At 39.0% G+C, this 72,089-nt stretch overlaps 4 protein-coding genes and 1 pseudogene across 8 annotated transcripts in view; 2 read left to right on the forward strand and 3 right to left on the reverse strand.

Moving 5' to 3' along the window:
* LOC113052066 (acetylcholinesterase) overlaps positions 1-5,596 on the forward strand; it is a 10,115-nt gene extending 4,519 nt beyond the window's left edge. The window contains exons 2-5 of the mRNA XM_026216350.1: positions 201-1,667; positions 1,848-2,040; positions 2,194-2,372; positions 3,280-5,596. Coding sequence (XP_026072135.1) covers positions 269-1,667; positions 1,848-2,040; positions 2,194-2,372; positions 3,280-3,401 — 1,893 coding nt within the window. The 5' untranslated portion in view covers positions 201-268 and the 3' untranslated portion in view covers positions 3,402-5,596. The remainder of the gene's footprint in view (positions 1-200; positions 1,668-1,847; positions 2,041-2,193; positions 2,373-3,279) is intronic.
* A 1,122-nt stretch (positions 5,597-6,718) lies between these two features.
* LOC113052067 (chromatin complexes subunit BAP18-like) lies at positions 6,719-9,191 on the forward strand. Of its 2 annotated transcripts, none has more exons than XM_026216352.1 (5): positions 6,719-6,976; positions 7,196-7,290; positions 8,153-8,373; positions 8,524-8,622; positions 8,821-9,191. In XM_026216352.1, exons 1-5 carry the CDS (start codon positions 6,956-6,958, stop codon positions 8,883-8,885), a joined length of 501 nt encoding a protein of 166 aa, XP_026072137.1. In that variant the 5' UTR covers positions 6,719-6,955; the 3' UTR covers positions 8,886-9,191. The 2 variants fall into 2 exon arrangements, with proteins under 2 accessions (XP_026072137.1, XP_026072136.1); XM_026216351.1 differs by having other exon boundaries at positions 6,720-6,976; positions 8,818-9,191.
* Positions 9,192-18,155: 8,964 nt separating this feature from the next.
* Positions 18,156-23,517, reverse strand: LOC113052068 (P2Y purinoceptor 3-like). 4 transcript variants are annotated; one of them, XM_026216353.1, is made up of 4 exons: positions 22,735-23,517; positions 22,463-22,566; positions 22,285-22,375; positions 18,156-19,940 (listed from the first exon to the last, which is right to left on the reverse strand). In XM_026216353.1, the coding sequence occupies exon 4, from the start codon at positions 19,797-19,799 to the stop codon at positions 18,543-18,545; it is 1,257 nt and encodes a 418-aa protein (XP_026072138.1). In that variant the 5' UTR covers positions 19,800-19,940; positions 22,285-22,375; positions 22,463-22,566; positions 22,735-23,517; the 3' UTR covers positions 18,156-18,542. The 4 variants fall into 4 exon arrangements, with proteins under 4 accessions (XP_026072138.1, XP_026072139.1, XP_026072140.1 ...); XM_026216354.1 differs by having other exon boundaries at positions 22,723-23,517; XM_026216356.1 differs by lacking the exon at positions 18,156-19,940 and adding an exon at positions 21,841-22,097.
* A 5,163-nt stretch (positions 23,518-28,680) lies between these two features.
* Positions 28,681-44,968, reverse strand: LOC113052069 (arachidonate 5-lipoxygenase-like). Its single transcript, XM_026216358.1, has 15 exons — positions 44,787-44,968; positions 44,287-44,430; positions 43,361-43,565; positions 43,176-43,257; positions 42,958-43,080; positions 42,700-42,806; positions 34,557-34,729; positions 34,325-34,468; positions 33,809-34,012; positions 33,554-33,640; positions 33,141-33,310; positions 32,907-33,028; positions 30,164-30,264; positions 29,502-29,672; positions 28,681-29,300 (listed from the first exon to the last, which is right to left on the reverse strand). The coding sequence occupies exons 2-15, from the start codon at positions 44,428-44,430 to the stop codon at positions 29,121-29,123; spliced, it is 2,013 nt and encodes a 670-aa protein (XP_026072143.1). The 5' UTR covers positions 44,787-44,968; the 3' UTR covers positions 28,681-29,120.
* Positions 44,969-59,409: 14,441 nt separating this feature from the next.
* LOC113052436 (P2Y purinoceptor 3-like) lies at positions 59,410-61,501 on the reverse strand (annotated as a pseudogene).
* Between the last annotated feature and the right edge of the window lie 10,588 nt (positions 61,502-72,089).

Below are 72,089 nucleotides of genomic sequence, written 5' to 3' on the forward strand. Positions count from 1 at the left end.
CTATGCATCAGTCCTTTTTTGGTTGGTCACACCGTTATATGCTGTTTGGCCTTGAAATCCGTGTCATTATTCTTTCAGTCACACTAGGCTCCGAGCATGCAAAATAACTTTTTAAGTATACATGCTTAGGAATTAAATTTAATGGATCACAAATCTTGTGTTGTTGCCTCAGTTTTTCATCTTGTGCCTTTCATTTACAGGTCATACTGAGCTTGGCTCAGAACAGTGAGATCATCGTAGTTTCCCAACCAACAAAATAAAAGACACCATGAAGACCTCAGACGTTTTCCTTATGCCTGCTGTGCTCCTCATGTTACTCTTCCACTGCTGTCATGCACAGAGTGAATCCGACCTCATAGTAGGAACACGGTTGGGCCGTGTGCAGGGTGTACGCTTGCCTGTTCCAGACCGGAGTCATGTGATCGCTTTCTTGGGGATCCCATATGCTGAACCTCCTATTGGGAAGAGACGTTTCAAGAAGGCAGAACCCAAAAAACCCTGGAATGGAATCTTCGAGGCTAAAGACTACCCAAATGCCTGTTATCAGTTTATAGACACCTCTTACCCAGGCTTTCAAGGTAGCGAGATGTGGAACCCCAACAGAATGATGAGTGAGGACTGTCTTTACCTTAATGTGTGGGTACCTCCTACCCCTAGGCCGCAGAACCTTGCAGTAATGGTCTGGATATATGGTGGTGGCTTCTATAGTGGTTCCTCCTCTTTAGATGTCTATGACGGACGGTACTTGGCTTACTCCGAAAAGGTAGTGGTTGTGTCTATGAACTATCGTGTTGGAGCTTTTGGATTCCTTGCCCTCAATGGCTCATCAGAAGCACCAGGAAATGTGGGTCTCCTTGACCAGAGGTTGGCCCTCCAGTGGGTCCAAGAAAACATCCACTTCTTCGGCGGGAACCCAAAACAGGTCACCATTTTTGGAGAAAGTGCTGGGGGAGCATCAGTCGGCATGCATGTTCTGTCACCAGACAGCCGCCCATTCTTCACTCGTGCCATAATGCAGAGCGGTGTTCCTAATACCCCTTGGGCGACTGTTAGCTTTAATGAGGCCCGTCGGAGGGCCACCTTGCTGAGCAAACTTGTTGGCTGCAGTGAAGGTAATGATACTGAGTTGGTTGACTGCCTAAGGAACAAACATCCACAGGAACTAATTGATCAGGAGTGGCAAGTGCTCCCCTATAGCAGCCTGTTCCGCTTTTCCTTTGTGCCTGTCATAGATGGTGTTTTCCTTCCTGACACCCCAGAAGCCATGATTAACTCTGGTAACTTCAAATACACTCAGATCTTGTTGGGTGTAAATCAGGATGAGGGATCTTACTTCTTGCTGTATGGTGCACCGGGATTCAGTAAAGACAATGAAAGTTTGATATCTCGAGAAGACTTTCTTGAAGGTGTGAAGATGGGTGTTCCTCATGCTAATGAGATTGGCTTGGAGGCAGTTATACTTCAGTACACTGACTGGATGGATGAGAACAACCCCCAAAAGAATCGAGATGCAATGGACGACATTGTAGGAGATCAAAATGTCATCTGTCCTCTACAGCACTTTGCAAGATCATATGCTCAGCACTCTAACCCCCATAATGCCGCTCCAGGGACACTAGGCTGGGGGAACTCAGGACCAACAAGTTACAATGATGACAATGCACATGGTAAGGCCATTATAATGGTCAACAGTTAAACAACAGTTAATAAACGTGCTGACAGATGTCAGCATGAAATCCAAGACCACTAGGATGAAGTGCGTATCTTTAATGCAAAATAGTTCAAGGCCAGTTTTCTCAAACTGCACTGCCCTTTTTTCAATTCAGTTCAGTTCTTTTTGTCCTTAGGTGCTGTGTACCTTTACCTGTTTGACCATCGAGCCTCGAACTTGGCCTGGCCTGAGTGGATGGGAGTAATCCATGGTTATGAGATTGAGTTTGTGTTTGGCCTGCCATTAGAAAAACGACTCAATTACACAGCAGAAGAAGAGAAACTCAGTCGACGAATTATGAGATACTGGGCTAATTTTGCCCGCACCGGGTAAGGGAAATAGCAAATGAGTCAGGTGCACATGAAAGATTAGTCATATTGCTTTTTTCAGATAAAGGTTCAATTTATCTATTAGTTATGGAATGATATAGTTTTGCCTGGAAGGTAACTAACTCCATGTCTTTTTTTTTTGTCTGCATGAAGTAATCCCAACATTAACACTGATGGCAACATGGACAGTCGGAAACGGTGGCCTCAGTATACTGCTACTGACCAAAAGTTTGTGGGCTTGAATACAGAGCAACTGAAGGTGCACAAGGGTCTAAGAACACAGGTTTGTGCTCTGTGGAACCGTTTCCTGCCTCGTCTGCTTAACATCACAGGTAATGAACCCAATCAGTAAATTCCACCATCATGAAAATAGATTTTCTTATATTTATCAACATGGACATAGAGGAAGTACAGAATTTTTTTTAGAATTTAGTCTGAAGGGGAGAATTGTTTTGTATATGGGTCAGTGGAATTTAAGGATGTTTAGGAGAGGGAGTCTACACAACAGAAGTAAGATTAAATAATCTTACAAAGATAATATTTTGGGTTCTGCTTATATGCTCAATATTCCTCTACCTCATTTCTTTCTTTAAAATAACTGAAATAACTAAAAAAGTAGTAAATTATGCTTTTCAGAAATTAAAAGTGAGAATGTTTAGATATTTTTTTTTTTTAGGATTATATTTTGTATTATTATTCTAAATGATGTTATTGTTGTTGTTATGATTTGGTTTTTCATGTCCTTCTGTGGGCAAATCAGGTTCAAAGAACATACAGCAATAGCCATAATATAAACCATTTGTTGTTTCTCAAGGAAATGCCTTGTCTGTGCAAATGTATAATTTGTGCTCCAAATCTAAACAAATGTCCTTTGCCAACTATTACACTGGAAGTGAACCAGAATATGAAGCAATTAAAAACTTGTTATTTTAGGTGGAGCCTGGGAGAGTTGTACAGGCGTGCCTATAATGACTTCAAATCATAGATTTCAAAATGAACTCTTCTCTGGGGGCTGTTGGCAATTGCTTTGTTAAATGGGTGGGAATTTTATTGTGATGTAGTACTGCTGAGTAGTTTTAATAGATTACTTAATTTTTACAGCTCTTTGTATAGAAATGTTCCTATTTTCTGCCTTTCTTAAATTCATCCTTCCCCTTCAACTTTTTTTTTTTGTCTTGCCTTTCTCTCAAACGTCATGTTGTTGTCTTTCTCTTATTTATTTTCATATTTCTTTCCTAGACAACATTGATGATGTTGAGCAACAGTGGAAAGTGGAATTCCATCGCTGGAGCTCTTACATGATGCACTGGAAGAGCCAGTTCGACCATTACAGCAAGCAGGAGCGCTGCACAGACCTCTAGATAAATCTGACATAAACTGATGACCATAACCCTTAATAGTCTCTTTTCAGAAGGGCAAAGGTTGCCAAAGCTTTTTCGCTGATAGCCGTCTCAGAGTAGGCATGAGAATGAATTTGTGAATGTTGCACTTTTGTTCCTCCCTGTGTAGGATATTATTCTTATCAATCAATGATATTATGTGACAATATACAAGTTGTATCTTCCAATATATAAGAAGCAGAGGTGAATTCAGGCTGCTATTAGAGATTATAAAGCGCTACGGTCATCAAAATGTATGTATCGGGGGAAAAAAATGTTATAGTTATATTACCTCTAAATAGTGAGAGTGCATGTCTGTTCCACTGGAACCTAGAAACCCTCATTCACACTGGTCCTCAGGATCTCACTTTTTTATTATAATCATTATTTTTTTGTTTTTTTATCCTGTTCTCTTATAGGCATACATTTATAAAGGCTGCTTCACAGTACATTTATCTCCACTCAGTATCTACCAAATCTAGTCAGTATTTTATGTGTTAGTTTATCCCATTTAACGTGAACTTGTCTGCTGTCTCTGCTTTCTGACTGTGGTCCAACTCAATATACTAATACTTAATGCAAGAATCAGGAGCCATTCAATTTCATGTATGCTTTCTACTTGTACTGAATTGTTTCTGTGTGGGCAAGTCTGTGTGTGTTAATGTACTAATATTTAAATCCTATTTTATACTTTGATTGCTACTTACATTGCATGCATTATAATGCCTGCAGCATGACTCTTCTTATGTGTATGTATGAGAGAGAGAAAGTCTTTGTTCACCATATACCAACTAGAAAGGTCGATATGAGTGTGGAATACTGCTAGTGAATTCACCTCTTCTTAGTTCAAATTTCATAAGGGCATTGTATATTTGAGTGTTTTGACTTAGAGGAAGAGAGCTTCATAGGACTAATGTTGTCTGTGTGCCAAAGGGTCAATATCATTTGTCCCCCCTTGCTGTCTCCCTCTCTCGATGGGAAAGGCTTCTCATTACGATAATGGAGGGAGAGTAATTTACTTAGTGCTCATTTGAAATGACAGCCCGCTGTGTCAGCCATCTTAACTCCAGCCATACCTTCACCCGTTTGATGCAGTGGGAGGATGATGAAAGAAAACACAAGCAAAGGAAACCTATGAGGACAAACAAGAATACAGGGTTATAAAGCCACTCCTATCATGTTATATATTTATTGTAATATTTGGTGTATTTTTTTTAAGTAAATTATTTGCATGATTGCATCACGTATCAAAATAACTTATGTGGAGTGTTTTTAGTTAGCTTGAAAAAAAAAAGAGTAAATATTTTATTTTTGTGGATTTATTGAGAGTGTGGAATTGCATAAATATATTTGCATTTTGCCTGTGAATTTGGATCAAACATTATTTTGTATTTTACTGTGTGAATGTATCATGTTTAATCATTCTCTCATTTACATTCTCCCAATGTGCATATTCATGTTTATTATTAACATGCTAGTCTATCCCTAACTTCCTGTCAGCCTGTTTTACTAAATCTATCGTATTTGTCTAGAACCATTCATCTAGCATTTTGTGAACACTGTGGAAAGGATCTGAAATAGTGCTGTTAAGACAGCAGGTCTTCCAGCCCACAAAACGATTAGTTGGCACTAAGCATTTAACCTCTGAATATAACTGGAATAATATAAATTGGCTTTAAACAATGTAATTTAAGTGGAATTAATATATTGTACTAGCTAGACAAGTGTTACACTAGCAGAAGTGTTTAGGCACCACACAAATGACGGAAGGATTTCTACCAAGGGGTACCTACTCCCCCGGAACTCCCCCGGGCCCCAAGAACTCTAAATACAGCTGCATACAGTATGATTATGCATGTTTGTTTTTGGGCCTGAATGTCAGCTGCTTTTCCTTCCACTCCATGAAATCCCATTGTGAATGCCATAGACACCTCTTCCTCTGTATTATGTGCTTTAAAAATTGACTGTTATCCTCTCTGACAATATTAGTGCTTATGTCTGTTAAAAATATTACATATTTATGGCTATAAAAAAAAACATTATAATAGCCCAGATATAGCTATTGGTGTTAGCAATAACAAAATACACTTAAAATGATATTTTTTTGAATGCATTGATGATCATGTTATATCACTGACTTGACTGATAAAAACTGGTCATGAATTGACAGCAATGATCATGGGTGTTGTAACAGTCTATAAAATCAACCGTTTCTTCAAAGCAATATAGAGTGCCATATGCTATCTTATATATATATATATATATATATATATATATATATATATATATATATATATATATATATCAGTTTTTAATGTTATTGTTGTTTGTCAAATTTATCTAAATTTTAGTATGGCTTTATAGTTGTCCTAATTTAATACATTATGCAACCAAATTAGTTATCACATGTTGCCATTGAGGATACCTTCCTCTTAATTTCATTAGAAAGATAAAAATGTTATCTATAAATAGATTTTAATAGACTATATTGTAAATCCATATTATTGTACCCCAAATATATGTAGAACACTGCATATGACTAAACAAGCTTTAGGCATTTGTTGCACTTTGACAACATACATATAAAACTAATGATAGCAATCACTTTCTTTGTTCATTTGATTATTATAATTATTACTTTGGTACAGATATTGCCAGCTGTGTCAAATTAGTGCCAAACATGTATAGTGACAGCATCGTGCAAATCCTCCACATGGTGTTATTTGTCTTATTTGCCCTTTCTGGGCACCATGTCAGAAGCTTTCCGACGCAACCTCAATAAACAGTTATTGACTTAATTAAGGGAAAACTGATTGATTGTGTGGTTCTTTTCTCATTTAAAATACATCCGAACCACGGATCTATAATGAATCATTATAGAGCAGAGATTTGAACATGAATTCTAGTTGACGGTTTTGTGCACCAGAGGGCAGTACACGCCAATATACAGATTACACAATGTACAATATAAGCCGTCACTTCCTTTCATTATATTTTGTCGTTTCATCTTTAACATATATATGTGTGTGTGTGTGTGTGTGTGTGTTTGGGTGTGTGTGTAAACGCCATACAAAATAATAATAAAAGCAGTAATTTGAAGTTATATTTTATTTTTAAAAAGCGTCAATTTTAAAACTAGGTCTAAATGATGTTGACAAAAAGGTAAGATGTACGTGTATATGGATCAATGAAGAGAATTCCAACTGATCAACGCATGTGAAGTGTAACAGCGAATGAATTGCGCAGTTTCAACGCAGCTTTGAATGTACTGAATACTTCTTTGGTGTTGACCAATAACGACCGACGGCTATAATTTAGACCAATAAGCAGCATTGAATCACGGTGTCATCTTTATGGCGCACTTATGCTATCCGTTTAGTTAAGAATCCTTTTATTATTATTTTATAATGTAAATAGTTGAAGAATTTGCATCGCGGTAGTTTTGAGTCATTCATCGGTACATAGGTCAGCTAGCCGTCTCCTGACACTTCTAAAGCGCAGTCCTTGTTTTTCAGTAGTAACGCTACATCAAAACAATGACTTCAGCCTCTACCAAGGTAAATGTGTTGATAAAGATGGTCTCTAAAGCGAGATTAAATGTTTACCTTGATGGTATACATCCATGATAACTGTCTTCGTACTGGACATGTGTTTCTTATTTTGGTAATAAAGCTATTGGCTAGCATGCTAACTATCAACCTGTTTCAAAACATACAAGTTTTCTGATACGCTCTTTTCTTCAGTATTTATTTCTTCTTTTACGCATGTAACGTTAGGTCGGTGAGATCTTTTCTGCAGCTGGAGCTGCTTTCACCAAATTGGGAGAGCTAACCATGCAGCTGCATCCAGTGGCAGATATTAGTCCAGCAGGGTGAGCCACTGTCTGTTTACTCATGTGTTTTATAAAATACACACTGCGTCGGGCTTTTGGTATGATATAATTACATTTTCTTACAAGTCTAAAGTGTGTATATTACACACACACACTGGTGTACATCTTGTCCAGCCCCCCTCTTGGTAATGCATTATTGTAATTACGTGCAAAGTAAAAAAGTACATTGTACTTTTTTATTTATTTATTTATTTATTTTTTTTGCCATTTTCAAATATTTTCTAAATAAACCCCCTAATGTTACCAGCTTCTTGACTGTTTTGGCCTATAATATGATTCAATGTGTTAACAGTAAATTTGCAAATTATTGAGACATTTTCATGTAAACTCATTAACAGTATCTCATTTGTACTTGCAATTACTTCAGGATGTCATGGACAAGATAAAGTATTATTTTCAGTAAGATTATGGGCCTTGTAAATTCCAATGCTGTTTACAGGCAGAGCTAGGTGGATATACATAGAGCTTAAGATTACTTGAACACATTAAGCTTATCACTACAGAAAAAAAACAACAATATTAGAACATCTGTCTCCGATCCTTTGAATTTTACTGTGTTGGAGTCTGTAAATTTCAATAATGGTGTCTTCCTCAAGTGTAGGTGAAATTTTAACTTTAATGCTTTTTAATGCTGTTATAATACTTTAAATCTGGAAAGTAATGCAGGTTTGTTGATCACCATTGTTTATGTAAATTCCAAAAAAGCCTGAAGTTTTTTAAAAAGTTTTAATATTGTTAATATATTTATGTATTTTTTTATGTGCATGTTTGTAAAGCCATTAAAAGTAATTATTCATTATGTTGCTTGTCAGCATCTAATTAAACATTTCTTAAACATTAGGGCACAAATGAAAACAACAGTCAAGAGGAAGATTTATGAAGATAGTGGAGCTCCTTTATCCATGGACTCACCAAAGAAGAGTACCAAAAAGGTTCCGGTTTCTATGGCTCCCCCGGCCCCACCTAAAGTCATCTCTGTGCCAACCTCTCAGGTTGTGGTTACTGCGGGTTTACAGCGGCCAACCACAGGTCCATCTAGCATTAAGTCATCAAAGACGGCAGGTAAGCATTTCTCAATGCATTCATTTGTGTTGCATTTATTTTATCCTTGCAAAAAAAAAAAAAAAAAAAAAACATTACACTAAACCTCTACTGATTTAAACATTTTGAATGGTAAAATATATCTACTGCATTTATATAATTTTTCCTCAGATGTCACTCTCAGTGCACTGAATGACTCTGATGCCAACAGTGATCTGGTAGATATCGAGGGGTTGAGTGATACATCTAAAAAGCTAAATTTTGATCAAGGTAAGAAAAACTTCTCAATAATACGTTACTTTTCTCTTAATTTTGAACTAAATTACTTATACTCAGGTATGTATTTAAATGAATTAAATTGTGTCTTTTATTCAAGGTTTTCATTGTCTGCTATTTCTGTTGTTTTTTACCCTTGTTCCTAGTTCTTAAAGGGGAAAATAATATCTGTATTTATCTTTTTTTCAGCAGATAGTCTAAATCTCGACTCCAGTCTCATCATGAATTCCAGTGACTTGCCATTGTTATCCCGTTGAAATCTTCTGCAACAAACAATCAGGAAAATAAACTAAATGTGTCACTTCAGTGCGGGTTCAGGAAACTTCATTTTTTTTAAACTGGAGAAAACTGTCTTTTTTCCAGGAAAAGACTCATTTCGAGGTTAATAGTGAATCTAGGCAGATTTTATCAATATAGGACACAGTTTTGAAAGATGCTAGAAAATATTGCTAAATACATATTTCTGTTCTGGGTCCAAAATGCATAATTTTAAAATAAGTTACTGTAAAGACATTGTGTAAAAAGTTTTCCCAGTCATTATCAATAAAGAATTATGACCATTACTGTGTTTTTTTTTGGGGGGGGGGGGGGGCGGGGGGGGGGGGGGTTGGACAAAAACATTGAAATGCATTGAGTATCAAAGCTTTGCTTGGTACACTTTTTTTTAAAGGCGGGGTTTTTTTTCTTAAACATTTTTGTAAAATCTTTGTCTATTTACCAAATAATATTCTTTCTTTTTCTTCCACAAAAAAAAAAAAAAAAACTTTTAGATTTGGGTTTAACTCAAGATGATCTTCAGTCAGGTTTTGCTTGACACCTTTTAGAGCAGTGTGGCAGTTGCATCTTTCATTACACAAATGCAGCTTAAGCAAGTTGTTTTACTTTTACTTGAGGTGTTTTTATCAATAACGGGTTTATATAAAATTCTAGCCTAGTGGGCTTATCGATCTGATCTAAAACGGACTGTGAGCATAGTCCAATAACTTTTTCATAATTGGGCTGTTAACAAATTGATATACATAGTCTTAGCCCTACCAAAATTTTGACAATTAAAAACCGCTAAATCAGCAATAAATCACAAACTGTGCATTTAAAAAGAGTTGGTGATTTTAAAAAACTAATAAAAACTACATTGAGAAAAGAGTGTATTTGTGTAAAATGCAGTCCACCAGATCTCCTCACAAACAATCTCATAGCACAATGACACTTTCTGCCTATGTCTCTGTTCTTCCTCATTGGTTATAATAACCTCATTAAGTGTGTGACTTATGATCTAATGAAATCAACCAGCCATGGTGTAAAATCTGATCTGTATCTGAATGGCATTCCTAAAAGCAGAAAGGTGAAGATGACACACTTGGGCTTCACCGGTCTATCAGTGACAGACTGAAACCACAACTAACAGCATTTTGTGTAATGTAATTAAAATACTTTCACTGAAATAAGGTCTTGTTTGTTATTTTTATTGTTAAGCTTTTCTCTTAGACATTTTCAGGCAAGACTGAACAAGAAGGGCTTTCATTTTAATTTTGCCATTTTCAAGGTAAAATACATACAACATTTAATTTCTGGACAGGTGGTTTCCATACTGCTCCTGGAGAGTCGCAGAGTGTGTCTGTCTGACGGGAGCAGCACAAGCCATACTGGCAACCCAGAGAGAGGGCAGCTGCCAATATTGATGTGCTGCTGCTGTCAGGCACACTGACACATCAAGTGGTCCAAGGGAGGAAAGAGGACGAAACAAACATTAAAAAAATATATGCTGATTAATTCAACAGCTTGAATGGTTACACTATCACAGTTAAAAGCAATGTTCATAGACTAACAGGATCTGAATATCCAGCTGTCTGGGAATAACTCGCTGAAGAGGACACCTAAGCCACACATGGTGAATCAGTCATGAATCTTTTATTGTGTGTCTGGTCATTTGTAATAAATATCATTTCAGTTGTAAAAAAAAACCCCTTTACTTTTTATTTGTGATCATTTTAGCATTTTCATTATCATATCATTAGAATTTTTGATAAAAATAAAACAAGCTTTCCTCTGATGCATTTATTACACTGTGGCTTACAATGTAAGCAGAAGACTAGGTGTTTAATGCTGCCGTGTTAATGAAGAAACTCCCAGGCTCCCAGTGACAGCGCACCATGATTTGGAAATTGCCCTTAGAACATACAAACCATGATGTGCTGCTACAGGGCACTCTGGGCTAAAGAAAAAGAGGACGACAGACTCCACTGGTCCTCACTAGCATAAGATTAAGGAGGGGCAAATTTTATTGTTGGATCATTTGTAATATAGAAATGTCTTGTGGATATTTAGTGCCAAGTTATCCAAAATAATAAATAAAGACAGATCGAAATTGGATGAGAAATTAAATGAAATGTGGGCAGATCGCTTCTCTTCTTTCTGAAAAATAAAAGTTGTTTGACAGCAAAGAGTGACAGCATTACTGTTAATTCTCGAACACAGACAATTATGAGGAAGCTCGTGGTCATCCACATGTTTCCATGTCATTCTAATAATGCCCTATGAGACTTAATAAGTGAGTTATTGTGCACACACTGTCCTAAAATGGATGTTGAGGATGAAGACAAAATGGAGGATATAACAAAAGGGGGAGATGAGGAGAAAAAACTAGTGCCTGTCAAAATGGTTTTATTACCTTGAAAATTATTTACTGTAAGTGCATTTTATATATATATATATATATATATATATATATATATATATATATATATATATATATATATTTATATTTATATATATATATATTTTTGTTTGTTTGTTTTTTACTCTCCCCCAAAAAACTGCATCTCTAATTTTCAAACTTCTCAGGTTTAATATTTTAAACATAATTATCCCTTTAATAAAAGTTAAAGTATCTATTAGCATTACACATACAGTACAATAACATTGCATATTTTAATCATCCAATTAAGTAACTGTTGCCAAGAAATATATTACATTCAATTAAAGGATTCCAGGTATTAGGAGGACAATTTATCCAAATGTAAAAATAAGAGGACAGAAAGAACAGAATGCTTGTACAATTCATAAGGAATAATTTTCATAAACTATATAAAAGACAAATTTTCAGCAAAAGAGGCAAGTGTGCATTAACAAAAAATAAGAAATTAATAAGATATTAAAATAACTTTAAGGTCTGCAGTATATTGAAGAACAAGGATGTAGCCTAATTATGGAGCAATATGAGTTTTGTGATGAATTATTATATTATTAATCTGTGAAAAGCCAGTGGTGTTTAAAGCGATGAGAGCATATGACAGATCATTTGTTGTAGTGTGCAAAGGGTAAATGGCAGAAAGATTGTGGCCCATCACTACATTTCATTGTTTATCCTTTTTTATATATATAAATTTTGCTTATTAAAAAAAATCTGTTTTTTTATACACTTTTTCTTTTAGAAAAAAGGAAGCTTAACACCAACAACACCAGACCAACATAAATATGGAATCAATTAAGTAGGAAGACCACAGTAATGTTTGTTTTACTGAAAAACTCGTTTTATTTTTAATTTGCTGAAAACTAAAAAGTTACAAAAGTTTAAAGGACTAAAAAAGTATTTGGTATTTATAATATCAACTGTTATGGTACAGAAAAAGAAATACCAAGTATTTTTGAAGGACTTCAATTTTTTCTTAAGTACACCACACCCTATGTAGTGTGTTGAAGTTCTAATGTCAGCAGTAAACCAAGGTTTAATTGCAAAATAATTCATTCTGGCTGTTGTAACACACCAAAACATAATCTTAAATTTTTGCTTAAAGATACTTGAGCCTTCATTATTAAGCTGAAGTTCACAGTAAAAAAAAGAGGAAGTTTATTAGCAGCAAAATGCAGGTTAAGGTGTGAATAAAATTGTGCTACACAAAAGCCAAACATTATGATCTCGTATTATATCTATTATTTTATATGTAACACTTTTAGCTCAAATCAACCCTGACAAACACAATTCCATCTTATAAAGGGCAGCCTATTTAAGGTCTGAGTCAAATGATCACGTCAGCAGAGTCGCAGAAGGCATTTGCTTCTGTCTACTTCTGCCCGTCGTTCATCGAGAGAGGGAGAGAACGGGGGGTGGGGGGTGTTAGCAAAAGAGAGGGAGAGAGAGAAAATGAGAAAAGGATAGACAGCATATGGGTGGGAGAGGGAGACCTAAACGAGAAGCTCACATACTTACATAGACACTACACACCCTGGCCTAACTTTGCTCACCCAGTCAAACCAGGGGCCGTTTTGGTTAAGCTTTAAAACGGACACAGGAAAGATTTCACTTACCCTCGATCCCCTTTCTCCAGCATGTTAGGCAACAGGGGAGAGGAAAAGGTGCCTGGAATTCCCAAAGTAACCCGCCGGACTCCCCTCTTCCAGTGTAGTCTGTCTCCTGCACCTGGGCAGAAAAAAAAAAAAGTAATTCCTTAACTTAATTCAATGAAGTTGTTTTTGTATTCAAAAAAAGCCAAGCAAAGTACTTGAAAAATACTTTTTCACTCTTTCAGAAAACTTGATTAAAGTCACAAAGTAGTTCTCCCACCTCAAATATTTGAATTCTTCACAAATCTACAGCTAAATCTACACTTAAAACAGTTTGGCTGCTTTCAAAAAATTGTAGAAACAGAACTTAAAAGGAAAACAAACCCACACATGCACTTATCAATGGGAATCCCAAGTCTTAATTTCAGGTCAAAAATACACCCATTCGTCTGAGCTTGGGGCTCCCATTCCAGATTGGGGGGTGGGGTTCCAAGAGTCAAATAAGTGCCTAAACCTTTTGTCCACCAGCACCTATTTTCAGCCCTTAAACCCCTTTCTATCCCTATTCACCTTCAGACCAGTAGTCCAGTGCAGTGTGCAGCCTCTGCTTAGCTGTAGCTAGTGAGGCTGCCTGAGGAACTTGGTAGGCATAAAAAGCAGGGGTTGTAGCCTTTTTCCCGGGGCATCAGTTTCTACAATTAAAATGAACATTTTCGGGGGACAGGAAAAATCCCCAAAAAAATCAGGGTATCGCCCTGGGGTCCCCTTAGAAGAGTGTGAAGTTTGAAGACCGTCAGAACTACCATTTCGGCGAAAAAAATTAATTTCTAGGGCTTAGTGTCTGGGGCGCGTCAGTGCTAGCAGCTCTCGCTTGCTTGATTTCTTGTAGCTTTGCCAAAGCATTCAACACAGCCAACGGAGAGAAAGGGAGGGGGGAGGGGGGGCAAAAGAGAGAGAAGGCTCTAGTGCAAAGACGCACAGAAGGGGGAATAGGAAACTAGGAAAAGTGTTATGTGTTCGTGGTGTATTTGTGCATTAAACTGCGGGCAAGCATTCACCACAAACTCCAAACTCAAGCGACCGCACAGGGGGTGTTTTGAGTCCAAACGCATTGTCCAAAAAGAAAGAAAGAACAAGAATTTATATTCTCGCTATTAGTTCATTATCCATTTAAAAAAAAAAAAAAAAAAAAAAGCACGGACAGCAAAAACAGATGTCAAGAGCGTGGAGTGCTCAAACAAAGCAAAGTTTTTAGACTTAACACTTTATGCTCTAAATGTGGCCGGATTTTATGCAGGGTCTCTATGGGTTTTCCGTGTAGTACAAGACTGGCTACAAAGAGTGGAGAATATGTTGATCTGGTTCTACAGATAGTTTTACTGAGTAGCACAAACATGGTCCAACAGTACACACAAACCACACACACACACACACACACACACACACAAAAACACACGGAGCCAGAGAAGACAAAGACCTGTGTGATAAGTCAAAAAAGGCAGAATTAAAAGAGAAATGAATGTCCAGCAATCAATTCATTTTTGGATGAATATATTGTCATGGAAAGTTAAACTAAAATTTAACCTTACATTGGACAAAATGGATTTGACAGGCTTATACAACCAACTAGGTCAAAAAACAGATCAGCTTTGAAATAATTAACTAAAAATACACAACTAATACACAAAAAGAAAAACACATTTGTAAAATTCACTGTCATTATAAAATTCTTAAAGATTAAACTAAGAGAGCAAACTTATATTGTACTCTCTATTTTGTACAAACAGTATACAGTCCCTTGTCTTTTACCTTTCAATCCTACCAGTAGCATCTCGTACAAACAAAAACAAAAGCACAAAGCATCAGGAACCACACACCAAAACAGGAAGGCTAAAAATACCCCAACTAAAAGAACATAAAAGCCCAGTAGTAAAAGATTAAATTTTTTTATTTTATTTTTTGTGAATAGAGTATTTCATGAAACAATGAGGAAAAAACTGACAATTCACAATATTAACTACAAAAAACTACAATAGACTTTATAACATAATAATATAAAATTATGTAAATCATATGGTCATATGTGCAGTTAATTGGGGGGGGGGGGGAGTCCTCCAAAAAAAACAACAACAACTAACTACTTGAATTTTTCTTTTTTCCTTTCCAAATGGTCCATCCCTCTCCCTTATATTACTTTCAGCAGATGTGTATCAAAATCAAGGAATATCGTTAAATATGACATCTATGAACAGGTGCAGAGCTTTCATGGCATCATCCTCATGCCATTTATTCATTTGTTCAAAAAAAATCAGTCAATGACAATGCAGTACTTGCACACTACATATCTTTAGATATTCTAGAAATAGTCCATATGACAAGAATCACTTGCTAAATCTTTTCCTGCAGTTCAAATATTAAAACTGCTCATGAAAATCCCAAGAAAAGAAAAAGAAAAGACAACAAGGAAACTACTGGAATTAATACATTAACTATAAAGCAAAATCCATGCCAAAACTAAGCAAAGAAATGTGTACTTTTATCACGAGGTTACGGGGTCATTGTTAAGGCCATTATATTAATTTTAATAATAACTATAACACTTTAGGCCAACTTTTAAAACAGCAGCAAAGTCAAGGTTCATTCTAGAACATTACTCGAATGTCTGTTTACTTGCAGATGAATTTGTCTGACAGTAAATGTAACTGAATTAGACAAAAACAAGATTCATATAAACAGCGAACCACGACAATAGATTATTGTTTTATAAACTGGAATATTAATTGGCTGGCATAATAACTATTGTCGTGCATAACAAAAAGAAACATGCTAAAATCAGAGGCATTCAATAGTCATCTGAATCGACGTAAGATGGATGTACGTTTAAAAACAGACAATTAACGTTAGTTAGGTAACTTAACTAGAATTATTTTTATTTATATCTTGGGGCAGGTAATAAATATCGATGAAAATCGCATACTTGGAAACTTGATTCGTCGTCAAACAAATCTCTTTGTGGTTTTGGATGTCCCCTCAAAGCGTGTTTTCAACTAACTTAACGTTACATTTAAAAAGTCGTTTATTTGTCTGCAGAGTTTCGTCACACCGTCAACTTGTCATTTGTCGAACCAACGTTTTAATTTTCGAATAACATAATTAACAACTTTAACTGTCATTTCGATTTTAGACAATATATTTTCATTCCTGTCGACGCCCTTTCAATTGAAGAAATCGCTGTGAACATATCTAACGTCCGAATCCATTATTATGTGGAGCGAATTAATAGAGGAGAAAGTAGAGCTTAAAGCCTGCTTGTGGGTGAGGGGACAGAAACAGAGGGGAGTGGTTCAGAACATTATAGGCACCGAGAAATCGTGTCTTTAAAAGCGAACATATGACAAAGACCACAAGACCACTTTATTCGGTTTGCTTTATGCTGTCGCTTTAGTTGAAATAAGCGGGTTCCAACGCATTTTGGAGGTAGTGTGCTTAACTATAGTAAGGAAGTAATGTTTGTTTTTATTAAAAACACGAACGAAAAGTACCCTAAACAACAAATATAGAGTTACCAACGCCTTGAAATTCTATAAAACATAAGTTACGTTAACATGTTTTGTGAAAGTATCATTACTTTGTATCCAAAGCTACATGTTTGTGTTACTTATATAAAAAAATATAAATCGCAGTCAGTAAATAATAAATCATAAAGGAGACGCATTTTGACGAAGATTGTAAAAAAAACATGTCGATTACAAAAACCTTACTATAATTATATAACGTTAAATAAAGGAGAAATAATGACTTACCTTTCATAAATAAAACTCTTCAAGATCCCATTGTTTATTAAATAATAATTAAGTAATGAATGGTCCTGGGGAAAGAATTTGAAAAAAATAAATAAAAATAATGTAGTTAGCTGTTACAAGAGTTCCAGTCACTGAGGCTCTGAAGTTTGAAAATGGCGCCAATGTTCCACTGCAGCAGCTCTACCACTGTGATGACACGAGGCAGAGGAAAAAAATAAATATAAATTTTTCTCAGTGGAAAATATTTTTTTCACAAACGGATTTATTGCACACTGGTTAACATAAGCTATTCTAGTTATCCATTGTTTAAATATTTGTTTCAATAATTTATAATTATTTTTTTTATCATTTTTAATAACCGTCAGGTCCTGCCTTAGCCGCGGTGCAGGTCGGGAACGTTTTCTTTTAAATTTCCAAACTAAAATCCTGAATGGCCACAATGTCGCCCCCTGCTGTAGGCCTATTATCTGTGTGTTTTCTGAGCTGATAGAGTACAGTCGACGTCAAGAGCTTGTTTTTTATTTTTTATTTTTTGCCTGATGATTCGAACACACTGCTTTACTTTACTACAGTTTATAAATCTAGCAACATATTATTACGAGAAGAGTACACCGAGCCGATATATAATGTCCAGGACAGGGTCAGAAACTTGTGGCAACAATCACACAAGGTCCAAAAATAAATAAACGTAGCCTATGATATATATATATATATATATATATATATATATATATATATATATGTGTGTGTGTGTGTGTGTGTGTGTGTGTGTGTACAAACATCATTCTGTTTGTTTTATATGATAAAATCTAGAAAATAAATATTGCAACTTATAATAATCATCATCATAATTTCTGTCACTGCTCCGGGGTGTTTGCAGTAATTGCCATAATAAATATCAGAATTTTGAATTATGACCAAAAAATCTACTCAATATACATGATCTCTACTTCTACTGCCATATATAAATGTTTACATTTAGAGAGACTCCTTTGGATTGTGAAATCTTGCAACAGGACAGCTGATCATTAATGTAATAGCAAGTAATAACAGTCTATGTAGCCGAGGTCTTTTGGGGATCATCTGGTTTTTACTTATTTTAGAAAGAAGGACAAAGGGTATAGGCTGCTTGTGCTGTATACTGATGTACTCATGTCCAGTGTACATAGAAAGTACACAAAGTGAGGTTTCTAGTTAAATGGATGAGCGATATAGACGTGTATGTAGAAATGATCAGCATTTTATCAAATGTGTAATGTTCTTTCAATGTGAACAAGATGCCTAAACCAACACCTCAACCCTTAAGAAGTTTATTCCAAAACACATTTAGATACTCTACTCACACAAAGACATGAAAATCTGAAATAGTGCTTAATAATGTATAGTGATTTTAGAAGATAACAGTCATAATTTTGATTTTCAATTAAACTGGTACAGAACATGTTTATTAGAACAGTTTAATTATTCACAACATGACATATTAATCCATGACAGCGCTAAACATAGTTCCTGCACATAATGTGTCCACCCTGAGGTATGCGAATAACTGCAAACGTAATACACCCTATGAATTAGATTATTATTCTGTGTGTTTTTGCAATTATTATACATTAAATCAATATTCAACTTAATATATTTTTTACAAGAACCAATTAACCATCCAATCAATCAAAAAGTAAAACAATCTGTAAGGGGTCTTGAAAAGACACAAAAACAAGATCCTCCATGTTAAATGTGAATACACAGAGTTACAAAAACAATATACAGAGAATATAACAAAAACATCAGTTTGTTTGAAATTAATCCCATATAAAGCCATGTCCACCAGTTTCACTTGTTTACATGGTCATTCCTTAAGGCAAACCTCTGTATATTGTTTTCAACTGTTGACCCGTTGTTTTTGTGGTTCCTTGTATCCTCAATTTCATTCTCCTCTTCCTCTCCTTTTCCCAGCATTCTAAGTGGCCATAGCAGGCCATGCTGGGCATTTTCAGGTTTTTGACAGCAGGGCGCATTTTTCTCTTTAGTAAGAAAATAAAGCAGTGCATTCAGCCACGCATTGAATGAGGCCAGCGGCCTAGTGATTTTATAACACATGGAAACCATGCGCATGGTGTGGCACTGCACCCTACTCGTCACTTTGAGCAGTAGGAAAATGGTGCGAGTGACATGGAAGGGGAAGAAGCAAAGGGCAAAGAGGAGAGTGATAGTAATGATGGTCTTGATGGACTTGCGCCGCCTGTTGATGTAGGGTGAATGAGCCCCCAAGATGATTGACATGCCCTCTCCACCGATCCCTGCGACACTTTCACACCCCGTCCCACTTCTGATTCTCTGAGGAGGAGGTTGAGAGTGCAGTGTCCGAAATATTGTTAACACTACTCGCGAGTAGCACCAGGCAATGATGGTAAAAGGCACAAAAAACCCTAAGAAATGAAGTGTGACCCCGTAAGGAATGTAATCATGGAACTCTCTATCAATTGCGTCGTCCCAGCAATTATTGAACACCTCCTCCCTTGAGCCCTTACCTTCCCGTGGAAGATACTGTGTCTGTGCAAAACGAAAAATTGGGCATGTTAGTGCAAAAACAGCAATCCACACCAAAACACAAGTCCCCTTTACTGCTCGTTTGGTCTCCAAGGTGATGGTCTTCATGGGGTGGCAGATGCCAAGGTAGCGGTGCACTGAGATACAAGTGAGGAAGAAGATGCTGCAGTAGAGGTTGAAGTAGAAGAGGAAACGCACTAGACGGCACATGAAGTCTCCAAACACCCAGTCGTCCCGCATGACATAACTGGCAACCAAAAAGGGCAGGGACAAACCATACATGAAGTCCGTCGTGGCCAGGTTCACCATGTAAATCAGGGAAGCATTCCAGCGCCTGGTGCGTCGAAAGGAACGGTAGAGAACTACAAAGTTAAGGATTATGCTGAAGACAAAGGTAAAGGAGTAGCAAATGGGAAGGAATATGTACTTGTAGGACTCGTCAATATTGCAGGAGCCAGTGACTGAAGAATTCTGTGAGGAGGAAAGCTGGCCGTCTGCCCCCTTGTCTGTTTCAAACCAAACAGTAGGCACACTCGTCATTGTCGGCTGGCTCCTAATCGGATTCTTAGGGGGCGTCCTTGTTTCATCCTCCCATTCTTTGCATCTGAAACCACGTCTTCTCCAACAAAACAAAATTGTTTGAATTTCCAGTGATCCCCTCCGTGTGGTCTAGATTAACATCTATGAGAGATACATTTGCAGTTAGGATTCACAAAATTGACCAGGTTGTCACAAACTATAAAAGCAAGCCCTCCCCACATCCCCCTTTCTCTTTCACAACCCCCAGTACTGTTTGCGCATAGGTATATATGCTGCTGACTCAGACCTTTTTCACTTCATTAACCCATCAAACAGTAACCACACTTCCCCTCTATGTTCTATTCTATCTTACCCAGCTCTCACCCTGTCCCTCACCTCGGAACTCTCTACCCCATCTCTCTTCCTCGAAACAAATATAAACGATATGTAATTGCCGGCTTTAGAAATTGTCAACCTTTGTCAAACTACGCCTAGACTCTCTCTGGATCTATTTGCACATTAAACATCCTTTGGGATTCTATGGATGTCATGACTATCCCAACCTCCCGGTAAAGTTAGCACACAGCTTACTGAGCTTGTGGTGAATTGCTTATTGCCAACCACTTCTCAGACATATAAGACACTATGTAAATAAAGCAGTCAGTATCTGAAGGTCACTAAATGACATTAAGGTAGTCTGCTTTGGCTAAATAAATAACAAGGTTCTTACTTGGGGAATCAGACATCATAAACAGTGCAAACAACCCTTCACATTGCCTACATATTGCGAGATACATATGAATATTTTTCTGGCAAATTTTCTGGCAAATATTCGCAAAATATGTGTAAACTGTAAAACACCATTGACCAATGCGAGGACATGAAAAAAACAGCCATTTCATCTGATCATGAGCTGTTAAAAATCTTTCACTTACCTGTTTAGTAGAGCGATAAAGTTGTCTTTAGAAAAATTAAGAGGCTCAGTATAAATAAAACAAGCTAATTTGACTATCAAGAAGAAAAGCGAATCAATGAAAATTTGTATGCAGCACTGAATCTTTCCCTTTCACATCAGTTTCTTCAACTATTTTGACAATTCTCTCAATCCAACCCTCCTTGGTCATCCCTCGCTCCATGATCTGTCCCTCCCTCTTTCTTCTTTCCTCTATTAGTGCTGAACTGGCCTTTTGATAACACAAATTCTGCCTAGGCAAAATACACACAACAGATGAGAAATAAGAAAACAGTACACATATACAATCTTATTGAGTTCCCTTTTATTCCACAAATAATATTTATGCATTTCAAAAACAGTGACACAAACAATCCAGTTAAGAGTTGCTTGGATATTGTATGTACCCACACATCCTTTGTAGCATTTAATGAGCCATGTCTTAACACGTGAGGCTTGGCATGATTGGCTTTTGTTTTTCACTAAACAAATTAGAGTAATATTAAGCAAAAACCTTTTTTTTGTTGCTTTGTATGTTGCCTTTTCTCACTTTGTTGCTTTATCAGTTTGATCTTGCAACAGAGTGTAAACTGCTGACAGCTTCACTTGACAGGTGTAGTCTGTGATGGGGGTCAGTGGAGTGCAATTATGACTTTGAACACCTATACATACATATATACATATACATATATATATATATATATATATATATATATATATATATATATATATATATATATATATATACATATATACATATATATATATATATACACACACACACACACACAGAAAACTACTCAAAAGTTTAGAGTCGGTAAGACTGTTAAAATGTAAAATCTGTTATGCTCACAAAGGCTGCATTTATTTGCTCAAACATGCAGTAAAACAGTAATATTCTGAAATAAATTAAAATGACAAATAATAATTTCAACTTTTCCTATTTGTTTGTAGTATTAAATGTACTGTCATTTATTCCTGTGATAGCAAACATCATATTTCAGCATCCTTTACTCCAGTCTTCAGTGTCACATGATCCTTCAGAAATCATTCTAATATGCTGATTAGGTGCTCAGAAAATATTTCTTATTATTATAATTGCAGAAAACACTTGTGCTGCTTAATATGTGTGTCTTGAAATGACCACATACATAAAATGAAATGCACACTGAGGACACTACACCATGAATGTGCTCTGTTCCAACCGGTTTGTGCTCCAATCTCAGTTTATGTCTGAGTACACTCAGTGCAGCTCTGACATCATTCTTGAACCCTTATGATTTGGTTTTCTATGTCAATGCAGAGCTTGAACCACATACTTTCTCTAACCTCTGATTACTGCCACGCTTACTGGATGGCTTTGCCACCTGAAAAGGTAGCAAAGGATGTAACAAAAGCAATTATTAATCTTACCAGGTATTAAACAGACATGAACAAAAATGTATGTCGATCCATCTGAGCACTACACCTGAAGTTGTTCACATTATTCACATTACAGTATGTTGCCACCCACTTCCAAAAAAGTGAAAATGGCAATAAAGCAATTTGTTTTACCTCTTTCTTTGACTCCATTTCCTCTTCTTCTTCTTCTTCACTTTCACTGTTGTTGATGAAGCAGAGCTGTAGATTCATCTGGCTCTGAAGCCTAGAATAATGAAGCACAATTGCTATTTTATTCAAAATCTGAAGAAGTGGAAAGAAAAGTAATTGAGATTTATTAAATCTGTGTGACCTTGATGTCAGAGTGTTGCATTCGTCCTCCATGTCCTCACAGGTTTCTCTGTCACTGCTCAGCCCTGTGATTGCTGGCCAGTTTACTGTCAGCCTGTCCAAGTCCTGTAGAAAAAAAGAAATGCTTTTTTGTAGAAATCCATGGCAGTTGTTATTGTAGATAAATAGTCAAGGAGTACTAGCAAAAGAACTGTAGCTCTTGCTAAGTGTCATCTGCTTATTTATTTATTTTTACATTTGAAGGCACATTACTATCTTTACTTTCATTCAGACCTTTTCCCTCTGTCTTCGCTCTTCTTGTTGCTTCTCAAGTTCAGCTATATGAAGACTCAGATCCTTCCAGTGCATGATGGGTAAGTAGAAACGTTACAACATTCAGAACATGAGGAGCAATCTACTGTAGAACCTCAGAAAAAGCAATGTCCCGAAACATTAACTCTTAACAAATACTGACTGGTTTGGAAATTAGTTTTAAATCATAAACATGAAATATTTCCGTATTGTACGTAATGTATAGGCTACATTCTACTTACTTAAAAGTATGTAGATGTAGCCGTGTGCTAGCACGTTTGGACACAATGTATCTTAAAAACTGCTGTTTTGCTTAGTTTTTAGAGGTAGGCTATAGCTACTTACTTCTTTTGGTGGAATGTGTTTTGCAAATTATGCCCTGCTGTCAAAAATCATACAATTCCATAGTTTTCTTGGACTTTAAAACTTGTTTTCCTCCGTTCTGTCCCGTTACGCGCCCTCCTCCTCTTCCTCTTTATTCTTTTCACTCTTTTTCATCCCTGGAGATGAATTTTCTACCTCTTTTCCGCTCCTTACAGTACGTTCTTTAAAGGGATAAACGTAGGCTATTGATTTTTATCTATTCAATCAATCCAACATTTTGTTCCCTAAACATTTCTCAACGCAGACAGCCAAAAACGAAAGGAATTCGGCGAGGTTTTGTTTTAGGGAGAGAACGTGATGTCGTCAACAACAACAACAACAACAACAAACACTTTAGGTGTTCCAGGGGCCCGTTCTTTGTACGTCGCTTATTACATCTGAGATCAAATGACATATCCAAGATCATATCATCGTGCTAATCATGATCCGGCTAACTGGGTTCTTCGAACACACCTGTTGTGAATGTTTAGTATCGCTGGATTGAGTTATGTGAGATAATTGCGCGTTTATGTGTTGTTTTAAAAGGGGATATCGATACTCGAAATCATGATCAACAGTGCAGCGATTGGCTGGTGGCAAGACGCCAATGTAATGACATCATATAATTTAAAACGACACCCGACAAAAAACTTGACAAATTTCTGGACTTTTATAAGGAAACAGCCAAGCAAACAAAACTACATAAATGTTATAATAGATACACGAAACAGATAATAGATACATTTTTTTATTTTATTAGAATTTTTTTCATGATTCCCAATTATTTGGATTTGCAATTTATAATAGTTGTGCAGTCTTTACATTTTTATTTCAATGTAGAAATTATCTATTAATTTCATTTTATATTTGGACAGATTTGTTAAGTGACATTAATGAAAGTTTCTTAAGGGTCAATATCATGTTATCTGCATCTCCTGCGCTCCATCAAGCCACTCTTATAATAGCAGTCATCACTCAAAATAATGCACGACTCTATTATCTGTATAGCATGTGTGTAAGACACTAATACAATTATGAAGTAATAATTTTATGACAAATAAATATTTCAGTGAGTTAAACTGGCTGTGTCTATAGTAGGCTGTGTCTATAGTAGCATTTTTTATATTATTTTTAAATAATTTTTAATATAATTTAATAAAATAATCTTTTAAATTATTATTTTAAATTATTGTCCCTGGATCAGTACGATACTCTTGTAATAAAGTAGCGGTGGTAGCAGACATATTTTGAGTATCAGTTCTGGTTGAAAAGAAGCGATCTAATCCTGTTTACATGAAATAAGCCTGCTCCTGAGCAGGTTTAAGCTGACGGACCTGTTGCTATGACAGCAGCTCCGGGATGAGCTTCGAAGAACCAAACGATCCAAGATCACGCCAAATCGTCAACATTCAAATCCAGCTAACGGAGTTAGCGACGTACGAAGAACAGGGGCCCGTTCTTCGTAAGTCGGTAACTCAATTTTTAAATTTAACAAGAAAATTATTTACTGGGTAATATCTATGTAAAATTTTAAAAGATACTTCCTTGATTTGTTAAGTTTTTCGTCAGGTGTCGTTTTATATTATATGACGTCGTTACATTGCCGTCTTGCCACCAGCCAATCGCTGCACTGCTGATCATGGTTTCGAGTATCTATACATATCCCCTTTTAAGACAACACATGAACGTGCAATTATCTCAGATAACTCAATCCAGCGATACTAATCATACACAACAGGTGTGTTCGAAGAACCCAATTAGCCGGATCAGGATTAGCACGATGATATCATCTTGGATGTGTCATTTGATCTTGGATGTAATAAGCAACGTACGAAGAACAGGCCCCAGGCCCCTGGTTGAAAAGAAGCAATCTAATCCTGTTTACATGAAATAAGCCTGCTCCCGAGCAGGTTTAAGTTTACGGACCTGTTGCTATGACAGCAGCTCCGGGGGCCTGTATCATGATGGTAGCTGAACAAATTCAGAGTTACAGGATTAGTTTTGAGTTGACAAAACCAAACCTCTCCAATCCGGCTTTGTTGGTACCAGGGTTCTAATTTTTTTGATCACCAGCCAATGTGGCTGGTAACTTTCTAAAGTTACCAGCCAATCAGAATTTCCACTAGCCATTTTTTTTCCGGTAAAAATAACAAATTATGAGTGCCACTGAATGCATTTGATCATTTTATTAACATTGTTGGCATGAAAAACTTCCGTTTATAAACCGTACTCACGAATTCATAAACTGTTACCTTGGTTTAACAAATCGTGCCCACGAATTTCCAATCCGTGCGCTCAGTTTTTGTAAACCGTACCCTCGGTTTTTGAATCCGTACCCACAAATTCATAATCCATGCGCACACTTTCGCAATCCGTTCCCACGGATCTGTAAACCGTACTCACGGATTCATGCAGCAAGCTCCTGTTAACATACAGTTTTATTGACTATTATTATGTGGAATTTGCTTTATTTTTAAATAAACTTTGACAGTTTTGTAAATGCTTGTCTACAATTCTTTCTTAACATGCATGAAGACTTATTTTTCTGATTTTATTATACTAAGCTCCATCCACCCCACCTGCCGGAGTTAGATGCATGTTTCACTGTTAATGTTATTAATAAATTTGTGAATGCTGATCGTGGACTCATTGGATACTATGAAAAATAATGTTTAATAAACAGAAATGAATCTGCCGGTGGGGGCGGAGCTACAAATGCGTGTCAGTTTACAAATACAAATCCGAGGGAACGGATTGTGAAAGTGTGCGCACGGATTATGAATTCGTGGGTACAGATTCAAAAACCGAGGGTACGGTTTACAAAATCTGAGCGCACGGATTGGGAATTCGTGGGCACGGTTTGTTAATCCGTGGGTACAATTTGTTAAACCGAGGGAACAGTTTATGAATTTGTGAGTACGGTTTATAAACTGAGGGGACGGATTGCAAAACCGTCGTCACGGATTGATTTTTTTTTCTCCTACAGGTGACGTGCGGGGCTCTCCGTAATATCCTCATCCCCTGCCTCGTTCCTCTTTTTGCCCCCAGAAATCTGTCCCAACCACCGCCACATTTAGTTTAATCTTAATTTTTTTTCTTTAATAGCTAACTCCCTCCTCTTTCAGTCTATGCTCCCTGCTCTGGCTCCATTCATTCTTCTTCCTTGTGTTTTCTGATGGACGCTATTCGTTTCCATGTTTTTTCGCGCTGGTTTCACTGCAAACTGCGTGCAGACAATGAGCATATGAAACGTCATCACGTAGCATTACATCACAGTGTTCATGGGAAATGTAGGAAGTGCTGCCAGGGGGATAAATGACCGAGAACAGAGCCTCATGTCATGCATCACCAGCCGAACTGGCTAGTAAGTTTTAATTAACACCCGCCAAAATGAATTTTAACCCGCTTTTGGCGGGTTGGCGGGTGTTAATTTAGAACCCTGGTTGGTACCATGATGCTGTTCATCAACTTTCTTTGTCAATTCGGGCTTTGATCCTGAGTTTGTGGAGCGCGTGCGCATGATTGTGTGACATCACTGGCGAACAGTCAATCATGAGCCTTGCAATACAAAGCATGTTTGATTTACTTCGCGCGAGAGACCCAGCGAGATTCAAAACTGAAGATTAAAGGTTTTGCTAAAGGTTTAGAGATTGAAGAGTATGACAAATTTAAATGTCATATAAAAAATGAAGGAGGACTAATAAAATAAATGATCTCGCTCCAGCAGTGTTCCTGTAGCTCAACTGGTAGAGCACTGCGCTAGCAAGCATGCAAGCTCAAGGTTGGGGGTTTGATTCCCCGGGAACACATGATATGTACAAATTGATAGCCTGAATGAACAGTAAGTCGCTTTGGATAAAAGCGTCTGCTAAATGCATAAATTTAATTTATTTTTATTTATCAGTGTAGTCACAAATGGAACTTGTTAACTTAGTTTATACATTTGAAAATATATAGTGATAGAGACTTGAACATCTAAGTTCAGATTTGTAATTTTTAAAATAGTTCAATCTTTTGATACTACAGCTTATTTATATTACATGATCTGTATACATTAATATTTATTTAAAATAATTTATAATAACTGTTAAACTAAAATTGCTTGTTTGTAAGAGATAAATAATAATATGAATTCTATTAATCATAAAATGACATAGTTATTATCATTAAAGCCAGACTTCTATTTTTATTTTATTTTTTAAGCATAAGTGACCTTTAATTTGGAGCAAGATAAACTGGAGTGACTTTGTGTCAGACATGTGTAACTTTTCTCACATCTGATTGGTTCACCTTCAGTTTGAGATCTTGAATCCAGAACATAACCTGCCCCGGAGCAGGTTAGCCATGCAGCGTAAGATACCATGGCAACGAACACCGATTAAAGCCAAGCTACTTTCATAGTACCTAAAACACAGGGTTGGCGGAGACTAAGCTGAAACATAGCTGGCTAGCCACCTAATCCAGCTTCATGGTACAGGCCCCGGGATGAGCTTCGAAGAACCAAATGATCCAAGATCACGCCAAATCGTCAACATTCAAATCCAGCTAACTGAGTTAGCGACGTACGAAGAACAGGCCCCAGTTTCAGTCATTTGTTATTGTTACGAAAGATGTGGGGACACTGAATATGAAAACTAGCAGAAATACAGCCCTACACCGTAATCAACCTCTTCTGTCTTATTTCTCTAAGGCAATGCTGGGGATTTTTTTCACCACACATTCAGCCGTGCTCATATGGGATGTACCTTTCACAGAGAAAGACTTCAATTCAGTTCCTTTTGCCATTTACTCATGTAGTTAAACTGGAAAATATGTTTGTCTAGCATAGTAAATGTTAAAGGTGTTAAGGCTGTTTTCAAACAGTATACTCTTCTCTCATTTCAGGGGGGAAGCACTGCAAAACATCTACAGCAGTACTCTATGTTGGCATAGGATTCTTGTCATTTTATCAGGTTCGCCTGTACAAGCGTAAGGAATATCTGGTGCATTAGTACCACCTAGTGATTGAAGTATAACTCTACCTCTAAATTACCTGGTTGTGTTTGTAATAATGCATGAATGAATGTTGATAATTAAGAATGTATTTAACTGGGATTTTCTTTATTGTCCTTCTATCTTGAAGCCTATCATAAAATATAAGATGTCCATTATTATTATTATTATTATTATTATTATTATTATTATTATTATGTGGTACTTCAGTACTTTACCTTCCATAGTGCTATTTTTATCTGTGGTCCTACCAAGCACTGCTGATAAATGTTTTAATTGTGATTTTATTTATACTTAACATCTATAGAATATACAGACTACAGAAGTACATGGAATTTCACATGGTCACATTGGTTCTGTTTTCAAAATAAATGACTGAAAATAAAACTGCCTGTGCAATTTGTCAACATAGGAATTGATCAGTATAGACCTTGTCTCTCAGCTAACATGGTTCCAAAATTAGAGACTATCTTTTAGATGTACAATTGGAGACTTTCAAAACTTTAACCACTGAAGCTTTTAAATAGTATTTTTTTTAAAAAAACTATATGAAAAAATTAAACAGACTTTAAATGTAGTATATATGAAGTCCATTTAATGAAGCTTACCACACTAATTAAAGAATATAGTGGTTAGTAAAAATCCACAGAAACCAGTTCAGCACCATCCAAACAGTGCCTTATGAAATAAAGTTTAAAAATATATATTATTTTAAAAATATATATTTTTAACAATTTTAAAAGTAAAAATAAATACTGTTAACAAACTTGAATGTAAAAAATCTTAATGCCCTGATTCTTTAAAAAAAAAAAAAAAGTTTCAGACTAAATGAATTATGTAATTATGTCACAGTATTTCTGCTGTCACGGATGCCATTCAGGAGAAAGTTATCAGCCTCAGCTATAGCTCAGAAAAGTACTTTGGGTGTTATTTGTATGTGTGCTAATTTTAAGATTTAGCTACTCACAAAAATTTCCACAGACACATACTCTAATTTAGAATGAGAGTTTTCACTAAATGGTGATGCTGTTTTCTATGCGGCTTGGACTCAGATAAAGGTACGGCAGTTCTTGTCCCTCATTCTGAGCTATTATATGCTCCTCCAGTTCTTTCAGCTCCTTTCTGAACTGATCAATCACTTTCAAAGCAGCAGGCTCGGTAAAGTACTGTTCCACATACTGGCCCAATGGAATCTGTAGAAGAGAGAGGAAACGTGTTGAAGTCATCAGTCTGATACTTTAATAAAGGTGTATTAATTTGAATGCTTAATGGAAATAAACATATTTTGAATGGATGTAGTCTGATGTTAGAAATAAGGATGTACATCATATGCAATGTACTTCATATGATCATAAATAATGTAGAAGTTGTGACAGGATGTGCTATTGACTCACCGCATCTGGCTGTGCTCTGCCCAAATGCCACGTGATGGCCATTTGCATACAGGACTGGCTGATATCAGGGAGTGTGTCCATGATCATGTCCATGGTGACAGCATCCTTATCTGTTGGTGGAGGGCACCGCATGGTGCAGGGTGTGTTGGGTACCCATGCACACCAATCAAACTACAGTACAGAGACCAAGATCAACGGTGAACACAATAAAGCTATGTAATGACTTGTAAACTGATTTCTAACTATTAGGTAACACACTTCATGTAAATGACTGTATTTCTGGTAACCTGCATTCAATATAATACGTTTGGAATTATAAACGTTTGATTTACAGGCCTGGAAAATTAATGGAAATGTATTTCTGGTAACCTGCATTCAATACAGTAGAATAGTATATAAAAAGTATGGTTTTAAAGTATGTTTTTATATTTGATAAGATGTGTAAATGGGTGTCAAACTCAGTTCCTGGAGGGTTGGAGACCTGCAGAGTTTAAATTCAACCCTAATTAAACACACCTGATCCAACTAATCAAGCCCTTCAGGCTCATCTGAAAACTACATGCTAATTCTATGTGTTTTTGAGTGGGGTTGGAACAAAACTCTACAGGGCTCCAGTCCTAAAGGAATTTCGTTTGACACCCCTGTGTTCGGTAGATGGTTACCTGTCCATTATTGGTGGCAGCATGTTGTGATGTGCTGGTAAAGATCACCATGCTTAACAGTGTGATGAGTTCTTCTTTTGTCTTCAGCTCACTAGCTAGGCCTGACATGCAAGAAACATCAACAGTTACTCCCAGCTTACTCCTAATATCAAGTCCCATTTATTTAGCTCATGTTATTTCATTGTGGTGATGAGACACAGACTGAGGACAAGCTTATTCCCCTATGACCGCATGGGACACTGTATTATCCTTCATGTTCTTTATTACTTCTTTTCCTGTTTTATCTTGACTTAATGGTGTATCTGGCTCATAGAATGTGCATTTATCCCCTTGATGTTTTTTTGACATTTTAAAATGCAATATTGGTGACTTGTACTGGCTATGTTTGAATTGGATGATTTATATTACCATCCAAAAGTTTGGGGTTGGCAAGATTTATTAAAAAGGAGTCTTCTATTCCACCAAATTAGTCTCTTATGCTGTACTTAATTGATAAAAAAATACAGTAATACTGTGAAATATTATTGCAATTTCCAAGAAAAAAAATCAGATTCTTTGATTAAAAGGGTCATATGATGCTATTTAAAGTTTTTCTTTTTTCTCTTTGGAGTGTTGCAAGTTGTTTGTAAATAGAGAAGATCTCTAAAGTTGCAAAGAATAAAGTGTCAAATCCAAAGAGATATTCTTTATAAAATATAAGATTTGTCCACGCTTTCCTGAAACACCTCATTTAAACACACCCCAAAAATGTCAATGTCACTGTATGGGAATAATTGCATAATGCCATCACCGCCCAATTGTTCACAATAATAAAGTAAGTAATTACAGACAGGTGTGTTGGAGCTAGCCTGACTACGTCAGACTTCCTACTTCCGCTCAATTTCATTTCGCGACGGGTCAATCAATGAACAGAGGGCGGGCTGAGAGCCGTGACGTAGATGCTAAGCGCAGAGTTTTACATTGTAGGTTAAAGAAATCGAAAAACGAAACGACCGCGGAAATGGGAAACGAGACACGGGATGCAATTCGCTCAGTTATGGAGAACATTCAACTCTTCTTCAAACTGAAGCCAGAACAAGAAGAGTGTTTGATAAACATTTTAAATGGAGGTGATGTTGTGGCCCTACTCCCGACTGTGTTTGGGAAAAGTTTAATTTATCAATTGTTACCATTAGTTAGTGAGAAACTGGGGAGGCCAAAGGCCGGCAAGGCTATAGTTGTAATTGTGTCCCCCTTGGTTGCACTCATGGAGGATCAGGTCAAGGAGGCAGAAAAACTTGGTCTGTGTGCTGCACAGCTTGGCGTGCACAATGATCAAGATATAATGGCGGGGTATCACAGCCTTATTTTTGGTAGCCCCGAATCCTGGATTCTGAATCCCAAATGGCGAGCTATGCTAGCATCAACGCTTTATCAAGACACGAGGCACACGTCGCATACAAATGGGGAGTCAAAAATAAGTTAAGAGGCCGTGATTGTACCGTGTATGCGTAGATTAATTTTGCATAATCTGCAAAAGTCGTTTACAGCCATGTTCACTCCGGTATTTCGCTCGCATCATCATGTGTTTACAACAGGTTTACAGTGGAAGTTCAATCATAGATTTGAGTTCGATGCATGATGTCTGTGCTTCGATGCGGCTGTAAAGGCGCATAACATACATTATAACTAAACGTATCTGATTGGCTTATGGGTAACCAATGATTTTAAACTTCAGACAAGCGCCCCCTAGCGAGAGAGAAAACACTTCTCTATTATGCCATTCCAGACTCTGTCTACGAAGCAAAGTGAAGTAGCAGAGTCTGGTATTACCAGGCTATGTTGGAGCAGGGTTGGAACTGAATTCTGCAGGGGTGCGTTTCCCTAACCATAGTTGGCTAATTTCCATTGCCAAATAACTAAGTTGCTAACAGGTTAGCAACTATGGTTTTGGGAAACGCACCCCAGGACGGTAGCTCTCCGGGAGCCGTTTGGAGATACCTGTTGTAGAGATATGTAGAGTGTTTCGTTGTTAAAGCAAAACTTCTTTGTTTGACCTTCCAAAAGAGTTGTTCAACTAGATATCATTGGTTAGGTTGTATTTACAACACTGTTCTACAACAGTTCAACCCAAATATTTGTGTGTGTGCAATGCATTTAATGGAGGACTGTTTTCTGAACCTACAATGTTCTGACTCACAACCTGTAAGTATGTTTTCATATTTAAATAATTTTCCACTGATGGATTCAAACGTGAGCTTTGAGCAGTGTAGAGAAGCGCTTGTTTGTCATTTGATCTCAAATGCTAACATGGTTTTATGTTTACAAGGCGCAACACAACACGTAAAAACACAATATAAGTCAATATAATCAGTAATTATGTCACCACTGGATGCAAAAATGCCTCGTTTGTAATGGGTTTTAATGGTTTTGTCTGGTCGTGCCGGGAGACGGCATCACAGTATGGTGAGGGGCGTAACATTTCCGCAACATGCTTGAGGTTTTCGGCCAATCACAACACATGGATAGCTGTAAAGCATTTATTTGAAACAGAAATAAATGTATAACATTTTGTTAAATTTAATGCACCCTCCCAAATGAATGCAGCATTAATTTATTTTAAAAACATGGTACTGACCACAAACGTCCGAACTGTATTGTATATTGTCAAACCTAAATAAACACATTGCACAGGATTCTACATTCTTCATCCACTGCAGGACATCTGTGAGTCCAGTGATGCAGTCATGTATTCATATCTTACCAAAATGTGGCAGATCCACAAAGCCCTCCACAGCCACATCATTAATCCACGCCTGAATTTCTGAATCCTGTTCAACTTCAAGATCACTCTTGTAGTAGAGGGAAACTATTCCTGAAACAAAACTAAGAGCATGTGTTAAAGTAAATAGGTCTGAGGTCTGATAGTAAAAGAGTTTTATAATTATATATACTGCTTCATTCACATGTCTGAAAGAATTATGCCTATTATATTTACTTTTGAATGACATCCCACAGCATCATAGAATGGTCCCTGTAGAAATAGTCTTTTATTTTAGTAACTCCTCTGTCCATGAAGTCAAATTTGGGCTGGAAGGAGCGATAGGTTAACACTTTATACCCCCTCTGTGCCAGAATCAAGAGTCCATCTCCACCTGTTGATACCACCTGAAAAACACAATTTTTCACATTTATGACCAACTGAGTGAATTAAAAATACACTACAGTTATGTTGTAGGTGGTTGGCTAGCTTCAAAGGGTGATAAGAACCCAGTTCACAAAAAATCTAGTGCCAAATGTCCAAAATGATAAAAAAAAAAAAATAATTAAAAAAAAAGTGTGTAGTGTTGGCAGGCTTTGCTCTGAATGGTTCATATTCTTTCATAAGCTACAGTGTGTACAGATGCTCACACTTTTGAAGATGCCCTCCGAGGAGATCAGCTGTGATCTGCTACGACAGTTAATCTCAAGTGTATACCTCAGGTGTGGAGCCAAGAGCTGCAATGAGAAAGAAAAAGTGAAGAGGAGCCTTAACATACAATATAGCTGGATAATTTAATGAATGACTAGATTTTGATGTATCTGTGATTATCTAACTCTTAACATGCTTTGAAACAAGCAAATATATCTTTCCTAAAAAGCACTTCCTTGTAGACTTCCTCTAACCTTATATATGGGGTGAACAGCAGGCAGCTGTCGGAGTGTGGCCACACAGAACACTTCTGCCACCAAGTGTGTGCGTAGCAGATGTGATAACACCTGAAAGATCTGGAACTCAGAGTGACGAACCCACATCTTTGCTAATAACCAGGCCAGAGGTGGATCGCTAGGTAGAAATATGGGTGTTTCCTTATCAGGTTTCTGTTCGAGCTGAAAGGAAGGGAGAAGAACAACAAGACATTTCTGAGTTTGTACATCAGTTTGACAGTTCATTTCCAGATGGGTTCCTGTAATGTTACTATGATTATTACATTAATATTATATTAATCTGCACATGTTTTGATGCTTTTTGTCTTACAATCAAATGCATTTCTATGAAAAAAAGAAAATCTTCTTTTTGGTAAAAACATAAATATAAATATATTTTCGGCTAATGGAGGCTGCAGTAAGATTTGGAAAACCTGCTATAGATTCATCTTAGATTGTTATGTTTCCAGGTATCTGTGAGTCAGCAGGTTTTACCTGTATGGCGATGGGAATGAGACCTTTCTCAGGATGTTCATACAGTAAGCAAAGTGGGGCAGCTATGTGCTGTGCCTTGTCTCTGATTACATTGGCAGGAATCCCATCCATTATTGCTTGATCAACCAGAAATATATTTCCTTTCTTTAGTAGGAGAGACAAAGAAACATGATCAAGAGCCACTGTTCCAATAATCCAATGTATTTAAGAAAATAAAACCCTTAAATCTCACCTTGAGTTCTTCCTTCAAAGTGGTTGTAGGTATAAGAGAAGACTGCACCATGTCTCCCGTGACACGGAAGTTTGAGGGCAGCTCCTTGCACCTAGAAATCATTCTTGGGTTTGAGCCGTTGAGGAACTGGTAACCAAAAAAACTGTCTTCTTTCCAGTGATTCATGGTGTATTCTGAACAGAATATTGATCACCAATTCTTGTTATTCATTTAATGACATTGGTAACTTTCTGTATGTGACTTTTCTGAAAGAGTTTTGCCTCATCACAGTTGCAGAAGGGGTCTAATATAAAGGCCATGCTTGATCTTATTTGAAATATTATAACGTGTTGGTTCATTCAGTAATGATCAGTTTAAAACCAACCAATAAACAAAATCAATTGATAATAAGGGTGCTCCGATCACGATCGGCCGATCGTTATGCGCATCTCGTCAGTAAATCGTGATCGGAGCACCCCTAATTGATAAAGAGCTGCAATAGGTTTCAACACTATATTTTTAGGTGCCATGCGTGCCGTGTGCTACGCACTGCTTGTGCAAATGCTGGATAATGTTCTGATTTGCATATTTATGAGGTAAATAAAATTGTGCAAAAGAATAGCTCACGACAAACACACCATCACTTTCTCATTTGATAGCTGCTCTTCTCTCTGTGGAAATGTCCACTATGAAACTTTTACAGAGGTGTCAAGTAACGAAGTACAAATACTTCGTTACTGTACTTAAGTAGAAATTTGGGGTATCTATACTTTACTTGAGTGATTATTTTTCAGCCGACTTTTTACTTCTACTCCTTACATTTTGAGGCAAGTATCTGTACTTTCTACTCCTTACATTTTAAAAATAGCTTCGTTACTGCTATTTCATTTCGGCTTGTTTCCATTCCGGCTTGTCATCATTCAAAAAAAAAAAAAAACCTATCCAGATAAATCGCGCCATCCGGATGGAGTGAATTTGATTGTGGTTGGATGAGAAGTATAAACAAATATATTCCGACACCCTATTGGTCTGTACGCGATCCATCGCACCTGCACCTGACACAAATCACATCACAGTCCAGCCAGGACATAGACAGTTTTGGGTTCGTTTATCAAAAAATATATTTCTTTAAAGTAGGGTTGGGTATGGAACCGGTATCCGATCGCCTCAGAGTCAGTCCGCTTAAATTCCACATGAAACCAGCGTCAGACCGGTCTCCTCCCGTCTTTCGGCGCGCTCTTCAATCCGCAGAGCAAAGACCACGAACGGAGCAGCGCATGCGCACTTAAACAAACAGAGGACACAAGGTATGTGTTTATCGATAGATTGTTAGAATATCCATATCTGTGCAGTTCTTTGTCATAAATACAGTTTACAAAAGGTCACGAGGTAGCAGTCGGTTTCTCATCTGTAAAGTTTTCGCTCATCACACCACAGCCGTTTCCTCCAGCGAAAATCTAGCCCTTAACACATATGAACGAACACATACTTTGATTGCACTTACTTAAATATACTTAATTTAATCATACGTACTTTATACATACACTACTGTGCAAAAGTCTTAGACACTTTAGTATTTTCACTTAAAAGAATGGTGTTCGGACAGTTATTTATATATTTTGCTGTAGTGTGTCAGTATAAAATATCAGTTTACATTTCCAAACATTAATTTTGCCGTTGTCAGACTGCTTGTGCATTCAAAATCGCACTAGATTATTATTAAAATTAATGGCAAACTGATATTTCCTATTGACACACTACAGCAAAAGATATAAATAACTGGCTTAAAACCCTTTTTGGGGAGAAAATACTAATTTTTCCATAAGACTTTTGCACAGTACTGTATTTTAAAAACGACACTGTTGCTACTTTATAAAGACTGAGCATACAGTAATTCACAGAACTGATTTAAGACAGTGACAGACAGCACTCATGTTAACTTTTATATCAGAGTGAGTGACAGAGATACAGTAGAAACATTATGTGTGGTTTTGTATTAAATAATGACCCAGATTGTGAAATACATTTATTAGCCTTAGATTAAGGGAAGCACAACTTGCACAACAAGCTATGGATTTATTTTAAATATTTGTAATGTTCTTTAAAGTTATCCATAGTTTTTTTTGTGGTTCTTTTTTTTAAAGTATCGGTTCAGGCACCGTTTAGGAGCCGGTACAGTTTTAAAAGTATTGAAAAGGCACTGGACCCTACTTAAAAGTTATTATTTCTCACTGGCTCATTTACCAAATGAGTGCTTTTTCTTCGTCCTCAACAAATTAAGCTACTGTAGGTAGTTCGGTAGCGAGACATTTTAATAAATTAGCGTTTGCGATTGACGATGCGATTGACAATGTTGTGATAAGTAGGCTATACCAACTTTGAAACTCGTTACCCCCCGAACAATGGACATAGCAGACGTATGTACCAAATACAAGAAGCTATCAATCAAGAAAGTATCAGGATTATGATTTCTTTTTCATTTTTAGTTTTTGATTAATCACTCGGAGTAATCGTTCATTTTGACAGCACTATAATGTTTACTGTAAATAGACAACCATACAAGTGTAATTGTTACTAAGCCTGCACCAATGTTCTTGTCCATTGCCCTCGCAGATTCCTGCAGCTAATCATGGATGTACATAAACATTCCATTAAAAGTTATTGATGACAAGCCTCTGAAGTTTGACTTTTTGCACCATAACAATACTTATTGGCAACTAGTCATCATATCTCTAGTCCTTTAATGTATTTGCAAAGTACTAAAGTGTTTTCATTTTAAATGGGCATATATGCCGCTGAGGAAGACCTGAAGGTCGAAACGTTGCTTGATTAAATTCCTCTGGAGCAGTAGTTTTCAGCGTTCAGACTTCACTTCTTTATTTGTCTATATCATTCAGTTGTCTTGCACCTGCGTCCTAATTGGATGTTTGGGATGTGCACACCATTTTTGTATTTTCATATATGCGGATGAAACAGGAAGCCTAGTGCATCCCAAATTTTTCAACATGAAAATTTTAATATAACATTATAGTCATTATGGCCTGTTGCCTTTAGAAAAATGTTTTTTGAGGCGGTGGGGTAGTACGCAATAGGCCCCTGTGCCACGGCCTAAGCTTTTGTTCTTAATGGCATTTTTTTCCCCTTACATTACTTTTACTTTTATACTTTAAGTAGTTTTTTAAACCAGTACTTTTACACTTTTACTTGAGTAAAAAGCTTGAGTTGATACTTCAACTTCTACAAAAGTCTTTTTAAACCCTAGTATCTATACTTCTACTTGAGTAATGAATGCCAGTACTTTTGACACCACTGTACTTTTAAATATGTTGGAATGTATCGTTCAATAAGTAACGATTAACTGTATTTTCTTTACTCCAAATAACGCGCTGCTCATTTTTTTCTCTCTGACATTAAATAAAGAGCCCGTTTTAGAAGTTAATGCGACTCAAAAAAAAAAAAAAAAAAAAAAGAATATATTAAAAAAAACTGTTTCATTTATTTTTGGTTTCTGTTGTTAAACCGATTCAAATATTTATATGCTTGCACCTAATTGCTTCACATTTTCTTCCTTTAGCATCAGTTTTGGGGAGTAACTAGATACATGTAACAGAGCTATGTAATTTAATTACAAAATAAATGTAGCTGTTATCCGTTATAGTTACTAAGAGAAAATGTTTAGTTTAATTACAGTTATTTATGAAAATGTTAAAGATTACAAAGGGGGTTACATCTGAATATTTTTACACACTTTAGGACAGAACAGGGCACATGCTTATTTGATATCTCTTATATTTCCTATATTTGGGTTTGTGTAACTATTAACTATTAAACTATATCTATTTAACCTCAGAACAATCTCAAAGTAAAAAGTTGTGATAAAGTCTTATTTTTTTGTTGGCTGTGCTTTAGAATTAAATTATTCTATATGTTAAATCTTAATTCAAGTGTAGAAGGATTTTGAGAAGTCTGACAGTAATCAGTGTTGAATAGGCCTACTACTGTAAGGTTAATCCTGCCTGCTTGAAATGTGTCAAAATTATCAGTTGAAAACATTATACTTAAAGTAACTGAAATAGTTACACTTCTTTACATTTTTAATAGGGTAACTTGTAATCTGTAACCGATCACATTTCCAAAGTTAGCTAAACCAACGCTGTTTAGAACCGCTTTTCAACTGCATTGCGAGCTTTCATAATTAAGAGTTAAACTCAGGGCAGTAAGTGACTTTTATCCAGGGTTTTAAAAAAATCATATAGGGTTAAGTGCAGTGTGAATATCTGTTATTCAAGAGTGGGAATACATGTGGAATTTTTACATGACATTGTGAAATGCCATTAATTTTTCATATAGGTCTCCTACACACAGGGTTGGGGAGTAACGGAATACATGTAACAGCGTTACTTAATCAGGATACAAAAATCCAGTAACTGTAATCCATTAAAGTTACGTCAAAAAACGTAGTAATCAGATTATAGTTACATTTTGAAAAAAGGGGGAATACTTTCAGGATTACAATGGTTTCATTTAAAACTAAATAAATCAGTATTTTGGCATAATTACACTATATTGAGAATGAGAAGTTGTCGTCATAGCACAAAGCCCCTCCCTCGATATCACGGGTCTCCGCCATGTTGGAAGGATACCAGTGGCGAAACAGGATTGTTTACATGTGTTGTTAAGAGGAGGTTCTCGCAATTCTGTTATACCATGCCTGGAAGTTACTGCTGCGTTAAAAACTGCTGCAGTACCTCACACGATACATATAGAAAACATAGGAACAATGGAATATAGTTTTTTTTAGGTTACACCAAGCGCAAAACAGCGGTATTTGGAGAAGCTCTCAAGCGGCACAGAGAGCTGGACCATTTACCTCCATGCACACATATGGACATTGGGAATTATATATTTTTTGGTTTAAGTTACTACACAATGCAGGAGTTTAAAAACCACAAGTCTTTATAAAGTTACGAGGCTTTCTGCTGTGGCTGGGTCCATCTACAGCAGGTGAAGAAAACAGTGTTGTACTGGCCAAAGTAAGTTTGTTCACATGCGTTTTAGTGTATTGTAATTACATTGCATTTAGAATGCACTTCTTGACCAAAATGACAAAGTAATTAACTGCGAATGAACACTAGATTGTAACGAGATGTTCAATGTATACGAACGTTTCCAACATGTTTTGATGTAAAGCTGTGTGTGTTTAGTTTTAATTTGATTTTAGCCCAGTGACACATACTGTACCAGGTATTTTTTTTTGTTGAGGGCTGCAAAGTGGACAAACCAGTTCTGGGTTAGCTAGGGTAGTTAAATGTGTGATTGCGAGATGTAAATGTCCGGGTTAGATTAAAGCCATTAACAGCGTGAATGCAAAGTGACTTACATTGTAAACAATATAATTCCCAATGTCCATATGTGTGCACTGAGGTAAATTGTTCAGGTCTCTGTGCCGCTGCAGGGAGCTGCCTGAGAGCTTCTCCAAACACCGCTGTTTTGCGGTTGGTGTGAGCTTGTTCCTGTAAGGTCCCCTTTCCTTCGCCTTATGTTTTTGCATTGCTTTACTTTCTTCCTTTTCTTTCGCGTATTCGTAGATCCGTCTCGATCTGTTCCGCCGACAAAATAAATGTGCAAAACTGAAAGCGCTCTAAAATGTTTAGTCGCGCCTCTGTGAAGTTCTGAAGGCATTGCCCCTGGCAACAGATAGCGTATCCTGCCATCACGACAGAACAGGTCCTACGCTGTCAGATTTTCCTACCTCCCACTAAAACAGTGGGTAGTACAATTCCACAACGAAAAATTCTACTGTAAAGTTATGGTTTATTAACATCTACACCTACCACAACCCTAATCATACCCTTACAGTACTGCAAATACAGTAATTATGTGTTATATTCGCGGTTGTAGCTAGAAGGGATACAGCTACAGGAAACCAACAATAAATATTATTTTCTAAAAATTAGATTGCGTTTTTATTAAAGTCTACACCTACCCCAACCCTAAACCTACCTACCCTTACAGCAATGCAGATACATTAAAGGGGGGGTGAAATGCTATTTCATGCATACTGAGTTTTTTACACTGTTAAAGAGTTGGATTCCCATGCTAAACATGGACAAAGTTTCAAAAATTAAGTTGTACGTTTGAAGGAGTATTTTTGTTCCAAAAAAACCTCTTCCGGCTTGTCACAAGTTTCGGAAAGTTTTTTTCGAGTATGGCTCTGTGTGACGTTAGATGGAGCGGAATTTCCTTATATGGGTCCTAAGTGCGCGCTCTTCTGCTGGAAGAGCGCACGCTCCAGTATAGCAGAGCACTGAGAGGCTGAGCACAGCCTGATCAGAGCGAGAGCGTCGCGAAAAGTCACAAAAGAAGTGTGTTTTTGGTTGCCAGGGCAAGACAACCCTGCACAGGTTACCAAAAGAGAAACAGCATTAAGGGACCAGTGGATGGAGTTTATTTTTACAGAGCATCAATGGAGTTGTGCAAGTGTTTTTGTTTGTTCCCTGCATTTCGGATTGCACATCGTTTATTTCTTAAGGATAATGCAGTCCCAACGGAAAAGGGTCACGATCGTGTGTTGGAAACGCATGCGGTGAGTAAAACTGCTTCAAATATCTCTGTGTTGTTAACTTAGCTATCGGCGTTTAAGCACATAAAGTAAACAACATGCGATGTTATCATCAAACTGCACTTTCCACATGTAGAGCTTAAAAAAAAAAAAAAAAAAGACGACATAAAGTGGAACTTAGTCATTTTCCAAAACCGCTAAGCAAATATATACAGTTTCAGTACATACCACATAGCATACCGCCTTTGCTGATGCTGCTCTTGTTAAATTTCAGCCTCTGGATCTGTGTCACAGTTTGCACATGCTCTCAACTCAAAAGCCTACTGGCGCTCGTGATTCTTTAGCTCCGCCCACACGCCACGCCTCTAGGCGCTCGTGTTTTTCCGGGAAAAATCGGTACAGACTATCTTTCTCTTATAAATAAAATAAAAATAAAGACTTTTTGGAGTTATGAAGGATGCAGTACTACTCTATAGGTACTCAAGATTAACAGGATATTGAGTGAAAATGAGCATTTCACCCCCCCCCTTTAAATATCCTTGTTTAGCATGAGACAAAAGACAAAGGATATTGATGTGCGCGTGCGCAGTAAACCAGGGTAGGAAAATCTGACAGGGTAGGATAAAATGTCAGGACACCGGCTCAGACCCCTCCCAAATCAACCCAAATCGGCACGTGACTCCTCAATCTCAATTAAGCGCAGCTTGATTAATGACTCACGTGAGTCACGTGTGCCGCCCGCTGGTGCATGCGCAAATAACAGCTGTCTACAATCTCCTCAGACGCAGATTGAATCACTGCTGCAAAAATGCATTCATTTCATGGAAATTCTGCTGCTATATTGTTTAAAAAGAAGAAATTGCAAACAACGTTGAACAGTGCAAACTGTGCCTTCCAGCAAAGAAAACACTTTCTTCATTCGAAGGATTCAACATCCAAGCTAAAGAAGCATTTGCACTTTTAAAAATTAGTTTTATATTTGCAAAGATAAAAAAATATATATTTGTATTCTCTATTTTCCTTTTGAAGAAACATTTTCCATTGTCTAAAATTTTTCTTATTATATTTTCATTGGGAAAAAAAATTAATTTGTATTCTCTATTTTCCTGTTGAAGAAACATTTCCTTTCTTTCTTATTATATTCTTTCTTATTATATTTTCTTCAAAATAAAACAAAATAATCTGTAATACCAATACCATGCCCTAGATGTCTGTATAGTCCTTTACATATATATTAATTCATAGCTGTGAAATTCTTAATTAATAAATGTTGTTGTTTTAAAAAAATAATATTTGACCTTGAAGTAATCCAGAAGTAATCCAAAAGTAATCAGTTACATTACTTTCATATTGTGGTACTTGGATTAGGTTACCGAATACTTTTTTTTATGAAGTAATTAGTAACTGTAACGGAATACATTTTTAAAGTAACCCTCCCAAGCCTGCCTACACATAGCTAAAGGGTTACGTAAACATGTTACAGAATTGCATTTTCTGGGAAGAGAGCTTTCCGAGAATGAAGTAATAACATGAAATGTATATTTTCTGGTAACTAAACTAAGAAAGAAAGAAAACAACAGGGACAGATGAAGTGATTTTTACCAGCTATGGGACTTTTTAGCGTCCAGAAGATCTTTTTGAAGTCTTTCAGGTCTTCCCAAGACTTTCCGAACATGAGTGCCAGTCTTTTCAGAGAGAGCTCCAAAAGCCTGAGTTGCATACAGTGTACAAGTGAATAAGTGAGATTAATGGAATAGTAATTAAATTATACATAGATACATAGGGGAATACACAGGTTTATGCACCTTAAAATGTCAAGTCACACATGCACAGCAAAAGCTCTCCTGCATTTTTACTCACGCATACTGAAGGGATCCCACAAAGTCACTGCGCTTTTCGTTGTCAAAGCGAGCGTCCTGCGGGAGATCAGCCTCTGACTTGGCATCAATGCATTTTGGAATGCCGGGGGCCCATGCAAGCCATCTGATAGATGAGACACAGAGTTCAACAGGGATTTGTGAGAAGTAGATTCTTTATAACGCTATGATAAGTTCAGTGTAAGCAAGCTACGTGCAGACCTGTATATTTTCTGCCTCTCCAGAAGCTCTGTCGTTCTGTGAGATATCTCCAGTGGCAAGGTGTCATCACTGATCTTTTTGGCTATGAAAGAAAAAGGAACCAGAGTTGTGTTTTTTATTAATGCTTTTTTTATCTTGATCTTAAAGCTTAGTTGTCACTGCAAGTGCAGTTTGGTATAACTGACCTGTGCCTTCTCTGAGCTCTACTATCACTTTATCTCCCACTAGCCAACGGTAACAGGGAAAACTATAGCTGCGTCTTTCTCCAGGTATACTGACTTTCACATAACGGCAGAACCAGTTATCCTCCACATAGAACTTCTGCTTCTCCAGGCGCACCAGTATCAGGGGACCCAAATCAGCAGAACTTTTAACAGTGTAATCATCCACCTACAAAATCATGGGAATATATTTCGGTATTTGAGATGCTTTAATTCATTATTATTAACATGCAATGTATATTTATTTCATTTCACATTTTGTAAATTTAGATCATTAATTACTCGTCCACATGTCGTTCCACCCCTAAGACTTTCTTTCATCTTTGGAACACAATTATAAAATATTTTTGATGAAATCCGAGAGCTTTCTGACCCTCAATAGACAGCAATGCAACTACTACTTTCATGGGCCAAAAAGGTAGTAAGGAAATAGTTAAAATAGTCCATGTGACATCAGTGATTCAACCTTCATTTTATGAAGCTACAAGAAGTACCACGAGTACCATAACACATGCATCATATTACTTTAGTGAACGCATGAATGAATGATAATAGATTTTAACAATGGTGTTTCTACTTAAAAAATAAAAAAATAAATATGTGTATATATATATATATATATATATATATATATATATATATATATATATATATATATATATTGCTTTTTTTGGAAATTTTATTATTTTCAATAACTTTATGATCATCTGTTATTGGGATTGTTGTAAAATAGGATGTTAAATGCTTTACTTATACCATTTAAAATATTTTTATATATATAAAAAAAGATCTACTCTACTGCACTCGGCGGAAGAAAAAGAGATAGTATTCCACATATTATATTTAAAAGATTGAACAGTTTTCATAAGCACACAAGCATATTTACTCACTGCTCCTCTGCAGAAGTCTAGGCCTGGATTGTCCAGCACGGTTCTCTCACTCTCTCCTCTCTCTCCAACCAGAGTCAAGTATATATAGTTATTTGTTCCCGAATATTTGGAGGTCCCCGTGGCCACTGTCACTTTGTACTCCATCTGCACTCATACACATACAAATGCTGATCAAACTATTATACGTTCACAGTCATCATCACAGAGCAGTCTCATATTTAGTGCACAGACACATGCATAGCACAAAAGCTTAGACACAGACAGAAGTGTCATTAATTGACCATCAGGAAAGATGCCTTGAAGGACTTAAAATATCTTAAAAATACACCTAGACTAGTTATACTAAATGACAGTGGTTCATAGAGTCTTTAACAGTGAGGAAACATACATAGATTTATCTTACATCAAAGGAGAACAATAGAAACCCATTGATTACTTAAATATGTTCCATTACAATAAATTAAGAGAAGAATCTGAAGAATAGTTAGTCAACAAGTTACCTCCTTTGTGGAAGTGTGTGGCGGTGAAAATCTTCTGTTATGCTCCTCTGCTGTAGTTTCTATCACCTCTTTTCTCACTTGACTGTAGTTTCCTTCAGTCAGAAACTGGCTGTTCAGACCCTCTAGTTTCACTGACTGAATCAGGCAGATATTTGCTTTGAAATGTCCCGTCTCTACTGGTCTCCACCTTTATACCTCATTTCCTCTCCCACCTCTTGTCATGGTCTTCTATTGGCTGATATTTCAACCTCCTCATTTGTTTATTCATTTTTTCTTTGCTATTCGCTTCAAGGAAGTGGTTAGTACAGTACTAGCTTACAGAAAAGCCACAAAGTTAAATATATGGACTAAAAAATAAGCATCAAAGACAGTGATGTATATCAACTTTATAGGCTTAGCTAATGCATTTTTCCCTATAGATAGTACAGAGAAACACTTTGGTAACACGTAATCATCAAACACATGATGATCTCGGACTTCTGATATTTGTGTCTTGTTAATATACACGGAGCACTGTACTTGGAGAACACTCAATATCAGTTCCCCATTACAATATGTTCATTTCATTCAAATTGTGGTTATAATCTACTTCACCTAAAACATTTCTACAGAATAAATGAAAAAAGGTGCCATAACAGCTCCACTTTATTGCATAATTTTTTTTAACACAATGCCAAGAATAAGTGTTACATGTACAAATGATGTTACAAAAAAAGAGGCCACAAAACACGTTACTCATATTGTTCAACTGATAAAAGCACTTTTGAATACTTGTGATAGCAGTATCATCATACTTGTATTAAGCTGCCCGAAAAAGAAAAATATCAATCATGACCACCAAAAATTCTATTTTTGTCAACTTATAAACTTTTTGCAGTCTTTAACATTATCAATGGTATTGAAGTTTCATTTATTACTGCAGAATTTGAGGCAACAGTATCAGTCAAATATGACTATGAGGGACCCTTCAAGATTTCACTATCAATTGGAAAGCTCCTTTAATGTGACAACTGAGTGAAAGAGAAGTTTGGTTGTGTTAAGACTGGGATTGTGAGGCACTGTGATCGTCATCATCTGGTGGACAGTCAACAAAGTCAGCAAGCATGCAAGCCATTGCCTCATCCATCTAGAAAATAGATTGAGAAAGAAGAGAGAGAAGGTTAGAGATAATGTGTTGGAGAGAAATGCTCTGAATAAGCTACAAAAATTGTTTACATGTCATTACCAGAGTAAACCATACAAGACAAGTAAACACTGCACACTGAAGACATTACAAGACATAAAAGGCATACTCCATGTGCATTTTTGCCTATTTGTGATCACCAGGTAAGTATACTGAACCACAAGTTAGAAAGACAAGTAATTTCCTGACAATTAAAAGTGTGAATCATACTCAGACTTAATGCTGGTAGCAGTGTAACTATTGTGTTATTCGTTGGTATAACTCAATTCAAATGTGTTATTCTATGTTATTTACTCAATATGGTATTATCTTACTTACAATATTATGCTTAACTATGAAAGAAAGCAATATACTGATCAATATGCTGAGTTATTCCCAAATACTGGATGTCATGAAGAGGGTCCCCTGGTGGGTCTCTGCAAAAAGTAGATAGAGAGAAAAAAGTGGAGGTGCCTAGGAACCAGGGAGCCGCCCATACTAGGTGAGGCGTGGCCCTGGTGGGTCTCTGCAAACAGTAGATAGAGAAAAAAAGTGGAGGTTTTACACATTAACTATACTGGGCTTTGCATGAAGCTGAATGTGCTGATTTTATATGTTTTACGTGGCTGTTTATGTTTGCAATAGTATGTAAAACTAGTGTGAAAATAATAAAGGAGGCGGCAATAAGGTGGTGATTGGGAAGTAAAGAGTGTATAAAGAGTTGAAGAACAAAGAATATTTCGAAGAACTGGCTTTGTCGGGTGTTTGGAGGTCATCCAAGTTACCGACGTTGTGATCTAAATTGTGAAACAATTATTGATTGAAAGTAACAAGTGATTGGTTTTTCATTCTTAGAGTGAGAGAGAGAAAGAGAGAGAGAAACCAAGGCTGGTATGGGCATGACGGAGGGAGTGGAAGCACTGAGTGGAAGTGAAGGAGCAACTGTGTGTGTGTCCAAGCGAGAAACCTGTCTGGTCTGACTTTGTGTGACAGAGAACAAAGAGAAAGTGTTATGTTTGTGTGCGTTTATGGGTATATGAAAGAGTGTGTGTACGGGTGTTTGTATGTGTGAGATATAGTGTGAGGGAGATAGTTTAGTATTAAGAAATTATACATTAGATACCACACATATTTAAAATGTGCAAATCCTTTGATCTCTGTAATACTGCTGCTGAGGTCAATATGACCCCAAACATTATGCGTGTAGTCATGTCATAACGGACATCAGAAATATTATTATTAAATAAAAAAGTAATCTCTAAAAAGATATTTTGTAATTAGGAAATTCGTGAAATATCAGGATAGTAATAATAATAAAAAATTAAAATAAGGATATATATTTTCACCATGTAAAGAGGGTCTTGGGTCTGTGTTATACCATAAGCATAACATAGGGGTTAGTGTAAATGAGACAGGGAGTGCTCTGGCGTTGCATATAACCACCAGAATACTGAGACGACTGATGATAATGAATATGTTGATGAATGTAGACTATTATACATGGACAGTAGAAATGTTGGTAGAAATCATCCAGGATTAAGAAATAGAAGAGCAGATGTTGAGATCATTACTTAATCGATTTGAATAATAAAAAAGAGAAAAATGGGTGAAGTTGTTGTAAATAAGAAAAAGAGAAGAAGGGGATGAAGGGGTAGACAAATTCTGTCAATACAAGAAAAAAGATTGCTAATTGACCTTTATGGAACCATTAAACTTAAAATATTGTCAAAAGATGAACTGACCATTTTATTATTCAAGATAGGAGGGTTTTGCATAGAGTCAACCCCATCTTTCACTTACTCAATTTGGGCAGGAGGAATGACAGCCACAGGTCGCAAATTGTGGAGTTTTGAGGCAATTAGCACGGGAGAAAACAATTCCGACAAAAAGCAATTTGCGATGGAAAGAACCAAAAGATCTTGTGTTACCCTTCAAACTGTTAACTAGAAAAAACATTGTGATTATTTTAAAATAGTTGAGACAATCTAATCTACTTCTATAAAAGGTGACAAGTCCTCCGCCCAGCAAAAGTCCAGATGGAAATCAGGGTTCGGATACTTTTAGTGATCCTCATCTGATGAGCCTGGTGAAGATAAGCTATTAAAGTGCTGGGATTAGAGAGTCACTGAAGGAAGTCACTGGGGGGAAAAATTATAATAATTTATTGTGTTGAACAAATTGATAACTGTGACTTTCAGAGATGTCAACTCCATTAGAGTTATTGGTTTCTAAAAATCCAGCCTGTAAAGAAACAATAGGCAAACTCTCAAAAAAGTGGGCAAAGAGAGCAAAAAAATTAGCTACTAAATGGCGGACAGGGGAAACATTTGATGTGGGTATGTGTAAAGAAAGGGAGGTCTTGTTAAAAATGTATAAGATCAATGACAAATCCCATAAAAAAAAAATAAAAACGAGAACAAGAGTCAGGGGTATTGACCCTGTCCAAAGAAAATGGAATTAAATTATTAAAATTGGAGAGACAAGAAAGAGAGAGTAAAAACAATGAAATTAAAGAAATGCCGTCTCCATATGCTCCTTCCTATGATCAAGCTGTTAATCAAATGCCTGTAGTACAGGGAAAATAGATTTAAAGGGATAAATAGAATTTGAGGGATATGTACAAGATGCACCTGCAGATGTTGAAATAAATGAGCAGAACAGCAGAAGTGAGCTGAGGAGAATGGCAGATAGCAGGAGAGAGAGAGACACACAGCCATGAGAGAGGGGCTGAAGCTTAAAGAGGAGGGGCTGAGAACATCAACACCAATGTCTCAAGCAAAACAAAAAGAGAGACAGAGAATAACCCACAAGGTGGAGCTAAGGATTGAAAGAGGAGGGTCCAAGGACTACAGAGAGAGGAGAAAACAGGTGAGCCAGACACATATCGATGTCTTTCAGAGATGCTCAAAGAAATGGAGAAATGCCACAAACAACTAACCTCAGTTTATGAAGAATTGAGGAGCCATCAAGCAGAAGAACTTGAGGATGCACCTGCAAGAACAGTGACACCTGCTGACTCAGTCCAAGAAGCACTAAATGAGATGGAGGAAAGGTGCAACAGAACAAGAGAGAATCTCAAACAAACTGTCCACATGACAAGAGAAGATTTCAAACAAGCTGTGGACTCAACAATAGCTGGATGAACTGATGGGCAAAAAAGAACCAATGAAACCATACACAATGCCAACATGATTATGTCCAGCGGAAGAAGTACAAGCAAGTAGCTGGGACACTGGTCATGCAAGACATAGAATATCCAGATGATTGGTTTCAAGCATACAGACGAAGAGGAAAAGAGGAGCACAGATCAACAGGGACATTAAGAAAGACTGAAACCCCAAAGTTTGAGTGCCCAATATTCATCAAGCAAGGTCACGCCCAATACATTCCCTGGGCAAGTCAAGATCTGGACACTTTCCCATCTTCCAAACATTCATGAAGGAGCTGGAAAATGGATCAGAGCATTTGAAGAAGAAACAACTGGAGAGCTTCTGGCCCTGGGTAACATCGAAGCCCTGCTTGCTAAGTGTTTGGGGTCCTCCAAGATGAATGACATTATCAAGCAGTTTGGCCTCCTCCAAGCAGTTGATAGGCCTCAAGTAGATGGAGTTTCTTTTGACAAACATCCACGCGACATCTGGACGACTCTTAGGCCGGTGACACACTGGCTGCGTGGCGTTTCTGCTATGAGTTTCCGAATAAATCCTGCACATGGATCCCATTTCGAGTTCTGGGTCATTACAGAAGACTTTGCCAACACAAGATCCAGCGGCTTATGAAAGTCTTCATACTACCATGGCGGCCCAAGCCAGTCAGATCGCTGCCAACCAATTTCAGCTGAATCGACTAACGTCTATCACCGGGGAACTCGTCAAAGCAGTTTAAAGTCTTCACACAGTTCCCACTGCCACATCAACGCCGGACTCGTCCGCCATTACCCACGCTGCAGAGACGCCGTCGCATGTTAATCCCATGTTTATCTCAAGGCAGAATGACGACTGATTATGCTCTACAATTTCGCACGCTGGCAGCACAGACCAACTGGGTGAATGACACGTTAAAGGTACTCTTTCGCAAGGGTCTGAATTATGATCTTCAAACTGAGCTAGCATGCAGAGACGAGGGCAGAGATCTTAATAGCTTCATTGAACTCGCCATTTCCATTGACAATCTGCAATGTGCCCGACGATCCAGGTCACGCCGCACGGATAACCCAGTTTTCATGCCACCTAATGAACCTGCTGAACCCATGCAGATTAATGCTTACCATCTGTCTGTTGAAGAGAGAGATCGATGCATCTCTAATAGACTATGCATGTACTGTGGCTTACCTGGCCATCAACGTAACACCTGCCCCACTCATGCATCTACTTCCTCACAACGCTCGGTGAATACTCCTCTCAGTTTCATTTGCGATATACAGTGTGTAAGCATTCCAGTTGAATTATGGATAGACAACAAACAAATTACTACCACTGCTTTACTTGACTCTGGGCCTGCTGGCAATTTCATTTCTGAAGAATTTGCTAAGAAATATGACATTCAACTGATTTCAATCTCTACCTCTCTCTCAGTGGAGACAATAGATGGTCGACCACTGGGTTCTGGATCCATCACTCACCTCACTCGCAAACTGTTGATGGCGGCTGGTTTACTTCACAAGGAGAGGATTCAATTCTACATTCTCCCCACATCTCACACTCCCGTGATTCTGGGATTACCCTGGTTACGTCTGCATGATCCACAAATTTCCTGGATAGAAGGCCAAGTTGTGAAATGGAGCAATCGTTGTCCACAGAACTGTCTTTCTCTGGTCAATCCCATTCCTGTCTGTTCCGTGTCACTCTCTCCAGCACGAGAATCCATTCCCGACCTTCCAGAGGAGTATGCTGATCTTACAGAGGCATTCAGTAAAGAACAGGCCAACACCTTACCTCCCCACCGTAAATATGACCGTGCCATCGATCTTCTGCCAGGGCATTCTCCTCCAAAGGGCCGCATCTTCCCATTGTCTCAACCTGAATCCGAAGCCATGAAGGATTACATCAATGAAGAACTCCAGAAGGGTTTCATTAGACCGTCTACATGCCCTGCTTCATCTGGGTTCTTTTTCGTGAAGAAGGATGGTGGTCTCCGCCCTTGCATTGACTATCGTGGATTAACGAGATAACTGTAAAGTTCAGATATCCACTCCCGTTGGTTCCTTCAGCTCTTGAACAGCTTCGCACTGCCCAGTACTACACCAAGCTGGATTTGAGGTGTGCATACAATCTCATTCGCATTAGAGAGGGAGATGAATGGAAGACAGCCTTCTCCACAACCACTGGGCACTACGAATATCTCGTTATGCCGTTCGGACTGGTCAATAGTCAGTCTGTGTTCCAGTCCTTCATAAACAAGGTCTTCAGGGACATGCTGAACAAATCTGTGATTGTTTATATTGATGATATACTGATCTACTCCAACACACTTCTAGAACATGTCAGATCAGTTCTTCAACGTCTCATCAAGTACCAATTATACGCCAAATTGTACGCCAAAATGTTATTGAATTATCAGAGGAATGGCGGTGCGGGCACACACAGCAGCTTGGCACTCTCCCTTGCTTAGCAGCTTTATGGTAAAACACACTCGATGTGTACACTTTTGATGATAAGAAACAGCAGTTCAGTATATGTACCTGGTAACTTTGGTACATTCCCGGTGGAGATTATTCGGCCAATGAAGCGTAGGGAACTAATCCGAGTCTCCGGAAAGAGACACCTATCGAGGAGGACGCGGAAGTAGAAGCGGGGGAAGAGGTCTGGGAGCCGTGACAGGCTTCGCCGAGCTCCAAATAAACCTGCCGTTCCCAGCATTTTTCTTGCTAATGCCCGCTCTCTCGTCAATAAGATGGACAAGATGAGACTCCGGACTATGGATCACCGCGGGGACAGTTAATAAGACGTGTCACGATAATATCAGAAACATGGCTACATGAAAACATCCCGGATACAGATGTGGAGCTAGCGGGTCGTGGTGTTTATAGATCAGACCGCACAATACAGTCTGGTAAGACGAGAGGGGGAGGAGTATGCATGTTTATAAATAAAAACTGGTGTAAGGATGTTATTGTTATGGAAACGCATTATTGTGCAGACATGGAATTCCTGCTGTTAAAATGCAGACCGTTTTATTTACCCCGGGAGTTCACTGTTGTGTTTGTGGCTGCTGTGTATGTCCTACACCCACGGGCTAACGCTAAGTCAGCCATGAAAAAAACTGTACGAGGCTATCAGTGCACAACAAAACAGGCTATCTGACAGTTTCTTCAGTGTGGCGGGAGACTTTAACCATTCAAATTTAAAGTCAGTCCTACCTAAGTTTCATAAAAGTATTAAAGAGCACCTAAAATGGCATTTAAAATTTTCCAAATATTGTTTTAGAAGTCCCCAACAACAGTTTTGCATGCATGCAATGACAAAAAAGACTTTAGTTTTCTTATAATATGCATTTATTTTTACCTGTTTTGAGAGCGATTCGTTTAGTGATTCACTTTTCAAAACCCCGCCTTTACGTGACGTTAGCGAGTATAGCCCAGAGTTCATATTGTAAAAGCACAATCAGTCTCTGTTTGCGTTAACTCGATGCATAAACATAACGTTTTTACCAAAAAAAAAAAAGTTACGTTACTACGAGGTATGACTCTATTCTTAAAGAAAACTCCGAAAACAACGACAAACAATTCACATATCTCAATATCATTGAAGACCTAGAAGCTAAACGGTGCTTACACAACAAACCAAACATAAAACATACATATGCTACATAAAACATAAAAGCAACAATTATTAATAACACTTACAGGTTGTGATACGGAGGAGGAAGCTGATGCAAATACACTTGGAAGTGAACCATCCTTCAATATCAGCTGGCTCGCGAATCCAAGTTTGATTGCATATCCAAGGTAAAGCAATCGTCTTCACAAGCACAAGGCTCGGAATATACTTCTGTGGTACAGCTGTATATATGAATTGGAGCCACTTAGTCTTCAAATGCTCATCCTTGGGCAGATTAAAAAAGTTTGCTTTTGAGTCGCACTTCAAAACACAGCGTCTTGTCGCCATGATGTTTTCTAGTTTTCACTGGCGTCTTGGAGCGCAAAAAGTGGGCGTGTCGTATTCAAATAACTTGACAAGTTGACGTTATCTAGTCAGAGAAAAAGCTTCGGTCTTCTAACGATTCATAAAAATGACATAATGAGTCGACTGACTTTTGAAAGACAATAACTTTATATACGGTGCACTGTCATATTTCTAACTTTGCAGGATGTTTTTGTTCACTTAGATCTATGTTACACACTACATGAAAGGTAAATTTCAAAATTCCATGATAGGTGCTCTTTAAGGTTGGAACGAGGAAGGGAAAAACACTGGATCAGGTGTATACAAATTTAACCCATTCGGACCCTACGTCCATTATAATGGACATCACATGTCAGACCTTTTTTTTTTTTTTTTTTTTTTACTTCTGGAGCATTTCACCTAGTTTAAAGCCTGCAGTCCATGAGATTGGACGTTTGTCTTCCAATCAAATGGCAGTAAAGCTCTACATGTCGTAATAAAAAAAAAAACACTACATTGAAGAGAAGCATGTCAGCACTTAACTCCAAACACAGAAGCAAGCAGCATTTTCTATGTTTTTTTTTTTTTTTTAATTGATATGTTTGCCAGTATTTCATAGTTTGTATGTAAAATAGAAGGATTGAACTTATAATTGAAAGTTTCAAATCGATTGTAGAATTGCAAGTTTTAAATCAGGATTTTTTCAAATATGTCTGAATGAACATTATAGTTCAAACATCTGTTACTGAAATCACATGTCCAGTAATGCTGGTTGAAATTTCTTATATAAAAAAATCTATATTACAGCACTTATACATTTTTTAACTATTTTATATACTGTTCATGAAGTGCTTGAACATATAGCTGATGGAAATATCTCAGATGTTGACTTTATGTGGAGTGATGAGGAAGATGGAGATGGAAATGCAGATGATGCTAGATCTCCAACAATTGGTGAGTGTAGAATGAAAATTAGGGATAGTTATTAAGTTAACACATTTCATACAATTAGATGTCAGTAAATGTATAGAAAATAATTTTATTGGATATACAGTTTCCACTTGTATGAAGTTGTTTTGTAAGGGACAGTTTTGGTAATAATTTCAGGGATGGACAGAAATGAGCCACCACCAAAAGTAGGGGGAAGAAATTGAGAGAAAGTCAGAATCAAGATGAGAGTGAAGAAGCAGATGTAGAACCAGTACTTGGTGATGATCCTTTAACAAATATCACAAAAAAGCAAAAAAGAGTGATATTCAGTGGCGTCATCACACCTGCTTTACCCCAGTAGAAACAACATGGGAAACTCCCACCACTGACCCTCCTGTTCCAAGTCAGCTGATGAGCATAATGACCAAAGATGCAAATTGGATGGTTGTTCTGGGAAAACACACGTCTTCTGTGATAAGTGCAAGATGACCTAATGCTTTGTGTCATAGAGAAATTGTTTCAAAGATGCAAACAGAAAATGACTCTAAAGTGACTTGATTTATTCCTAGGATAATTTTGTTATGAATAAACAAATGTGCAATCTATAAAGCAAAAACCTTACAATTAAAGTTGAAATGTTATAATGTTCAAGTTTTTTATAAAAAGAAAGAAAGATGCACACAGAAAATGACTCTAAAATGACCATATATTGATTGATTCTAATATATTTAGTTTGTTACAAATCTGTAAAACAAAAACCTCAAAATTAAGGTTGAAGTGTTACACTGAAATATTATTCAAGTTTTTGACCTTGAGAAGAAGCTTAAAGTATAGACCAACAATTTTTATGTTTAGTATTGTATTTCATAATGGTATTGGTATTTTTGTGAAGTACCCCTGTTTTGACCTGCCGTCCATTGAAGTGGACAAAAACAAATTACAATGAAAGAGTATTGAAATTTGTAATATTTGTATTTGGTCTCATTTATAGAGACGTCATGAGCTGGGGAAATGTACTTTTATATTTTTAGAAACTTGAAACATAATTCAGGTCTGAAGGGGATAAAGGGGGGCTATAGAGCACTGCTTTTTGATCATCTGGCTTTTTTCCTGAGACCAACATACAGACCTGTTGCTATCAGAACTAAATGCCAAATCAAGAATGTGTAGATCTGGACTGAGGAAACAGAAATCTGCACTACAGGACTGTTTTGAAGATACTATGTGGGAACATTAAGTTCTGCATTGAAAATACCATCCAGACTAAACATGTCAAACTGATCCCTAACCAGAAGCCCCGGTTTAACAGAAATGTATGTACTCTTCTGAAGACTAGGGATGCTGCCTTGCGATCTGGGGACCAGGAGGCCTACAGGAAATTCAGAGTTGACCTCAGAAGAGGGATCACTTCTGCAAAGAAAAATTACAAGCTGCGCATTGAACAGCATTTTAAAGAAAATAATCATCACAGCATGTGGCAGGGAATCAGAACAATAACAAATAATACAGTAAACTATGGTCCACCCTCTTCTGCTGACCCTTCTCTTCCAGACCAGCTGAATCTCTTCTTCGCCCGCTTTGAGGATGGAGCCAGTGTAGGACAGACCATTGTCAGTGCTCATGATGATGAGCAACCAATCGTACTAGAGCAGCACCAGGTCAAGCAGGCCTTGCAGAACATAAACATCAGAAAGGCACCTGGACCAGATGGGGTCCCAGGATGTGTATTAAAGGTATGTGCTCAACAGCTTGCAGCTGTTTGGACTGACATATTTAACAAGTCATTGAAGGAGGCTATAGTTCCTACCTGTTTAAAGACTGCTACCATCATACCTGTTCCAAAACAGACAACTGTTGCATGCTTGAACGACTATAGACCAATAGCATTAACACCAGTCATAATGAAATGCTTTGAGAGATTGGTACTGAACAGCATCAAGGCCTTCATTCCAGTTAATCTGGACAAACATCAGTTTGCCTACAGAGCAAACAGATGCACGGATGATGCCATCTTACTTGCACTTCACACTGCCCTCACTCACCTGGAGAACCCCAATACATATGTCAGGATTCTTTTTGTTGACTTTAGTTCAGTTTTTAATACCATCAACTCCAGCAAGCTAGTCAACAAACTGCTGTTGCTTGGCCTGGACTCTCACCTCTGTAAGTGGATCAAGAACTTTCTTACTGACAGACCCCAGCATGTCAGTCTTTGGAAATATTACCTCCTCCACCACCATCCTCAACACTGGTACTCCCCAGGGTTGTGTTCTTAGCCCGCTCCTTTATTCGCTCTTCACCTATGACTGTTTTCCCATTCATGATTAAAATTCCATTTTCAAATTTGCAGATGACACAGCGGTGGTAGGGCTGGTTACCAACAATGAAGAGACCGCTTACAGGGAGGAGGTCCAATCACTGGTATCATGGTGTAGCAGAAACAATCTAATCCTCAACACAAAGAAAACAAAGAAATTTTAGGAAATACAAAATCAAGAAACACGACAGTCTTGAGATACATGGAGAGGAGGTGGAACAGTTCCAAAGTTTGAGATATTTAGGACTGCATCTGGTGGAGGATCTGACCTGGGGAATGAACACCAAAGAGATAGGGAAAAAGCTCAGCAGAGACTCTTTTTCCTGCGAACCCTAAGAAGTACTGGTCTCCCGCAGACACTCCTCAAAAACTTTTACAGGTGCACAATAGTGTGCTGGCATACGGTTGTACAGTGTGGTTTTTCAGAAAATCATTGGTGCACCTCTTCCAAGCCTTGAGGATATATATTCCATTAGGCTGCAGAGAAGAGCAGCAAGTATCAGGGCAGATCCTACACATCCTGGCTATACCCTGTTTGACACCCTACCCTCAGGCCGGCTCAGGGTCATGAGGGCGCGGACAAACCGCATGAGTTTTTTTCCAAAGGCCATAAATGAGCTGCTGAAAGGCTGAAAACATGGAAGACTAATTAATTTGGACTTGAATTGTACTGTGTATTTTTAAATGTTTCTATATATTCATTTATTCACTGTTGTTGATAGAGTCACTTTTTATTATTTTAGCTGCTAACTGAGTGATTGATTTCATCTTAATTTCGTTGTGTAAAGACATGCAATGACAATAAAACTAAACTAAAAAAAAAAAAGCTGAGAAATGCAAGTTCCACACGACCTCCACCACATTCTTGGGGTACATCATCAGTCCCGGAGGGGTGGCCATGGAGGAGAGGAAGGTCAACGCCGTTCTTAACTGGCCTGAACCCGCAACCTGACTCCTCATTACCTTTTATTGTAGAGGTTGACGCTTCCAACACTGGTATCGGAGCTATCCTGTCCCAACATCCAGACCCAGCCGCTAAGCTTCATCCCTGTGCCTTTTATTCAAGAAAGCTCAACTCAGCAGAGCGTAATTACAGTGTCGGGGACCGGGAACTCCTTGCCATGAAGGCAGCCTTCGAGGAGTGGAGGCACTGGCTAGAGGGATTTACAGTACTGACAGACCATAAGAACTTGGAATTTTTACGCACCGCCAAACGCCTTAACCCTCGCCAAGCTAGATGGTCCTTGTTCTTTACCCGATTCGACTTCTCTGTGACTTATCGACCAGGTTCCAAGAACACCAAGGCGGATGCCCTCTCTTCCCCTCTTCCCAATTCACTAGGCTACACTACCATACTTACCATAATCGACTGATTTTCCAAGGCTTGCAGGCTCATTCCACTACCCAAACTACCCACAGCTCTCCAGACTGCAGAACATCTTTGCAATTGGATCTTTCGGTTATATGGCTTACCCGGGGACATCGTGTCAGACCGAGGACCTCAATTCACCTCTCAATTATAGTCAGCCTTCTTCATAGCCCTAAACGTCAAAGTCAGACTCACCTCTGGTTCAAGCGTACCACAGAAGGCGCCCAGGTCCCAACTACCTGCCGGGTCAATGGGTGTGGCTGTCGACACGGTATCTCCATCTCTGACTTCCATGCCAAGGTACGTGGGTCCATTCCAAATCACCAGACAAATAACCCCAGTTTCCTTCCGTTTAGCACTTCCTAATACCGTATTACATACCATATTTCTCCTACCTTTCATGTGTCCTTGCTCAAGCCCGCTGCTGGTCCCAGAGACGAGGGAGAGGGGAGGTCCCGTGAACAGGCCCCTCAACCCATCACCATTGAGGGCGAGGAGGATTACCAAGTCCAGGAATTACTCGATTCCAGACGTCCGGGAAGAATCCTGCAGTATCTGGTCGACTGGGAGGGGTACGGTAAATTCTGGGTAAATTCTGGCTCTTGGGTAAATTCTGAGGATATTCTAGATCCCAATTTCATCGATGAATTTCATTGTTTACATCCCGAAAGACCGGCCCCTCGACCCTGTGGTAGACCCCAACATCGTTTGCCTCCTCACGCCAGGAGTCGCTCGCAGGGGGGGGGGGGGGTGCTCTGTCATGGAGATGAACCCCGTGACGCACCCTCACCTGAATATTGACAAAGACGCATCCACCCACTCATTTACACTGACTACACTACATTACCCAAAAGCCCTGTCCCTGGACTCTGATCACCATCACAGGTGCAACCCATCAGGACTGGTGAATATAAACTGGACTATCACATCAGTTCAACACAAAGTCTTGATTTGCTGTGTCTGTCATTTCTGAGCGTTATGACCCAGTTTAGTTTTCCTGTTGCTGATCTTGTCTGTTATCCTTTACGTACCTCTGCTGCCTTCCTACCGACCCTTGCTTGTTTATTGGACATTGATTCTCTGCCTGTGATCCTGACATTCTGCCTGTCCCATCTCTACGTCTCTGCTCTTCCTGCGTTGTTGAAACTGCTGTTACTGACCATTGCCTGTACGACTACGAGTTTCTGAATAAAGCCTGCACATGGATCCCATTTCGAGTTCTGGGTCATTACATCAGTATTTTAACAAATGTGTCATGTTCTTTTAATGTGAACAAGATGCCTAAACCAACACCTCATCTCTTAATAAGTTTATTCTACAACAAATTTAGATACTATACTCACACAAAGACATGAAAATCTGAAATAGTGCTTAATATAGTGATTTTAAAAGATCACAGTCATATTTTGATTTTCAATTAAACAGGTACAGAAAAGTTTTATTAAAACAGTTTAATTATTCACAACATGACACATCAATCCATGACAGCGCTAAACATAGTTCCTGTACATAATGTGTCCACCCTGAGGTATGCCAACAACTGCAAACTTGAGACCCCCCTATGAATTAGTTTATTATTCTATGTGTTTTTGGAATTATTATACACTAAATCAATATTCAACTAATTATATTTTTAAAAGAACTAATTAATCATCCAATCAGTCAACAAGTAAAACAATCTGTAAGGGGTCTTGAAAAGACACAAAAACAAGATCCTCAATGTTAAATGTGAATACACAGTTACAAAAACAATATACAGAGAATATAACAAAAACATCAGCTTGCTTGAAATGAATCCCATATAAAGCCATGTCCACCAGTTTAAACTTGTTTACATGGTCATTCCTTAAGGCAGACCTCTGTATATTGTTTTCAACTGTTGACCCGTTGTCTTTGTGGTTCCTTGTATCCTCAATTTCATTCTCCTTTTCCTATCCTTTTCCCAGCATTTTAAGTGGCCATAGCAAGCCATGCTGGGCATGTTCAGTTTTTGACAGCAGGGCGCATTTTTCTCTTTAGTAAGAAAATAAAGCAGTGCATTCAGCCATGCATTGAACGAGGCCAGCGGCCTAGTGATTTTATAACACATGGAAACCATGCACATGATATGGGGAAATTAATTAAATACCATGGTTTTCCAAAAGAGGGAACGTTGAGTGTTAAGAAATAAAAAATTTATATGACAGGATTGAATGGACAGAGAAAGTGGAAGAGGCATTTCTGAGCATGACAGTTCAGCTGTCTGTTGCGCCAACTCTGGGCTTGCAGGCCCCAAATAAACCCTTTATTCAGATGGTTGATGAGAAAGATTCATTTATGATTTCTGTATTGTTGCTGCATCATGGAGACAAACTGAGACCTGTGGCACATTTTTACAGCAAACTGGACCCAGTTACAGCAGCCTGCCACACTGTCTGAGAGCGTTGGCAGCTGCTGAGAAGGCCGTGATGGCCTCTAGAGAATTCATAGGTCACTCTGATCTGACATTGATGGTGTCTCACACAGTGTCCATGATTTTGCAGGAATAGAAAACATCACACTATCAACAGCTCGATGTTTAAGATATCATACTATTCTGCTTGATGTGCTTAATATCACTGTTAAGCGAAGCACAACCTTGAATGCTGCTACTCTCCTTCCAACAGAAAAGGATAGGGAAGAGCATCATTGTTGTTTTAACAGCACTTGAACAAATCTGTATGCCACGTCCAGACCGGCCTGATGTGCCACTTGAAAATTGTGAAAATGTCCTCTTTGTGGATGGCTCAACTTTTAAAGATTCACAACCAGGCCTGAATAAGGTTGGTTATGCAATTACAACTGAATTTGACATTGTGCCATGTGCCAGCCATGCATTGAACGAGTCCAGTGATTTTATAACACATGGAAACCATGTGCATGGTGTGGCACTGCACCCTACTCGTCACTTTGAGCAGTAGGAAAATGGTGCGAGTGACATGGAAGGGGAAGAAGCAAAGGACAGAGAGGAGAATGATAGTAATGATTGTCTTGATGGACTTGCGCCCCCTGTTGACATAGGGCGAATGAGCCCTCAAGATGATTGACATGACCACTCCACCGATCCCTGCGACACTTTCACACCCTGTCTCACTTCTGATTCTCTGAGGAGGAGGTTGAGAGTGCAGTGTCCGAAATATTGTTAACACTACTCGCGAGTAGCACCAGGCAATGATGGTAAAAGGCACAAAAAACCCTAAGAAATGAAGTGTGACCCCGTAAGGAATGTAATCATGGAACTCTCTATCAATTGCGTCGTCCCCACAATTATAGAACACCTCCTCCCTTGAGCCCTTACCTTCCCATGGAAGATACTGTGTCTGTGCAAAACGAAAAATTGGGCATGTTAGTGCAAAAACAGCAATCCACACCAAAACAAAAGTACCTTTTACTGCTCGTTTGGTCTCCAAGGTGATGGTCTTCATGGGGTGGCAGATGCCAAGGTAGTGGTGCACTGAGATACAAGTGAGGAAGAAGATGCTGCATTAGAGGATGAAGTAGAAGAGAAAACGCACTAGATGGCACATGAAGTCTCCAAACACCCAGTCGTCCCGCATGACATAACTGGCAACCAAAAAGGGCAGGGACAAACCATACATGAAGTCCGTCATGGCCAGGTTCACCATGTACTGTTTGAACTACAAAGTTAAGGATTATGCTGTAGACAAAGGTAAACGAGTAGCAAATGGGCAGGAAGATGTACATGTAGGGCTCGTCAATATTGCAGGAGCCAGTAACTGAAGAATTATGCGAGGAGGAAAGCTAGCCGTCTGCCCCCTTGTCTGTTTCAAACCAAACAGTAGGCACACTCGTCATTGTCGGCTAGCTCCTAATCGGATTCTTAGTTTCGGCGTCCTTGTTTCATCCTCCCATTCTTTGGATCTGAAATCACGTCTTCTCCAACCAAAAAAAATTGTTTGAATTTCCAGGGATCCCCTCCATGTGGTCTAGATTAACATCTATGAAAGATAAATTTGCAGTTAGGATTCACAAAATGTACCAGGTTGTCTCAAACTATAAAAGCAAGCCCTCCCCACATCCCCCTTTCTCTTTCACAACCCCCAGTACTGTTTGCGCATAGATATATATGCTGCTGACTCAGACCTTTTCACTTCATTAACCCATCAAACAGTAACCGCACTTCCCCTCTATGTTCTATTCTATATTACCCAGCCCTCACCTCAGAACTCTTTACCCCATCTCTCTTCCTCGAAACAAATATAAACAATATGTAATTACCAGCTTTAGAAACGATCAACGTTTGTCAAACTACGCCTAGACCCCTCTCTGGATCTATTTGCACATTAAACATCCTTTGGGATTCTATGGATGTCATGACTATCCCAACCTCCCGGTAAAGTTAGCACACAGCTTACTGAGCTTGTGGTGAATTGCTTATTGCCAACCACTTCTCAGACATATAAGACACTATGTAAATAAACCAGTCAGTATCTAAAGGTCACTAAATGACATTAAGGTAGTGTGGTGGAAAAATTCATTCAACATTGCTTCTGTATGCCTATATATGCATGTGTTTTCTTAGAATTGCTGTGTGGTTCAGAAGGGTGAGACCTGGGGGGAAAACAGATGTCTGAGTATGACCTGAGAGGGTCATTGGGCCATATAGTGGGGGGACAATGTCTGAGGATGACCTGAGGGGGTCACCTAAGTCCTAAATGTGTGAGAAACCGTCCATAGAGAGTGTTCCTTGTTATGTGTGGAAAGTTCCAGCTGTTCAGACTGTATAACCTTGGAAGCAGCAGAGCTATATAAGGTGGAGGACTGCCCTCTTCCTGGGTTGGTTTCACTCTGCAGGAACTCAGTGTTGCTGTATGACTGTCTGACCTTCTTTGCAAAGAATAAAAGCTTTCTTTTTAATTATACCTGAGAATGAGTCTGTCTCTTATGCTTACGAGAGTTGATTTAAATTTTGCCACGACAATTTGGTGTCAGAAGTGGGATTCTTTGGATGTGTCTTATGGACTTGCTAGCGGACGGTGACTGATCATTCTGAACAAAAGAAGTTCAGCCCTAACCCCGATTAGATTTGGGGGAGAAAGGGACCGACCGCCGAGGCCCGGAGGAGACAACACTGGAATCAGAAAAGAACCGGAGTGGCAACAGAGCTCTCGGGTAAGAGACAGTTCATGGTATTCAAATTTAGAAGCGATAAGCTGAGATCACGATTGAGTGGTTAACATATTTCTAAGAGGGGAAGTGAAACTGTGCGAGTATTGGCTCTCCCGACTTGGGCAAAGGAAAGTCGGATCTGTTGGAGACATCTGACAGATTATAGGCGTGCCGGAAAGGAAAAGGTCTCCACAGAGACGGAAACCAGCAGATATGGGAAAGTCTCAGAGCAAGCTCGCTGAATATGATACACCGGTGTTTAGGCAAATGAAAAAGGTGTATGGTCAACAATGCATGCAAGATATGGGGAAATTAATTAAATACCATGGTTTTCCAAAAGAGAGAACGTTGAGTGTTAAGAAATTAACAATTTATATGACAGGATTGAGTGGACAGAGAAAGTGGAAGAGGCATTTCTGAACATGAAAGTTCAGCTGTCTGTTGCGCCAACTCTGGGCTTGCAGGCCCCAAATAAACCCTTTATTCAGATGGTTGATGAGAAAGATTCATTTATGATTTCTGTATTGTTGCTGCATCATGGAGGCAAACTGAGACCTGTGGCACATTTTTACAGCAAACTGGACCCAGTTACAGCAGCCTGCCACACTGTCTGAGAGCGTTGGCAGCTGCTGAGAAGGCCGTGATGGCCTCTAGAGAATTCATAGCTCACTCTGATCTGACATTGATGGTGTCTCACGCAGTGTCCATGATTTTGCAGGAATAGAAAACATCACACTATCAACAGCTCAATGTTTAAGATATCATACTATTCTGCTTGATGTGCTTAATATCACTGTTAAGCGATGGACAACCTTGAATGCTGCTACTCTCCTTCCAACAGAAAAGGATAGGGAAGAGCATCATTGTTGTTTTAACAGCACTTGAACAAATGTGTACGCATCGTCCAGACCTGCCTGATGTGCCACTTGAAAATTGTGAAAATGTCCTCTTTGTGGATGGCTCAACTTTTAAAGATTCACAACCAGGCCTGAATAAGGTTGGTTATGCAATAACAACTGAATTTGACATTGTGGCCTCTGGCTCATTGCCATCAAATTATTCAGCACAAGCAGCTGAGCTAGTGGCATTAACAGAAACATGCAAACTAATGACGGGTAAATTCGTAACGATTTACACAGATTCACGATATGCATTCGGGGTTACTCATGATTTTGGGGCGCTGTGGAAACAGAACGTTTTTTAAAGTCAGATGGGCGACCAATATTAAATGCACCCCTCGTGGCAGATTTGCTAGACGCTATTTTGCTGCTAGAAAAGATAGCGATTTGTAAATGCGCAGCGCATACTAATAACAAAGATTATGTATCTACAGGAAACACCAGAGCAGACGCAGCGTCGAAGGCTGCGGCATCTCAGCAGACAAAATCATCAGAGTGTACTTTGTTATCTGAAGATAACCCTGACATTTCTTCATCTTTACAGGGCATGCAGACATTTGCGACAGGACGGGAGAGAGAGAAATGGAAGCAGTGTGGCTGTGAAGTGGTGAATTGAGTATGGATGAGTTGAGATGGAAAGCCTTGTTTACCTAAACACTTCTTTCCTCGCTATGCTAAATCAATGCATGGAAAAGACCACGCATCGAAAGGGGGAATGATTATGTGAATTAAAGAATTGTGGTTTACAAAGGGGTTCAAAATTTATGCAGAAATTTTTTGAAAAAGATGTCCAATGTCCAAACAGGATGCAGCAGCAGTAGTAAGGGCTCTGCTGACTGCCACGAAAAAGCAGTTCAGACAATGAAACACATTTTGTGTAGGGGCAATAAAAATCTAGTGTTGTGAGAAAACTGGACTCACATGGGTTAAAGGTGCTCCCAATCATTCTCATGTACATGAGAATGAGAAATCGATCCAGAGTAAACCTGAGCCCTTTTGAAATTCTTTGGCAACCCACCATTTGTGAGTATTGAAGGGGGTAAAACAACAGCTACCATCTACAGGTGTGTGAGCATGACACGTTGAGTTAGTGCAAGGAAATGTCTTCTCTGTTGTCTAATGTTTGTGTTCAGGTGAAAGCTGCTCAGGAGCAGGTTGCTGAAATTCCATTGCACAACCTGAAACCAGGGGATTTCTTGGTGGTACGAGATCTGCTTCTGACCACTCACACGGCTGTGAAGGGAGCAGAGAGACCAACGTGGATCCAGGCTAGCCACTGCAGAAAGGTCCCACCTGCATCTGAGGAAGAGGAGCTGAGGGAGTAAGGATCTGGAGAAACACACGTCAACAAGGCCAAGAATCCAGCCTAAACATCAAGCGTCCTTATCAGCGGGAAGAGCAAGGTTAAGACAAAAAAAAAACAGCATCGAAGTAGTCTGTGCACAAGTGAAAATATAAATATGAGCATCATGGTTGGGTACATCGTGTTGTTTTCATATTCCAGACTACAGTGACAACGTTATCAATATCATCACCCACATGAGAATGGCTGTAAAAGAGCCTGACCGTACACATAATGCTGTATGAACACCAAGCAGACCCAGATAACGAATGTGCATGCCCACTGCTGGAGCAGTTTTCGTTCTCGAGTCAATAACCGGTTGCATCGTTTTTCGGATCACCCGTACACTGAACCGAAAACAGTTCCCTCTCGAGGCGGTATCTCAACATTACGTCAGCTAAGACATATATGGGAACTCCTCCCTTCTCCACTTTCGCTGAAATCTTATTGGCTAACGCCAGCTGGAGACATTGTGCGCCCTCAGAGCCAGAGTGGCTCGGACAACAGCGGGAATGAGGCCCACTGCTGCCAGCGAGCCCCTTGTGGGCCCACCCCAATCGACATGCACCCACTCTGCCACACAGGCCATGTTCACGCACGTGGACGGGGCAGAAACCCCCGTCGTGGAGACTGTTACCGCACACCTGTGCCTGTTCTGCTCTTCATGAAAACCAGAGCAATACACCAGGTGTTTCAGGCAGACGGTGGCACAGTAGCGCTGACGTCATCAGGGATCTGCGCGCGGCAACTGTTCTCGCGCTGATGGCTACTAAGCGCTCTGCTCAGCCGTTTTATGGGGCTCACCGCATCCTTACAGGCACCTATGGCTTACCCTAGTTGACCTGGAAGAAGCGGAGTGTAGGATGCTCCTAAATGTTCCAGTTGCTCCCTCTGGCCTCTTTGGTGATGCCATGGAGTCGGTTTTGGAGGGTTTCTCAGAGAAGCAGGAAGCGCGCCAAGGCTATTAGCCACGTGATGCCCCGTCAATCACTCCAGTCATCATCTCCGAGGTTCCACTCTACTGCACCTCATCAGGCTCTAAGACCAGCTAAAACAGCCCGCCCTGGCACCCCGCTCCGAACGGGACGCTCGTTTCAGCCGAAACCAGCAGTGGTAAGAGACCCCGATAGAGCCAGCGCGCCATCCCTGGCCACCGAGCCGTCTCCCTGACGGACCGATAAAGTGGAAGAGTGAGCGTGCAGGAGGCCCTGCCCCCCAAGCACCATGTTCAAATGCATCATGTCCCCCATGTTCCTTCGGGCGGCGATTGCTATGTGTTTAAATGCTGTTTGTGTGAGTTCCACAATAGAAACATGTATACAATTAACAAAGAACTTTTTCTTTCTCTTACACTCAACACTGTGTCGCTCGCCCTGTCTCAGAGCAGCGCTGAGTCACAACCCATGATTATAATGGCCTCGCAAGGGCGCGAGAGTGCCAACACCACAAAAACACAGTGTCACTCTCCCTGTTCAGATGCATCATGTCCCCCATGTTACTACGGGTGATGATTGCTATGTCTGTTTAAATGCTGTTTGTGTGAGTTTCACAATAGAAGCATGTATACAATCAACAAAAGAGCTTTTCTTTCTCTTACACTCAACACTGTGTCGCTCGCCCTGTCTCAGAGCAGCGCTGAGCCACAACCAATGATTATAAAGGCCTCGCGAAGGCGCGAGAGTGCCAACACCACAAAAACATGACACCATGTTTTTGTGGTGTTGGCACTCTCGCGCCTTCGCATCTGAACATGGCACTCTCCCTGTTCAGATGCATCATGTCCCCCATGTTACTACGGGTGACGATTGCTATGTTTGTTTAAATGCTGTTTGTGTGAGTAAAAAATTCACAATAGAAGCATGTATCCAAATTCTTGGACCCAACACTGTGTCACTCGCCCTGTCTCAAACAGCGCAGAGCCACAACCCATGATTATAATGGCCTCTCGAGGGCGCAAGAGTGACACACCATTAAATAGCCAACGCGAACGTTGCCCGCCAGTGCTTCTAGCCTCGCAGGGGTGGGGCTCTGGTCAAAACAAGCCATCAGTGGGTGTAGAGCTAATTGTCATTTCATGGATGGTAGGAGGGCTATCCCGGGCATTTCACCGTGGATACTGGGAATAATTCACGGCGGATATTCTCTCCAATTCAAACGCAGAAGAGTGAATATGCAGAAGAGCATGTTTTTACCAAGTCAGACTGTAACATATCTGGGAATATGTTTGGACTCGATGGCGATGCGAGCCCATCTCTCTCTAGAGCAATTTCATCGACTCTGCGCTGTTTCAGACCGGGCAGGTCGTTTTCACTGAGGGAATTTCATAGGCTTCTGGGACTGATGGCGGCGGCTTCTTCAGTGTGCCAACTCGGTCTGCTGAATATGCGGCCTCTACGGTTTGGCTGTAACTCGAGTTCCGCCGAGGGCGTGGTCCTCGGTCAACAAGCTCATTATGGTCATTCACAGTTGCGTCAGCACTCTGAAATTGGAGCGGCAACATGTACTGATTCAAACCGACAACACGTCTGTGGTCTCGTACATAAATTGCCAGTGTGGCATGTGCTCCTGAGCTCTATTCAAACAGGCAGCGAGTTTCCTGTTGTGGACGGACCGACACTTAATCTCCATAAGAGCGTCGCACATCCCCAGTATTCTGAACCGTGGAGTGAGCATGCTTTCGAGGAATGGGATTCCTCAAGGAGATGGAGGCTTCACCCAGGATCAGATCAAATGATTTGTGAGGAAGGATTTGTTTGCCACGAGAGAGAACACGCACTGTAAGACATTCTTCTCGCTATCTCACTCCCCGCTGCTGGGAGATGCTCTGACATCACGTTGGCCAGAAGCCAGGCTTTACGCGTTCCCTCCGGTGAAGATTTTGCCTATGGTGTTGTGCAAATTCAGGGAGGAGAGAGCGTCAGTTATACTCGTGGCCCCAAACTGGCCAAATCAGTCCTGGTTTGCGGACCTGATTGTGTTAGTGATGGTTCCCCCATGGCGAATCCCCCTCAGGAAGGACCTGCTGTCTCAGGCGAACGGCACGATATGTCACCCCAGCCCCGAGCTATGGAACCTTCATGTGTGGAGGCTGCGGGGACCCTAATGAGTGGTACGCTCTGCACTCACGGGTGCTGAGCACGCTTATGGAAGTGGGGAGCTTTAACAAAATGGTGCGAGGACATTTATATTGACCCGGGGACCTGTTCCATGTCGGATGTTTTGCACTTTCTACAGTGCAGTATGGATAGTGAGAGTTTGCCATCCACGCTGAAGTTGTATGTGACCACTATTGTCGCTTTTCGTTCCCCGGTTGACGGGCAAACGATCGGTAAGCACGCTCTGGTAATCAGTTTTCTCAGGGGAGCAAGGAGATTGTGTCCTTCACGGCCACCCTCCCTGCCACCATGGGATCTAACTCTAGTTTTGAGGGCTCTAGTTTTGTGTCTACCCCGGTTAGTGCAGCCTTCGATTTATTGCTTAAGATATGAAAATTTCGTTAGGGCCGGAGCAGATGTCTCATTGGTCTAGTTCCGCCTATCAGATTTGAGCACTCTTAGCGACACGGCCATTGGGTAGAACTGTCTTGCTTATGTGTGGGGGAGATTGACTCTGTTCAGGGATTATCATCACTGCTCTCAAGGCAGGATTTTATACAGTTCCCATATACATCTTAGCTGATGTAATGTTGAGTTACCACCTCGAGAGGGAACGTCTCCGGTTAGTATCGTAACCTCGGTTCCCTGAGAGGCGGGAACGAGACATTACGTTAGCCGCCGTGGTCGCTGTTTGATCAGCTGTGCTAGCGTTCAGTCGTGATTCTGACGTAATTTGCGCGCCCATGCATTTTATACTGCCTGCTGACCTGTCAGTATTTGCATGCTTCACGTCAATTGGCCAGCTGTCCTCGGCTGGCGTTAGCCAATAAGATTTCAGCAAAAGCGGAGAAGGGAGGAGTTCCCATATGCATCTTAGCTGACTTAATGTCTCGTTCCCAGCTCTCAGGGAACCAAGGTTACGATAGTAACCGGAGAGGTTTCTTTCGGACACGTCCGATTTGAGAACCGATGAACTGATGATACTGCGCATGCGTGTAATTTTTTCAAGAGGACAAAATGCATATCGAAGTATTTTGTTAAACATCAGAAAGTGTGATAAAATAACTATATTTTATTTTGCTTTTTTTAAAGATGAATCTAAACAGTATATTTTGTTAAATTGTAGATGTTAGATTATAGGCCGAAGGGGTTTTCAGGGAAGTTGGGCAATAATTAAGACTCTAAAGACTCTGGGCCCTATTTTAACGATCTGAAACGCAAGTGTCAAAGCGCGAAGTGCAAGTAACTTTGTGGGCGGGTCTCGGCGCTGTTGCTATTTTCCCGGCGGGATAAATGGCTCTTGCGCCCGGCGCAAATCTAAAATGGGTTGGTCTGAAGTAGCTTCATTATTCATAGGTGTGGTTTGGGCGTAACGTGAAATAAACCAATCAGAGCGTCATCCAACATTCCCTTTAAAAGCAGGTGCGCAAGTTCCATTATGGATTGCTATTATTATGGCGTATTTACCAGGCGCACGCCAGGAGCGGTTCACAGCCGAGGAGACTGATGTTCTTGTAAGAGCAGTGAAAGACAGAGAAGTTGTGTTGTATGGGGATGGGAGAAACCCACCCAAAATAGCGTCGGTTAAACAGGCGTGGGAGGAAATAGCCACAACTGTTTCATCGATTTTTTTTTTCCTGGTTCTTGACGGACAAACCAATTTGTCAGATGTCCTTATATACATATATGTCTTGACACTATGATCCTTAATTACTACAATTAGCCTGAATAATTTGTAATCTAGATTTATGCCTATTTTTTCACATCTTCGTGGCACACCACAATGATTTCCGTCATCTCATGTGTTAATATTTTTTTAGTGTAACAATTTATGAATCTTAATAAAATCTGTGTAGATTATATGAGCAAAGTGTATGCGCGTTGTGCACGCTATATACATTATGGTCAAGCATGCGCCCTTAAAATAGCATAATGAACAACGCGCAACGCGCCACTGACTTTAGACTAGGTTTTTTCTGGTCAGTGGCGCAATTGTTTAATGAAACAGCAAAATAGCACCAGGGATTGTTTGCGCCGGAACACGCCTCTTTTTTTGCGCTGAACCGCCCAGGGAGCGCAAATTCATTCACTAGTTTAGCGACGTGCTTCTGTGGAGGCAAAAGCGCGCTTTGCGCGGGTGCAAAATAGGAATGACACATGCGTCGGTGTACAAAGTCAATTGCGCTGGGTGCAAGATAGGGCCCTCTATGTTTAATAGGAATAAGGCATGATTTATGAGATACCTGTACTGTATGTATAGTTAACGATGACACATTCACAAATCGAGTTTGTATTAAATAGAACATGAAAACGAGTAGAGAAGATGATGAACTGCAGCATGTGCCGGTTTGCTGATTCTCGTTCTCGAGTCAAGAACCGGTTGCTTCAGTTTTCGGATCAGCAGTACACTGAATCGAGAACGCTTCTTTCGGACGTGTCTGATTCAGCGACAGCGTGTGTGATCTGAACTAGCAAACCGAACATTAATGTCACAGCACAGCAGCACCGCCCGCCACAAGTGTCTGAACTCTGAACCAGACAACTGATGCCATTGTGAGCGCGGTTGAAATGAGGATAATGGGCCAATCTGGTGAAACATAAGTTTACTTAATTACAAATAAACCGTAATGGATTAACGTTATACTGTACATAAGTGGAGCACCGGCGGCACCAGGGGGGGTCTTGGGGGGTCTCAAGACCCTGCCAAAAAATGCCTTGACCCCCCACCCTCTTCCTGATTAAAGATTAATAAACATGTCTCTTCAAACTACGCAGAACAATAGTAAATAATAATTATTTTGACATTTATTCGTACACTGAACCGAGAACTGTTTCTGTCGGTTGCGTCCTATTCGAAAACTGAGGAGCTGATGATACTGTGCATGTGTGATTCAGCGTGAACCAGACTGACACACTGTTACGGTTTACGCTGCTGGAAGGAACACGGAGCCGAGGATAAATAAAATAAGGTTTTATTATCCAACATAGGCGTTATCCAAACATGGACCACAGAGGAAGACACATGTAAGTAGCAAGTGAGTAGACCCGACCAAACAGAACTGAGAGGACAAGGCTTATGTACAAAGGATAATTGGGAAAACACAGGTGGATGGCATGACTAAATTAACAGGGACATGGAACACATGGGGAATAGAATAGAGACACCTGGGAACTAATCAAACCAAATACGGAAGACAGAAACTGGGTCACAGGGGCAAAAACACACTAAAAGAGTCCAGGTATGTAACACACACAGTGCAACTGATTCTTTTTATGATTGATTCTGAACTGATTCTGTGCTAATGTTATAAGCGAGGGTTAAACCGAAGACTTGAATGAAGGGCAGTCATCGCCAATGACAATACATCGAGCGCAAAAGAACCGGTGAACCGTTTTTTTTTTCAACTGGTTTATTTGATCGAACTGTCCGAAAGAACCGGTTCACTTGAGTACCTGCTCCTTTGCCCCTTAAGTGCTCCTTTTTGTCAAAGCAAAATTTCCTCGATTTTTCTTTTTGTAATAACATTCCCTTTTGTGAATGCCTGCCCACGCCCAATCATAAAATTAGTACAATTTATTAATAATAATGTAGCCATAAATAAAATGACCAACATGATGACCTTTCACCTGACGACGATGACCTCATCTGACCGGGACGATTCCTCACGCCGCACGCACATTTTTTAATTGCTAGAGGATATTTTCAACACTGTGGCAGCTGCAGGCATGTACTGGCCATTGGGACTACCGGGAGATTCCCGGTGGCCAGCGGCCTGATTGGGACGGTGCGTTATGTATTTAGTTTTTTTTTAAATCATAATTAATCGTAAATATATTTGTAAGTATATTGTTGTATAGTGCAATTCCGGGCTAATGTGTCTCTCTCATAAAGCTGCATGAAGCTGATGCGAGCTGCAAGAGTGACAGGTCTAAACCTG

The sequence above is a fragment of the Carassius auratus genome, chromosome 32, assembly GCF_003368295.1.
Source record: "Carassius auratus strain Wakin chromosome 32, ASM336829v1, whole genome shotgun sequence".
Taxonomy (NCBI): domain Eukaryota; kingdom Metazoa; phylum Chordata; class Actinopteri; order Cypriniformes; family Cyprinidae; genus Carassius; species Carassius auratus.

Coding starts and splice junctions, on each gene's coding strand:
- LOC113052067 (XM_026216351.1), top strand. CDS start 6,956: ATGACTTCAGCCTCTACCAAG. Junction 7,291..8,152: donor GCAGATATTAGTCCAGCAGG/GTGAGCCACTGT, acceptor CTTAAACATTAG/GGCACAAATGAAAACAACAG. Junction 8,374..8,523: donor TAAGTCATCAAAGACGGCAG/GTAAGCATTTCT, acceptor ATTTTTCCTCAG/ATGTCACTCTCAGTGCACTG.
- LOC113052068 (XM_026216353.1), bottom strand. CDS start 19,799: ATGACGAGTGTGCCTACTGTTTGGTTTGAAACAGACAAGGGGGCAGAC.
- LOC113052069 (XM_026216358.1), bottom strand. CDS start 44,430: ATGGAGTACAAAGTGACAGTGGCCACGGGGACCTCCAAATATTCGGGA. Junction 34,730..42,699: donor GCTAAAAAGTCCCATAGCTG/GTAAAAATCACT, acceptor TATTCTGTTCAG/AATACACCATGAATCACTGG. Junction 29,301..29,501: donor GCAGAGCACAGCCAGATGCG/GTGAGTCAATAG, acceptor TCTCTTCTACAG/ATTCCATTGGGCCAGTATGT.